The following is a 69,263-nucleotide window of genomic DNA, read 5'->3' on the forward strand; positions in this document are numbered from 1 at the left end:
CAGGCAAGCCAGGGCTATATTTAGGGTTGCTGTGAAAGAGCGAATACGGAGGGTCCAGTTGCATGTGGGGCTGCATAAAGGCTCCCCTGGGGAGTCCAGTTGTACCCAAAGCCTTCCTTTGGGGGCACTTTTGGATGGTCCAAGGGGAATCGCAATGCGTTTTCTGAGGCCCGCTTTTTCAGTCTTCTCCCATTGCGCCGAGGGCTATATTTAGGCTTGCGGTGAAAGAGTCAACGCGGAGGGTCCAGTTGCATGTGGGGCTGCATAAAGGCTCCCCTGGGGAGTTCAGTTGTACCCAAAGCCTTCCTTTGGGGGAACTTCTGGATGGGTGAATGGGGCTCGAAACGCATTTTCTGGAGCCCGAGTTTTCAGTCTTCTGCCATGGTGGCTAGGGGTATATTTAGGGTTGCTCGTAAACAGTGAACAAAGAGGGTCCAGTTGCATGTGGGGCTCCGTAAAGGCTCCCCTGGGGAGTTCACTTGTACCCAAAGGCTTCCTCTGGGGGCACTTTTGGATGGGCGAATGGGGCTGTAGCACGTTTTCTGTGGCCCGAGTTTTCAGTCGACTGCCAGGCGGGCCAGGGATATATTTAGGGTTGCTGTGAAAGAGTGAACCCGGAGGGTCCAGTTGCATGTGGGGCTGCATAAAGGCTCCCCTGGGGAGTTCACTTGTACCCAAAGCCTTCCTTTGGGGGCACTTCTGGATGGGTGAATGGGGCTTGAAACGCTTTTTCTGTGGCCCGAGTTTTCTGTTTTCTGCCATGCTGGCTAGTGTTATATTTAGGGTTGCTTGTAAACAGCGAACACGGTGGGTCCAGTTGCGTATGGGCCTGCATAAAGGCTCCCCTGGGGAGTTCAGTTGTACCCAAAGCCTTCCTCTGGGGGCACTTTTGGATGGTCGAATGGGGCTTGTAGCACGTTTTCTGGGGCCCGATTTTTTAGTCGTCTGTCATGCGGGCCAGGGTTATATTTAGGGTTGCTGTGAAAGAGTGAACCCGGAGGGTCCAGTTGCATGTGGGGCTGCGTAAAGGCTCCCCTGGGGAGTTCAGTTGTACCCAAAGCCTTCCTTTGGGGGCACTTTTGGATGGGCGAATGGGGCTCGTAACACATTTTCTGTGGCCCGAGTTTTCAGTCGACTGCCAGGCGTGCTAGGGGTATATTTAGGCTTGCGGTGAAAGAGTGAACCCGGAGGGTCCAGTTGCATGTGGGGCTGCATAAAAGGCTCCCCTGGGGAGTTCAGTTGTACCCAAAGCCTTCCTTTGGGGGCACTTCTGGATGGGTGAATGGGGCTTGAAACGCATTTTCTGGAGCCCGAGTTTTCAGTCTTCTGCCATGGTGGCTAGGGGTATATTTAGGGTTACTCGTAAACAGTGAAAAAGGAGGGTCCAGTTGCATGTGGGGCTGCATAAAGGCTCCCCTGGGGAGTTCACTTGTACCCAAAGCCTTCCTTTGGGGGCACTTCTGGATGGGCGAAATGGGATTGTAGCACGTTTTCTGGGGCCCGAGTTTTCAGTTTTCTGCCATGCTGGCTAGTGTTATATTTAGGGTTACGTGTAAACAGCGAACACGGGGGGTCCAGTTGCGTATGGGCCTGAATAAAGGCTCCCCTGGGGAGTTCAGTTGTACCCAAAGCCTTCCTTAGGGGGCACTTCTGGATGGGCGAAATGGGCTTGAAACGCTTTTTCTGTGGCCCGAGTTTTCAGTTTTCTGCCATGCTGGCTAGTGTTATATTTAGGGTTGCTTGTAAACAACGAACACGGGGGGTCCAGTTGCGTATGGGCCTGAATAAAGGCTCCCCTGGGGAGTTCAGTTGTACCCAAAGCCTTCCTTAGGGGGCACTTCTGGATGGTCAAATGGGGCTTGTAGCACGTTTTCTGGGGCCCGATTTTTCAGTCGTCTGCCATGCGGGCTAGGGTTATATTTAGGGTTGCTGTGAAAGAGCGAATACGGAGGGTCCAGTTGCATGTGGGGCTGCATAAAGGCTCCCCTGGGGAGTTCACTTGTACCCAAAGCCTTCCTCTGGGTGCACTTTTGGTTGGGCGAATGGGGCTCGTAACACATTTTCTGTGGCCCGAGTTTTCAGTTGACTGCCAGGCGTGCTAAGGTTATATTTAGGCTTGCGGTGAAAGAGTGAACCCGGAGGGTCCAGTTGCATGTGGGGCTGCATAAAGGCTCCCCTGGGGAGTTCAGTTGTACCCAAAGGCTTCCTTTGGGGACACTTCTGGATGGGTGAATGGGGCTTGAAACGCATTTTCTGGAGCCCGAGCTTTCAGTCTTCTGCCATGGTGGCTAGGGCTATATTTAGGCTTGCGGTGAAAGAGTGAACCCGGAGGGTCCAGTTGCATGTGGGGCTGCATAAAGGCTCCCCTGGGGAGTTCACTTGTACCCAAAGCCTTCCTTTGGGGGCACTTCTGGATGGGCAAAAGGGGCTTGAAACGCTTTTTCTGTGGCCCAAGTTTTCAGTTTTCTGCCATGCTGGCTAGTGTTATATTTAGGGTTGCTTGTAAACAGCGAACACGGGGGGTCCAGTTGCGTATGGGCCTGCATAAAGGCTCCCCTGGGGAGTTCACTTGTACCCAAAGCCTTCCTCTGGGGGCACTTTTGGATGGGCGAATGGGGCTTGTAGCACGTTTTCTGGGGCCCGATTTTTCAGTCGTCTGCCAGGCGGGCCAGGGTTATATTTAGGGTTGCTGTGAAAGAGCGAATACGGAGGGTCCAGTTGCATGTGGGGCTGCGTAACGGCTCCCCTGGGGAGTTCAGATGTACCCAAAGCCTTCCTTTGGGGGCACTTTTGGATGGGCGACTGGGGCTCGTAACACATTTTCTGTGGCCCGAGCTTTCAGTCGACTGCCAAGAGTTCTAGTGCTATATTTAGGCTTGCGGTGAAAGAGTGAACCCGGAGGGTCCAGTTGCATGTGGGGCTGCATAAAGGCTCCCCTGGGGAGTTCAGTTGTACCCAAAGCCTTCCTCTGGGGGCACTTCTGGATGGGTGAATGGGGCTTGAAACGCATTTTCTGGAGCCCGACTTTTCAGTCTTCTGCCATGCTGGCTAGGTGTATATTTAGGGTTGCTCGTAAACAGTGAACAAGTAGGGTCCAGTTGCATGTGGGGCTGCGTAAAGGCTCCCCTGGGGAGTTCAGTTGTACCCAAAGCCTTCCTCTGGGGGCACCTTTGGATGGGCTAATTAGGCTTTTAATGCATTTTCTGGTGCCCGAGTTTGCAGTCGACTGCCAGGCAAGCCAGGGCTATATTTAGGGTTGCTGTGAAAGAGCGAATACGGAGGGTCCAGTTGCATGTGGGGCTGCATAAAGGCTCCCCTGGGGAGTCCAGTTGTACCCAAAGCCTTCCTTTGGGGGCACTTTTGGATGGTCCAAGGGGAATCGCAATGCGTTTTCTGAGGCCCGCTTTTTCAGTCTTCTCCCATTGCGCCGAGGGCTATATTTAGGCTTGCGGTGAAAGAGTCAACGCGGAGGGTCCAGTTGCATGTGGGGCTGCATAAAGGCTCCCCTGGGGAGTTCAGTTGTACCCAAAGCCTTCCGTTGGGGGAACTTCTGGATGGGTGAATGGGGCTCGAAACGCATTTTCTGGAGCCCGAGTTTTCAGTCTTCTGCCATGGTGGCTAGGGGTATATTTAGGGTTGCTCGTAAACAGTGAACAAAGAGGGTCCAGTTGCATGTGGGGCTGCGTAAAGGCTCCCCTGGGGAGTTCACTTGTACCCAAAGGCTTCCTCTGGGGGCACTTTTGGATGGGCGAATGGGGCTGTAGCACGTTTTCTGTGGCCCGAGTTTTCAGTCGACTGCCAGGCGGGCCAGGGATATATTTAGGGTTGCTGTGAAAGAGTGAACCCGGAGGGTCCAGTTGCATGTGGGGCTGCATAAAGGCTCCCCTGGGGAGTTCACTTGTACCCAAAGCCTTCCTTTGGGGGCACTTCTGTATGGGTGAATGGGGCTTGAAACGCTTTTTCTGTGGCCCGAGTTTTCTGTTTTCTGCCATGCTGGCTAGTGTTATATTTAGGGTTGCTTGTAAACAGCGAACACGGTGGGTCCAGTTGCGTATGGGCCTGCATAAAGGCTCCCCTGGGGAGTTCAGTTGTACCCAAAGCCTTCCTCTGGGGGCACTTTTGGATGGTCGAATGGGGCTTGTAGCACGTTTTCTGGGGCCCGATTTTTTAGTCGTCTGTCATGCGGGCCAGGGTTATATTTAGGGTTGCTGTGAAAGAGTGAACCCGGAGGGTCCAGTTGCATGTGGGGCTGCGTAAAGGCTCCCCTGGGGAGTTCAGTTGTACCCAAAGCCTTCCTTTGGGGGCACTTTTGGATGGGCGAATGGGGCTCGTAACACATTTTCTGTGGCCCGAGTTTTCAGTCGACTGCCAGGCGTGCTAGGGGTATATTTAGGCTTGCGGTGAAAGAGTGAACCCGGAGGGTCCAGTTGCATGTGGGGCTGCATAAAAGGCTCCCCTGGGGAGTTCAGTTGTACCCAAAGCCTTCCTTTGGGGGCACTTCTGGATGGGTGAATGGGGCTTGAAACGCATTTTCTGGAGCCCGAGTTTTCAGTCTTCTGCCATGGTGGCTAGGGGTATATTTAGGGTTACTCGTAAAGAGTGAAAAAGGAGGGTCCAGTTGCATGTGGGGCTGCATAAAGGCTCCCCTGGGGAGTTCACTTGTACCCAAAGCCTTCCTTTGGGGGCACTTCTGGATGGGCGAAATGGGATTGTAGCACGTTTTCTGGGGCCCGAGTTTTCAGTTTTCTGCCATGCTGGCTAGTGTTATATTTAGGGTTACGTGTAAACAGCGAACACGGGGGGTCCAGTTGCGTATGGGCCTGAATAAAGGCTCCCCTGGGGAGTTCAGTTGTACCCAAAGCCTTCCTTAGGGGGCACTTCTGGATGGGCGAAATGGGCTTGAAACGCTTTTTCTGTGGCCCGAGTTTTCAGTTTTCTGCCATGCTGGCTAGTGTTATATTTAGGGTTGCTTGTAAACAACGAACACGGGGGGTCCAGTTGCGTATGGGCCTGAATAAAGGCTCCCCTGGGGAGTTCAGTTGTACCCAAAGCCTTCCTTAGGGGGCACTTCTGGATGGTCAAATGGGGCTTGTAGCACGTTTTCTGGGGCCCGATTTTTCAGTCGTCTGCCATGCGGGCTAGGGTTATATTTAGGGTTGCTGTGAAAGAGCGAATACGGAGGGTCCAGTTGCATGTGGGGCTGCATAAAGGCTCCCCTGGGGAGTTCACTTGTACCCAAAGCCTTCCTCTGGGTGCACTTTTGGATGGGCGAATGGGGCTCGTAACACATTTTCTGTGGCCCGAGTTTTCAGTTGACTGCCAGGCGTGCTAAGGTTATATTTAGGCTTGCGGTGAAAGAGTGAACCCGGAGGGTCCAGTTGCATGTGGGGCTGCATAAAGGCTCCCCTGGGGAGTTCAGTTGTACCCAAAGGCTTCCTTTGGGGACACTTCTGGATGGGTGAATGGGGCTTGAAACGCATTTTCTGGAGCCCGAGCTTTCAGTCTTCTGCCATGGTGGCTAGGGCTATATTTAGGCTTGCGGTGAAAGAGTGAACCCGGAGGGTCCAGTTGCATGTGGGGCTGCATAAAGGCTCCCCTGGGGAGTTCAGTTGTACCCAAAGCCTTCGTTTGGGGGCACTTTTGGATGGTCAAATGGGCTTGTAGCACGTTTTCTGGGACCCGATTTTTCAGTCGTCTGCCATGCGGGCCAGGGTTATATTTAGGGTTGCTGTGAAAGAGCGAATACGGAGGGTCCAGTTGCATGTGGGGCTGCATAAAGGCTCCCCTGGGGAGTTCACTTGTACCCAAAGCCTTCCTTTGGGGGCTCTTCTGGATGGGCGAAAGGGGCTTGAAACGCTTTTTCTGTGGCCCGAGTTTTCAGTCTTCTGCCATGTGTGCTAGGGTTATATTTAGGGTTGCAGTAAAGAGCGAACACGGAGGGTCCAGTTGCATGTGGGGCTGCGTAAAGGCTCCCCTGGGGAGTTCACTTGTACCCAAAGCCTTCCTCTGGGGGCACTTTTGGATTGGCGAATGGGGCTTGTAGCACGTTTTCTGTGGCCCGAGTTTTCAGTCGACTGCCAGGCGGGCCAGGGCTATATTAAGGGTTGCTGTGAAAGAGTGAACCCGGAGGGTCCAGTTGCATGTGGGGCTGCATAAAGGCTCCCCTGGGGAGTTCAGTTGTACCCAAAGACTTTCTCTGGGGTCACTTTTGGATGGGCGAATGGGGCTTGTAGCACGTTTTCTGTGGCCCGAGTTTTCTGTTTTCTGCCATGCTGGCTAGTGTTATATTTAGGGTTGCTTGTAAACAGCGAACACGGGGGGTCCAGTTGCGTATGGGCCTGCATAAAGGCTCCCCTAGGGAGTTCACTTGTACACAAAGCCTTCCTTTGGGGGCTCTTTTGGATGGGCGAAAGGGGCTCGTAACACATTTTCTGTGGCCCGAGCTTTCAGTCGACTGCCAGGCGTGCTAGGGCTATATTTAGGCTTGCGGTGAAAGAGTGAACCCGGAGGGTCCAGTTGCATGTGGGGCTGCATAAAGGCTCCCCTGGGGAGTTCAGTTGTACCCAAAGCCTTCCTTTGGGGGCACTTCTGGATGGGTGAATGGGGCTTGAAACGCATTTTCTGGAGCCCGAGTTTTCAGTCTTCTGCCATGCTGGCTAGGGGTATATTTAGGTTTGCTCGTAAACAGTGAACAAGGAGGGTCCAGTTGCATGTGGGGCTGCGTAAAGGCTCCCCTGGGGAGTTCAGTTGTACCCAAAGCCTTCGTCTGGGGGCACTTTTGGATGGGCGAATTAGGCTTTTAATGCATTTTCTGGGGCCCGAGTTTTCAGTGGACTGCCAGGCGGTCCAGGGCTATATTTAGGGTTGCTGTGAAAGAGTGAATACGGAGGGTCCAGTTGCATGTGGGGCTGCATAAAGGCTCCCCTGGGGAGTTCAGTTGTACCCAAAGCCTTCCTCTGGGGGCACTTTTGGATGGGCGAATTAGGCTTTTAACGCATTTTCTGGAGCCCGAGTTTTCAGTCGACTGCCAGGTGGGCCAGGGCTATATTTAGGGTTGCTGTAAAGAGCGAACACGGAGGGTCCAGTTGCATGTGGGGCTGCGTAAAGGCTCCCCTGGGGAGTTCACTTGTACACAAAGCCTTCCTTTGGGGGCACTTCTGGATGGGTGAATGGGGCTTGAATCGCATTTTCTGGAGCCCGAGTTTTCAGTCTTCTGCCATGGTGGCTAGGGGTATATATAGGGTTGCTCGTAAACAGTGAACAAGGAGGGTCCAGTTGCATGTGGGGCTGCATAAAGGCTCCCCTGGGGAGTTCAGTTGTACCCAAAGCCTTCCTCTGGGGGCACTTCTGGATGGGCGAATTAGGCTTTTAACGCATTTTCTGGGGCCCGAGTTTTCAGTCGACTGCCAGGCGGGCCAGGGCTATATTTAGGGTTGCTGTGAAAGAGTGAACCCGGAGGGTCCAGTTGCATGTGGGGCTGCGTTAAGGCTCCCCTGGGGAGTTCAGTTGTACCCAAAGCCTTCCGTTGGGGGCACTTCTGGATGGGCGAATTAGGCTTTTAACGCATTTTCTGGGGCCCGAGTTTTCAGTCGACTGCCAGGCGGGCCAGGATTATATTTAGGGTTGCTGTGAAAGAGCGAATACGGAGGGTCCAGTTGCATGTGGGGCTGCATAAAGGCTCCCCTGGGGAGTTCACTTGTACCCAAAGCCTTCCTTTGGGGGCACTTCTGGATGGGCGAAATGGGCTTGAAATGCTTTTTCTGTGGCCCGAGTTTTCAGTTTCCTGCCATGCTGGCTAGGGTTATATTTAGGGTTGCTTGTATACAGCGAACACGGGGGGTCCAGTTGCGTATGGGCCTGCAGAAAGGCTCCCCTGGGGAGTTCAGTTGTACCCAAAGCCTTCCTTTGGGGGCACTTTTGGATGGTCAAATGGGGCTTGTAGCACGTTTTCTGGGGCCCGATTTTTCAGCCGTCTGCCATGCGGGCCAGGGATATATTTAGGGTTGCTGTGAAAGAGCGAATACGGAGGGTCCAGTTGCATGTGGGGCTGCATAAAGGCTCCCCTGGGGAGTTCACTTGTACCCAAAGCCTTCCTTTGGGGGCACTTCTGGATGGGCGAAAGGGGCTTGAAACGCTTTTTCTGTGGCCCGAGTTTTCAGTCTTCTGCCATGCTGGCTAGGGTTATATTTAGGGTTGCTGTAAAGAGCGAACACGGAGGGTCCAGTTGCATGTGGGGCTGCGTAAAGGCTCCCCTGGGGAGTTCAGATGTACCCAAAGCCTTCCTTTGGGGGCACTTTTGTATGGGCGAATTAGGCTTTTAACGCATTTTCTGCGGCCCGAGTTTTCAGTCTTCTGCCATGCTGGCTAGGGGTATATTTAGGGTTGCTCGTAAACAGTGAACAAGGAGGGTCCAGTTGCATGTGGGGCTGCATAAAAGGCTCCCCTGGGGAGTTCAGTTGTACCCAAAGCCTTCCTTTGGGGGCACTTCTGGATGGGTGAATGGGGCTTGAAACGCATTTTCTGGAGCCCGAGTTTTCAGTCTTCTGCCATGGTGGCTAGGGGTATATTTAGGGTTACTCGTAAAGAGTGAAAAAGGAGGGTCCAGTTGCATGTGGGGCTGCATAAAGGCTCCCCTGGGGAGTTCACTTGTACCCAAAGCCTTCCTTTGGGGGCACTTCTGGATGGGCGAAATGGGATTGTAGCACGTTTTCTGGGGCCCGAGTTTTCAGTTTTCTGCCATGCTGGCTAGTGTTATATTTAGGGTTACGTGTAAACAGCGAACACGGGGGGTCCAGTTGCGTATGGGCCTGAATAAAGGCTCCCCTGGGGAGTTCAGTTGTACCCAAAGCCTTCCTTAGGGGGCACTTCTGGATGGGCGAAATGGGCTTGAAACGCTTTTTCTGTGGCCCGAGTTTTCAGTTTTCTGCCATGCTGGCTAGTGTTATATTTAGGGTTGCTTGTAAACAACGAACACGGGGGGTCCAGTTGCGTATGGGCCTGAATAAAGGCTCCCCTGGGGAGTTCAGTTGTACCCAAAGCCTTCCTTAGGGGGCACTTCTGGATGGTCAAATGGGGCTTGTAGCACGTTTTCTGGGGCCCGATTTTTCAGTCGTCTGCCATGCGGGCTAGGGTTATATTTAGGGTTGCTGTGAAAGAGCGAATACGGAGGGTCCAGTTGCATGTGGGGCTGCATAAAGGCTCCCCTGGGGAGTTCACTTGTACCCAAAGCCTTCCTCTGGGTGCACTTTTGGATGGGCGAATGGGGCTCGTAACACATTTTCTGTGGCCCGAGTTTTCAGTTGACTGCCAGGCGTGCTAAGGTTATATTTAGGCTTGCGGTGAAAGAGTGAACCCGGAGGGTCCAGTTGCATGTGGGGCTGCATAAAGGCTCCCCTGGGGAGTTCAGTTGTACCCAAAGGCTTCCTTTGGGGACACTTCTGGATGGGTGAATGGGGCTTGAAACGCATTTTCTGGAGCCCGAGCTTTCAGTCTTCTGCCATGGTGGCTAGGGCTATATTTAGGCTTGCGGTGAAAGAGTGAACCCGGAGGGTCCAGTTGCATGTGGGGCTGCATAAAGGCTCCCCTGGGGAGTTCAGTTGTACCCAAAGCCTTCGTTTGGGGGCACTTTTGGATGGTCAAATGGGCTTGTAGCACGTTTTCTGGGACCCGATTTTTCAGTCGTCTGCCATGCGGGCCAGGGTTATATTTAGGGTTGCTGTGAAAGAGCGAATACGGAGGGTCCAGTTGCATGTGGGGCTGCATAAAGGCTCCCCTGGGGAGTTCACTTGTACCCAAAGCCTTCCTTTGGGGGCTCTTCTGGATGGGCGAAAGGGGCTTGAAACGCTTTTTCTGTGGCCCGAGTTTTCAGTCTTCTGCCATGTGTGCTAGGGTTATATTTAGGGTTGCAGTAAAGAGCGAACACGGAGGGTCCAGTTGCATGTGGGGCTGCGTAAAGGCTCCCCTGGGGAGTTCACTTGTACCCAAAGCCTTCCTCTGGGGGCACTTTTGGATTGGCGAATGGGGCTTGTAGCACGTTTTCTGTGGCCCGAGTTTTCAGTCGACTGCCAGGCGGGCCAGGGCTATATTAAGGGTTGCTGTGAAAGAGTGAACCCGGAGGGTCCAGTTGCATGTGGGGCTGCATAAAGGCTCCCCTGGGGAGTTCAGTTGTACCCAAAGACTTTCTCTGGGGTCACTTTTGGATGGGCGAATGGGGCTTGTAGCACGTTTTCTGTGGCCCGAGTTTTCTGTTTTCTGCCATGCTGGCTAGTGTTATATTTAGGGTTGCTTGTAAACAGCGAACACGGGGGGTCCAGTTGCGTATGGGCCTGCATAAAGGCTCCCCTAGGGAGTTCACTTGTACACAAAGCCTTCCTTTGGGGGCTCTTTTGGATGGGCGAAAGGGGCTCGTAACACATTTTCTGTGGCCCGAGCTTTCAGTCGACTGCCAGGCGTGCTAGGGCTATATTTAGGCTTGCGGTGAAAGAGTGAACCCGGAGGGTCCAGTTGCATGTGGGGCTGCATAAAGGCTCCCCTGGGGAGTTCAGTTGTACCCAAAGCCTTCCTTTGGGGGCACTTCTGGATGGGTGAATGGGGCTTGAAACGCATTTTCTGGAGCCCGAGTTTTCAGTCTTCTGCCATGCTGGCTAGGGGTATATTTAGGTTTGCTCGTAAACAGTGAACAAGGAGGGTCCAGTTGCATGTGGGGCTGCGTAAAGGCTCCCCTGGGGAGTTCAGTTGTACCCAAAGCCTTCGTCTGGGGGCACTTTTGGATGGGCGAATTAGGCTTTTAATGCATTTTCTGGGGCCCGAGTTTTCAGTGGACTGCCAGGCGGTCCAGGGCTATATTTAGGGTTGCTGTGAAAGAGTGAATACGGAGGGTCCAGTTGCATGTGGGGCTGCATAAAGGCTCCCCTGGGGAGTTCAGTTGTACCCAAAGCCTTCCTCTGGGGGCACTTTTGGATGGGCGAATTAGGCTTTTAACGCATTTTCTGGAGCCCGAGTTTTCAGTCGACTGCCAGGTGGGCCAGGGCTATATTTAGGGTTGCTGTAAAGAGCGAACACGGAGGGTCCAGTTGCATGTGGGGCTGCGTAAAGGCTCCCCTGGGGAGTTCACTTGTACACAAAGCCTTCCTTTGGGGGCACTTCTGGATGGGTGAATGGGGCTTGAATCGCATTTTCTGGAGCCCGAGTTTTCAGTCTTCTGCCATGGTGGCTAGGGGTATATATAGGGTTGCTCGTAAACAGTGAACAAGGAGGGTCCAGTTGCATGTGGGGCTGCATAAAGGCTCCCCTGGGGAGTTCAGTTGTACCCAAAGCCTTCCTCTGGGGGCACTTCTGGATGGGCGAATTAGGCTTTTAACGCATTTTCTGGGGCCCGAGTTTTCAGTCGACTGCCAGGCGGGCCAGGGCTATATTTAGGGTTGCTGTGAAAGAGTGAACCCGGAGGGTCCAGTTGCATGTGGGGCTGCGTTAAGGCTCCCCTGGGGAGTTCAGTTGTACCCAAAGCCTTCCGTTGGGGGCACTTCTGGATGGGCGAATTAGGCTTTTAACGCATTTTCTGGGGCCCGAGTTTTCAGTCGACTGCCAGGCGGGCCAGGATTATATTTAGGGTTGCTGTGAAAGAGCGAATACGGAGGGTCCAGTTGCATGTGGGGCTGCATAAAGGCTCCCCTGGGGAGTTCACTTGTACCCAAAGCCTTCCTTTGGGGGCACTTCTGGATGGGCGAAATGGGCTTGAAATGCTTTTTCTGTGGCCCGAGTTTTCAGTTTCCTGCCATGCTGGCTAGGGTTATATTTAGGGTTGCTTGTATACAGCGAACACGGGGGGTCCAGTTGCGTATGGGCCTGCAGAAAGGCTCCCCTGGGGAGTTCAGTTGTACCCAAAGCCTTCCTTTGGGGGCACTTTTGGATGGTCAAATGGGGCTTGTAGCACGTTTTCTGGGGCCCGATTTTTCAGCCGTCTGCCATGCGGGCCAGGGATATATTTAGGGTTGCTGTGAAAGAGCGAATACGGAGGGTCCAGTTGCATGTGGGGCTGCATAAAGGCTCCCCTGGGGAGTTCACTTGTACCCAAAGCCTTCCTTTGGGGGCACTTCTGGATGGGCGAAAGGGGCTTGAAACGCTTTTTCTGTGGCCCGAGTTTTCAGTCTTCTGCCATGCTGGCTAGGGTTATATTTAGGGTTGCTGTAAAGAGCGAACACGGAGGGTCCAGTTGCATGTGGGGCTGCGTAAAGGCTCCCCTGGGGAGTTCAGATGTACCCAAAGCCTTCCTTTGGGGGCACTTTTGTATGGGCGAATTAGGCTTTTAACGCATTTTCTGCGGCCCGAGTTTTCAGTCTTCTGCCATGCTGGCTAGGGGTATATTTAGGGTTGCTCGTAAACAGTGAACAAGGAGGGTCCAGTTGCATGTGGGGCTGCATAAAGGCTCCCCTGGGGAGTTCACTTGTACCCAAAGCCTTCCTTTGGGGGCACTTCTGGATGGGTGAATGGGGCTTGAAACGCTTTTTCTGTGGCCCGAGTTTTCTGTTTTCTGCCATGCTGGCTAGTGTTATATTTAGGGTTGCTTGTAAACAGCGAACACAGGGGGTCCAGTTGCGTATGGGCCTGCATAAAGGCTCCCCTGGAGAGTTCAGTGTTACCCAAAGCCTTCCTTTGGGGGCACTTTTGGATCGGCGAATTAGGCTTTTAACGCATTTTCTGGGGCCCGAGGTTTCAGTCGACTGCCAGGCGGGCCAGGGTTATATTTAGGGTTGCTGTGAAAGAGCGAATACGGAGGGTCCAGTTGCATGTGGGGCTGCATAAAGGCTCCCCTGGGGAGTTCACTTGTACCCAAAGCCTTCCTTTGGGGGCACTTCTGGATGGGCGAAAGGGGCTTGAAACGCTTTTTCTGTGGCCCGAGTTTTCAGTCTTCTGCCATGCTGGCTAGGGTTATATTTAGGGTTGCTGTAAAGAGCGAACACGGAGGGTCCAGTTGCATGTGGGGCTGCGTAAAGGCTCCCCTGGGGAGTTCACTTCTACCCAAAGCCTTCCTTTGGGGGCACTTCTGGATGGGCGAAATGGGGCTCGTAACACATTTTCTGTGGCCCGAGCTTTCAGTCGACTGCCAGGCGTGCTAGGGCTATATTTAGGCTTGCGGTGAAAGAGTGAACCCGGAGGGTCCAGTTGCATGTGGGGCTGCATAAAGGCTCCCCTGGGGAGTTCAGTTGTACCCAAAGCCTTCCTTTGGGGGCACATTTGGATGGTCAAATGGGGCTTGTAGCACGTTTTCTGGAGCCCGAGTTTTCAGTCTTCTGCCATGGTGGCTGGGGGTATATTTAGGGTTGCTCGTAAACAGTGAACAAGGAGGGTCCAGTTGCATGTGGGGCTGCGTAAAGGCTTCCCTGGGGAGTTCAGTTGTACCCAAAGCCTTCCTCTGGGGGCACTTTTGGATGGGCGAATTAGGCTTTTAATGCATTTTCTGGGGCCCGAGTTTTCAGTGGACTGCCAGGCGGTCCAGGGCTATATTTAGGGTTGCTGTGAAAGAGTGAATACGGAGGGTCCAGTTGCATGTGGGGCTGCATAAAGGCTCCCCTGGGGAGTTCAGTTGTACCCAAAGCCTTCCTCTGGGGGCACTTTTGGATGGGCGAATTAGGCTTTTAACGCATTTTCTGGGGCCCGAGTTTTCAGTCGACTGCCAGGTGGGCCAGGGCTATATTTAGGGTTTCTGTAAAGAGCGAACACGGAGGGTCCAGTTGCATGTGGGGCTGCATAAAGGCTCCCCTGGGGAGTTCACTTGTACCCAAAGCCTTCCTTTGGGGGCACTTCTGGATGGGTGAATGGGGCTTGAATCGCATTTTCTGGAGCCCGAGTTTTCAGTCTTCTGCCATGGTGGCTAGGGGTATATATAGGGTTGCTCGTAAACAGTGAACAAGGAGGGTCCAGTTGCATGTGGGGCTGCATAAAGGCTCCCCTGGGGAGTTCACTTGTACCCAAAGCCTTCCGCTGGGGGCTCTTCTGGATGGGCGAATTAGGCTTTTAACGCATTTTCTGGGGCCCGAGTTTTCAGTCGACTGCCAGGCGGGCCAGGACTATATTTAGGTTTGCTGTGAAAGAGTGAACCCGGAGGGTCCAGTTGCATGTGGGGCTGCGTTAAGGCTCCCCTGGGGAGTTCAGTTGTACCCAAAGCCTTCCTCTGGGGGCACTTTTGGATGGGCGAATTAGGCTTTTAACGCATTTTCTGGGGCCCGAGTTTTCAGTCGACTGCCAGGCGGGCCAGGATTATATTTAGGGTTGCTGTGAAAGAGCGAATACGGAGGGTCCAGTTGCATGTGGGGCTGCATAAAGGCTTCCCTGGGGAGTTCACTTCTACCAAAAGCCTTCCTTTGGGGGCACTTCTGGATGGGCGAAATGGGCTTGAAATGCTTTTTCTGTGGCCCGAGTTTTCAGTTTCCTGCCATGCTGGCTAGGGTTATATTTAGGGTTGCTTGTATACAGCGAACATGGGGGGTCCAGTTGCGTATGGGCCTGCAGAAAGGCTCCCCTGGGGAGTTCAGTTGTACCCAAAGCCTTCCTTTGGGGGCACTTTTGGATGGTCAAATGGGGCTTGTAGCACGTTTTCTGGGGCCCGATTTTTCAGCCGTCTGCCATGCGGGCCAGGTCTATATTTAGGGTTGCTGTGAAAGAGCGAATACGGAGGGTCCAGTTGCATGTGGGGCTGCATAAAGGCTCCCCTGGGGAGTTCACTTGTACCCAAAGCCTTCCTCTGGGGGCACTTTTGGATGGGCGAATTAGGCTTTTAATGCATTTTCTGGGGCCCGAGTTTTCAGTGGACTGCCAGGCCGTCCAGGGCTATATTTAGGGTTGCTGTGAAAGAGCGAATACGGAGGGTCCAGTTGCATGTGGGGCTGCATAAAGGCTCCCCTGGGGAGTTCAGTTGTACCCAAAGCCTTCCTTTGGGGGCACTTCTGGATGGGCGAAAGGGGCTTGAAACGCTTTTTCTGAGGCCCGAGTTTTCAGTCGACTGCCATGCTGGCTAGGGTTATATTTAGGGTTGCTGTAAAGAGCGAACACGGAGGGTCCAGTTGCATGTGGGGCTGCATAAAGGCTCCCCTGGGGAGTTCAGATGTACCCAAAGCCTTCCTTTGGGGGCACTTTTGGATGGGCGAATGGGGCTCGTAACACATTTTCTGTGGCCCGAGCTTTCAGTCGACTGCCAGGCGTGCTAGGGCTATATTTAGGCTTGCGGTGAAAGAGTGAACCCGGAGGGTCCAGTTGCATGTGGGGCTGCATAAAGGCTCCCCTGGGAGTTCAGTTGTACCCAAAGCATTCCTTTGGGGGCACTTCTGGATGGGTGAATGGGGCTTGAAACGTATTTTCTGGAGCCCGAGTTTTCAGTCTTCTGCCATGGTGGCTTGGGGTATATTTAGGGTTCCTCGTAAACAGTGAACAAGGAGGGTCCAGTTGCATGTGGGGCTGCATAAAGGCTCCCCTGGGGAGTTCAGTTGTACCCAAAGCCTTCCGTTGGGGGCACTTCTGGATGGGCGAAAGGGGCTTGAAACGCTTTTTCTGTGGCCCGAGTTTTCAGTCTTCTGCCATGCTGGCTAGGGCTTTATTTTTGGTTGCTGTAAAGAGCGAACCCGGAGGGTCCAGTTGCATGTGGGGCTGCATAAAGGCTCCCCTGGGGAGTTCAGTTGTACCCAAAGCCTTCCTCTGGGGGCACTTTTGGATCGGCGAATTAGGCTTTTAACGCATTTTCTGGGGCCCGAGTTTTCAGTCGACTGCCAGGCGGGCCAGGATTATATTTAGGGTTGCTGTGAAAGAGCGAATACGGAGGGTCCAGTTGCATGTGGGGCTGCATAAAGGCTCCCCTGGGGAGTTCACTTGTACCCAAAGCCTTCCTTTGGGGGCACTTCTGGATGGGCGAAATGGGCTTGAAATGCTTTTTCTGTGGCCCGAGTTTTCAGTTTCCTGCCATGCTGGCTAGGGTTATATTTAGGGTTGCTTGTATACAGCGAACACGGGGGGTCCAGTTGCGTATGGGCCTGCAGAAAGGCTCCCCTGGGGAGTTCAGTTGTACCCAAATCCTTCCTTTGGGGGCACATTTGGATGGTCAAATGGGGCTTGTAGCACGTTTTCTGGGGCCGGATTTTTTAAGCCGTCTGCCATGCGGGCCAGGTCTATATTTAGGGTTGCTGTGAAAGAGCGAATACGGAGGGTCCAGTTGCATGTGGGGCTGCATAAAGGCTCCCCTGGGGAGTTCACTTGTACCCAAAGCCTTCCTCTGGGGGCACTTTTGGATGGGCGAATTAGGCTTTTAACGCATTTTCTGGGGCCCGAGTTTTCAGTCGACTGCCAGGTGGGCCAGGGCTATATTTAGGGTTGCTGTAAAGAGCGAACACGGAGGGTCCAGTTGCATGTGGGGCTGCATAAAGGCTCCCCTGGGGAGTTCAGTTGTACCCAAAGACTTCCTTTGGGGGCACTTCTGGATGGGTGAATGGGGCTTGAATCGCATTTTCTGGAGCCCGAGTTTTCAGTCTTCTGCCATGGTGGCTAGGGGTATATATAGGGTTGCTCGTAAACAGTGAACAAGGAGGGTCCAGTTGCATGTGGGGCTGCATAAAGGCTCCCCTGGGGAGTTCACTTGTACCCAAAGCCTTCCTCTGGGGGCACTTCTGGATGGGCGAATTAGGCTTTTAACGCATTTTCTGGGGCCCGAGTTTTCAGTCGACTGCCAGGCGGGCCAGGACTATATTTAGGTTTGCTGTGAAAGAGTGAACCCGGAGGGTCCAGTTGCATGTGGGGCTGCGTTAAGGCTCCCCTGGGGAGTTCACTTGTACCCAAAGCCTTCCTCTGGGGGCACTTTTGGATGGGCGAATTAGGCTTTGAACGCATTTTCTGGGGCCCGAGTTTTCAGTCGACTGCCAGGCGGGCCAGGATTATATTTAGGGTCGCTGTGAAAGAGCGAATACGGAGGGTCCAGTTGCATGTGGGGCTGCATAAAGGCTTCCCTGGGGAGTTCACTTCTACCCAAAGCCTTCCTTTGGGGGCACTTCTGGATGGGCGAAATGGGCTTGAAATGCTTTTTCTGTGGCCCGAGTTTTCAGTTTCCTGCCATGCTGGCTAGGGTTATATTTAGGGTTGCTTGTAAACAGCGAACACAGGGGGTCCAGTTGCGTATGGGCCTGCAGAAAGGCTCCCCTGGGGAGTTCAGTTGTACCCAAAGCCTTCCTTTGGGGGCACTTTTGGATGGTCAAATGGGGCTTGTAGCACGATTTCTGGGGCCCGATTTTTCAGCCGTCTGCCATGCGGGACAGGTCTATATTTAGGGTTGCTGTGAAAGAGCGAATACGGAGGGTCCAGTTGCATGTGGGGCTGCATAAAGGCTCCCCTGGGGAGTTCAGTTGTACCCAAAGCCTTCCTTTGGGGGCACTTCTGGATGGGCGAAAGGGGCTTGAAACGCTTTTTCTGTGGCCCGAGTTTTCAGTCGACTGCCATGCTGGCTAGGGTTATATTTAGGGTTGCTGTAAAGAGCGAACACGGAGGGTCCAGTTGCATGTGGGGCTGCATAAAGGCTCCCCTGTGGAGTTCAGATGTACCCAAAGCCTTCCTTTGGGGGCACTTTTGGATGGGCGAATGGGGCTCGTAACACATTTTCTGTGGCCCGAGCTTTCAGTCGACTGCCAGGCGTGCTAGGGCTATATTTAGGCTTGCGGTGAAAGAGTGAACCCGGAGGGTCCAGTTGCATGTGGGGCTGCATAAAGGCTCCCCTGGGGAGTTCAGTTGTACCCAAAGCATTCCTTTGGGGGCACTTCTGGATGGGTGAATGGGGCTTGAAACGCATTTTCTGGAGCCCGAGTTTTCAGTCTTCTGCCATGGTGGCTTGGGGTATATTTAGGGTTGCTCGTAAACAGTGAACAAGGAGGGTCCAGTTGCATGTGGGGCTGCATAAAGGCTCCCCTGGGGAGTTCAGTTGTACCCAAAGCCTTCCGTTGGGGGCACTTCTGGATGGGCGAAAGGGGCTTGAAACGCTTTTTCTGTGGCCCGAGTTTTCAGTCTTCTGCCATGCTGGCTAGGGCTTTATTTTTGGTTGCTGTAAAGAGCGAACCCGGAGGGTCCAGTTGCATGTGGGGCTGCATAAAGGCTCCCCTGGGGAGTTCAGTTGTACCCAAAGCCTTCCTCTGGGGGCACTTTTGGATCGGCGAATTAGGCTTTTAACGCATTTTCTGGGGCCCGAGTTTTCAGTCGACTGCCAGGCGGGCCAGGATTATATTTAGGGTTGCTGTGAAAGAGCGAATACGGAGGGTCCAGTTGCATGTGGGGCTGCATAAAGGCTCCCCTGGGGAGTTCACTTGTACCCAAAGCCTTCCTTTGGGGGCACTTCTGGATGGGCGAAATGGGCTTGAAATGCTTTTTCTGTGGCCCGAGTTTTCAGTTTCCTGCCATGCTGGCTAGGGTTATATTTAGGGTTGCTTGTATACAGCGAACACGGGGGGTCCAGTTGCGTATGGGCCTGCAGAAAGGCTCCCCTGGGGAGTTCAGTTGTACCCAAAGCCTTCCTTTGGGGGCACTTTTGGATGGGCGAATGGGGCTTGTAGCACGTTTTCTGGGGCCGGATTTTTTAAGCCGTCTGCCATGCGGGCCAGGTCTATATTTAGGGTTGCTGTGAAAGAGCGAATACGGAGGGTCCAGTTGCATGTGGGGCTGCATAAAGGCTCCCCTGGGGAGTTCACTTGTACCCAAAGCCTTCCTCTGGGGGCACTTTTGGATGGGCGAATTAGGCTTTTAACGCATTTTCTGGGGCCCGAGTTTTCAGTCGACTGCCAGGTGGGCCAGGGCTATATTTAGGGTTGCTGTAAAGAGCGAACACGGAGGGTCCAGTTGCATGTGGGGCTGCGTAAAGGCTCCCCTGGGGAGTTCAGTTGTACCCAAAGACTTCCTTTGGGGGCACTTCTGGATGGGTGAATGGGGCTTGAATCGCATTTTCTGGAGCCCGAGTTTTCAGTCTTCTGCCATGGTGGCTAGGGGTATATATAGGGTTGCTCGTAAACAGTGAACAAGGAGGGTCCAGTTGCATGTGGGGCTGCATAAAGGCTCCCCTGGGGAGTTCACTTGTACCCAAAGCCTTCCTCTGGGGGCACTTCTGGATGGGCGAATTAGGCTTTTAACGCATTTTCTGGGGCCCGAGTTTTCAGTCGACTGCCAGGCGGGCCAGGACTATATTTAGGTTTGCTGTGAAAGAGTGAACCCGGAGGGTCCAGTTGCATGTGGGGCTGCGTTAAGGCTCCCCTGGGGAGTTCACTTGTACCCAAAGCCTTCCTCTGGGGGCACTTTTGGATGGGCGAATTAGGCTTTGAACGCATTTTCTGGGGCCCGAGTTTTCAGTCGACTGCCAGGCGGGCCAGGATTATATTTAGGGTCGCTGTGAAAGAGCGAATACGGAGGGTCCAGTTGCATGTGGGGCTGCATAAAGGCTTCCCTGGGGAGTTCACTTCTACCCAAAGCCTTCCTTTGGGGGCACTTCTGGATGGGCGAAATGGGCTTGAAATGCTTTTTCTGTGGCCCGAGTTTTCAGTTTCCTGCCATGCTGGCTAGGGTTATATTTAGGGTTGCTTGTATACAGCGAACACGGGGGGTCCAGTTGCGTATGGGCCTGCAGAAAGGCTCCCCTGGGGAGTTCAGTTGTACCCAAAGCCTTCCTTTGGGGGCACTTTTGGATGGTCAAATGGGGCTTGTAGCACGTTTTCTGGGGCCCGATTTTTCAGCCGTCTGCCATGCGGGCCAGGTCTATATTTAGGGTTGCTGTGAAAGAGCGAATACGGAGGGTCCAGTTGCATGTGGGGCTGCATAAATGCTCCCCTGGGGAGTTCACTTGTACCCAAAGCCTTCCTTTGGGGGCACTTCTGGATGGGCGAAAAGGGCTTGAAACGCTTTTTCTGTGGCCCGAGTTTCCTGTTTTCTGCCATGCTGGCTAGTGTTATATTTAGGGTTGCTTGTAAACAGGGAACACGGGGGGTCCAGTTGCGTATGGGCCTGCATAAAGGCTCCCCTGGGGAGTTCAGTGTTACCCAAAGCCTTCCTTTGGGGGCACATTTGGATCGGCGAATTAGGCTTTTAACGCATTTTCTGGGGCCCGAGGTTTCAGTCGACTGCCAGGAGTGCTAGGGCTATATTTAGGCTTGCGGTGAAAGAGTGAACCCGGAGGGTCCAGTTGCATGTGGGGCTGCATAAAGGCTCCCCTGGGGAGTTCACTTGTACCCAAAGCCTTCCTTTGGGGGCACTTCTGGATGGGTGAATGGGGCTTTTAACGCATTTTCTGGAGCCCGAGTTTTCAGACTTCTGCCATGGTGGCTGGGGGTATATTTAGGGTTGCTCGTAAACAGTGAACAAGGAGGGTCCAGTTGCATGTGGGGCTGCGTTAAGGCTCCCCTGGGGAGTTCACTTGTACCCAAAGCCTTCCTCTGGGGGCACTTTTGGATGGGCGAATTAGGCTTTTAACTCATTTTCTGGGGCCCGAGTTTTCAGACGACTGCCAGGCGGGCCAGGGCTATATTTAGGGTTGCTGTGAAAGAGTGAACCCGGAGGGTCCAGTTGCATGTGGGGCTGCATAAAGGCTCCCCTGGGGAGTTCAGTTGTACCCAAAGCCTTCCTCTGGGGGCACTTTTGGATGGGCGCATTAGGCTTTTAACGCATTTTCTGGGGCCCGAGTTTTCAGTCGACTGCCAGGCGGGCCAGGGCTATATTTAGGGTTGCTGTGAAAGAGTGAACCCGGAGGGTCCAGTTGCATGTGGGGCTGCGTTAAGGCTCCCCTGGGGAGTTCAGTTGTACCCAAAGCCTTCCTCTGGGGGCACTTTTGGATGTGCGAATTAGGCTTTTAACGCATTTTCTGTGGCCCGAGTTTTCAGTCGACTGCCAGGCGGGCCAGGGCTATATTTAGGGTTGCTGTGAAAGAGCAAATACGGAGGGTCCAGTTGCGTATTGGCCTGCATAAAGGCTCCCCTGGGGGGTTCAGTTGTACCCAAAGCCTTCCTCTGGGGGCACATTTGGATCGGCGAATTAGGCTTTTAACGCATTTTCTGGGGCCCGATTTGTCAGTCGACTGCCAGGCGGGCCAGGGCTATATTTAGGGTTGCTGTGAAAGAGCGAATACGGAGGGTCCAGTTGCATGTGGGGCTGCATAAAGGCTCCCCTGGGGAGTTCACTTGTACCCAAAGCCTTCCTTTGGGGGCACTTCTGGATGGGCGAAAGGGGATTGAAACGCTTTTTCTGTGGCCCGAGTTTTCAGTCTTCTGCCATGCTGGCTAGGGTTATATTTAGGGTTGCTGTAAAGAGCGAACACGGAGGGTCCAGTTGCATGTGGGGCTGTGTAAAGGCTCCCCTGGGGAGTTCACTTGTACCCAAAGCCTTCCTTTGGGGGCACTTTTGGATGGGCGAATGGGGCTCGTAACACATTTTCTGTGGCCCGAGCTTTCAGTCGACTGCCAGGCGTGGTAGGGCTATATTTAGGCTTGCGGTGAAAGAGTGAACCCGGAGGGTCCAGTTGCATGTGGGGCTGCATAAAGACTCCCCTGGGGAGTTCAGTTGTACCCAAAGCCTTCCTTTGGGGGCACTTCTGGATGGGTGAATGGGGCTTGAAAAGCATTTTCTGGAGCCCAAGTTTTCAGTCTTCTGCCATGGTGGCTAGGGGTATATTTGGGTTGCTCGTAAACAGTGAACAAGGAGGGTCCAGTTGCATGTGGGGCTGCATAAAGGCTCCCCTGGGGAGTTCATTTGTACCCAAAGCCTTCCTCTGGGGGCACTTCTGGATGGGTGAATGGGGCTTGAAACGCATTTTCTGGGGCCCGAGTTTTCAGACGACTGCCAGGCGGGCCAGGGCTATATTTAGGGTTGCTGTGAAAGAGTGAACCCGGAGGGTCCAGTTGCATGTGGGGCTGCATAAAGGCTCCCCTGGGGAGTTCAGTTGTACCCAAAGCCTTCCTCTGGGGGCACTTTTGGATGGGCGCATTAGGCTTTTAACGCATTTTCTGGGGCCCGAGTTTTCAGTCGACTGCCAGGCGGGCCAGGGCTATATTTAGGGTTGCTGTGAAAGAGTGAACCCGGAGGGTCCAGTTGCATGTGGGGCTGCGTTAAGGCTCCCCTGGGGAGTTCAGTTGTACCCAAAGCCTTCCTTTGGGGGCACTTTTGGATGTGCGAATTAGGCTTTTAACGCATTTTCTGTGGCCCGAGTTTTCAGTCGACTGCCAGGCGGGCCAGGGCTATATTTAGGGTTGCTGTGAAAGAGCAAATACGGAGGGTCCAGTTGCATGTGGGGCTGCGTTAAGGCTCCCCTGGGGGGTTCAGTTGTACCCAAAGCCTTCCTTTGGGGGCACTTCTGGATGGGTGAATGGGGCTTGAAACGCTTTTTCTGTGGCCCGAGTTTTCAGTTTTCTGCCATGCTGGCTAGTGTTATATTTAGGGTTGCTTGTAAACAGGGAACACGGGGGGTCCAGTTGCGTATGGGCCTGCATAAAGGCTCCCCTGGGGAGTTCACTTGTACACAAAGCCTTCCTCTGGGGGCACTTTTGGATGGGTGAATGGGGCTTGAACCGCATTTTCTGTGGCCCGAGTTTTCAGTCTTCTGCCATGGTGGCTAGGGGTATTTATAGGGTTGCTCGTAAACAGTGAACAAGGAGGGTCCAGTTGCATGTGGGGCTGCGTAAAGGCTCCCCTGGGGAGTTCACTTGTACCCAAAGCCTTCCTCTGGGGGCACTTTTGGATGTGCGAATTAGTCTTTTAACGCATTTTCTGGTGCCCGAGTTTTCAGTCGACTGCCCGGCGGGCCAGGGCTATATTTAGGTTTGCTGTGAAAGAGTGAACCCGGAGGGTCCAGTTGCATGTGGGGCTGCGTTAAGGCTCCCCTGGGGAGTTCACTTGTACCCAAAGCCTTCCTTTGGGGGCACTTTTGGATGGTCGAATGGGGCTTGTAGCACGTTTTCTGTGGCCCGAGTTTTCAGTCTTCTGCCATGCTGGCTAGGGTTATATTTAGTGTTGCTGTAAAGAGCGAACACGGAGGGTCCAGTTGCATGTGGGGCTGCGTAAAGGCTCCCTTGGGGAGTTCAGATGTATCCAAAGCCTTCCTTTGGGGGCACTTTTGGATGGGCGAATGGGGCTCGTAACACATTTTCTGTGGCCCGAGCTTTCAGTCTACTGCCAGGCGTACTAGGGCTATATTTAGGCTTGCGGTGAAAGAGTGAACCCGGAGGGTCCAGTTGCATGTGGGGCTGCATAAAGGCTCCCCTGGGGAGTTCACTTGTACACAAAGCCTTCCTTTGGGGGCACTTCTGGATGGGTGAATGGGGCTTGAAACGCATTTTCTGGAGCCCGAATTTTCAGTCTTCTGCCATGGTGGCTAGGGGTATATTTAGGGTTGCTCGTAAACAGTGAACAAGGAGGGTCCAGTTGCATGTGGGGCTGCGTTAAGGCTCCCCTGGGGAGTTCAGTTGTACCCAAAGCCTTCCTTTGGGGGCACATTTGGATGTGCGAATTAGGCTTTTAACGCATTTTCTGTGGCCCGAGTTTTCAGTCGACTGCCAGGCGGGCCAGGGCTATATTTAGGGTTGCTGTGAAAGAGCAAATACGGAGGGTCCAGTTGCATGTGGGGCTGCGTTAAGGCTCCCCTGGGGGGTTCAGTTGTACCCAAAGCCTTCCTCTGGGGGCACATTTGGATCGGCGAATTAGGCTTTTAACGCATTTTCTGGGGCCCGATTTGTCAGTCGACTGCCAGGCGGGCCAGGGCTATATTTAGGGTTGCTGTGAAAGAGCGAATACGGAGGGTCCAGTTGCATGTGGGGCTGCATAAAGGCTCCCCTGGGGAGTTCAGTTGTACCCAAAGCCTTCCTTTGGGGGCACTTCTGGATGGGCGAAAGGGGCTTGAAACGCTTTTTCTGTGGCCCGAGTTTTCAGTCTTCTGCCATGCTGGCTAGGGTTATATTTAGGGTTGCTGTAAAGAGCGAACACGGAGGGTCCAGTTGCATGTGGGGCTGTGTAAAGGCTCCCCTGGGGAGTTCAGATGTACCCAAAGCCTTCCTTTGGGGGCACTTTTGGATGGGCGAATGGGGCTCGTAACACATTTTCTGTGGCCCGAGCTTTCAGTCGACTGCCAGGTGTGCTAGGGCTATATTTAGGCTTGCGGTGAAAGAGTGAACCCGGAGGGTCCAGTTGCATGTGGGGCTGCATAAAGACTCCCCTGGGGAGTTCAGTTGTACCCAAAGCCTTCCTTTGGGGGCACTTCTGGATGGGTGAATGGGGCTTGAAAAGCATTTTCTGGAGCCCAAGTTTTCAGTCTTCTGCCATGGTGGCTAGGGGTATATTTAGGGTTGCTCGTAAACAGCGAACAAGGAGGGTCCAGTTGCATGTGGGGCTGCATAAAGGCTCCCCTGGGGAGTTCACTTGTACCCAAAGCCTTCCTCTGGGGGCACTTTTGGATGGGCGAATTAGGCTTTTAACTCATTTTCTGGGGCCCGAGTTTTCAGACGACTGCCAGGCGGGCCAGGGCTATATTTAGGGTTGCTGTGAAAGAGTGAACCCGGAGGGTCCAGTTGCATGTGGGGCTGCATAAAGGCTCCCCTGGGGAGTTCAGTTGTACCCAAAGCCTTCCTCTGGGGGCACTTTTGGATGGGCGCATTAGGCTTTTAACGCATTTTCTGGGGCCCGAGTTTTCAGTCGACTGCCAGGCGGGCCAGGGCTATATTTAGGGTTGCTGTGAAAGAGTGAACCCGGAGGGTCCAGTTGCATGTGGGGCTGCGTTAAGGCTCCCCTGGGGAGTTCAGTTGTACCCAAAGCCTTCCTTTGGGGGCACTTTTGGATGTGCGAATTAGGCTTTTAACGCATTTTCTGGGGCCCGAGTTTTCAGTCGACTGCCAGGCGGGCCAGGGCTATATTTAGGGTTGCTGTGAAAGAGCAAATACGGAGGGTCCAGTTGCATGTGGGGCTGCGTTAAGGCTCCCCTGGGGGGTTCAGTTGTACCCAAAGCCTTCCTTTGGGGGCACTTCTGGATGGGTGAATGGGGCTTGAAACGCTTTTTCTGTGGCCCGAGTTTTCAGTTTTCTGCCATGCAGGCTAGTGTTATATTTAGGGTTGCTTGTAAACAGGGAACACGGGGGGTCCAGTTGCGTATGGGCCTGCATAAGGGCTCCCCTGGGGAGTTCACTTGTACACAAAGCCTTCCTCTGGGGGCACTTTTGGATGGGTGAATGGGGCTTGAACCGCATTTTCTGTGGCCCGAGTTTTCAGTCTTCTGCCATGGTGGCTAGGGGTATTTATAGGGTTGCTCGTAAACAGTGAACAAGGAGGGTCCAGTTGCATGTGGGGCTGCGTAAAGGCTCCCCTGGGGAGTTCACTTGTACCCAAAGCCTTCCTCTGGGGGCACTTTTGGATGTGCGAATTAGTCTTTTAACGCATTTTCTGGTGCCCGAGTTTTCAGTCGACTGCCCGGCGGGCCAGGGCTATATTTAGGTTTGCTGTGAAAGAGTGAACCCGGAGGGTCCAGTTGCATGTGGGGCTGCGTTAAGGCTCCCCTGGGGAGTTCACTTGTACCCAAAGCCTTCCTTTGGGGTACTTTTGGATGGTCGAATGGGGCTTGTAGCACGTTTTCTGTGGCCCGAGTTTTCAGTCTTCTGCCATGCTGGCTAGGGTTATATTTAGTGTTGCTGTAAAGAGCGAACACGGAGGGTCCAGTTGCATGTGGGGCTGCGTAAAGGCTCCCTTGGGGAGTTCAGATGTATCCAAAGCCTTCCTTTGGGGGCACTTTTGGATGGGCGAATGGGGCTCGTAACACATTTTCTGTGGCCCGAGCTTTCAGTCTACTGCCAGGCGTGCTAGGGCTATATTTAGGCTTGCGGTGAAAGAGTGAACCCGGAGGGTCCAGTTGCATGTGGGGCTGCATAAAGGCTCCCCTGGGGAGTTCACTTGTACACAAAGCCTTCCTTTGGGGGCACTTCTGGATGGGTGAATGGGGCTTGAAACGCATTTTCTGGAGCCCGAGTTTTCAGTCTTCTGCCATGGTGGCTAGGGGTATATTTAGGGTTGCTCGTAAACAGTGAACAAGGAGGGTCCAGTTGCATGTGGGGCTGCGTTAAGGCTCCCCTGGGGAGTTCAGTTGTACCCAAAGCCTTCCTCTGGGGGCACTTTTGGATGGGCGAATGGGGCTTGAAACGATTTTTCTGTGGCCTGAGTTTTCAGTCGACTGCCAGGCGGGCCAGGGCTATATTTAGGGTTGCTGTGAAAGAGTGAACCCGGAGGGTCCAGTTGCATGTGGGGCTGCATAAAGGCTCCCCTGGGGAGTTCAGATGTACCCAAAGCCTTCCTTTGGGGGCACTTTTGGATGGTTGAATGGGGCTTGTAGCACGTTTTCTGTGGCCCGAATTTTCAGTCTTCTGCCATGCTTGCTAGGGTTATATTTAGGGTTGCTGTAAAGAGCGAACACGGAGGGTCTAGTTGCATGTGGGGCTGCGTAAAGGCTCCCCTGGGGAGTCCAGATGTACCCAAAGCCTTCCTTTGGGGGCACTTTTGGATGGGCGAATGGGGTCGTAACACATTTTCTGTGCCCCGAGCTTTCGGTCGACTGCCAGGCGTGCTAGGGTTATATTTAGGCTTGCGGTGAAAGAGTGAACCCGGAGGGTCCAGTTGCATGTGGGGCTGCATAAAGGCTCCCCTGGGGAGTTCACTTGTACCCAAAGCCTTCCTTTGGGGGCACTTCTGGATGGGTGAATGGGGCTTGAAACGCATTTTCTGGAGCCCGAGTTTTCAGTCTTCTGTCATGCTGGCTAGGGGTATATTTAGGGTTGCTCGTAAAGAGTGAACAAGGAGGGTCCAGTTGCATGTGGGGCTGCGTAAAGGCTCCCCAGGGGAGTTCATTTGTACCCAAAGCCTTCCTCTGGGGGCACTTTTGGATGGGCGAATGGGGCTTGTAACACGTTTTCTGTGGCCCGAGTTTTCAGTCGACTGCCAGGCGGGCCAGGGCTATATTTAGGGTTGCTGTGAAAGAGTGAACCCGGACGGTCCAGTTGCATGTGGGGCTGCATAAAGGCTCCCCTGGGGAGTTCACTTGTACCCAAAGCCTTCCTTTGGGGGCACTTCTGGATGGGTGAATGGGGCTTGAAACGCTTTTTCTGTGGCCCGAGTTTTCTGTTTTCTGCCATGCTGGCTAGTGTTATATTAAGGGTTGCTTGTAAACAGCGAACACGGGGGGTCCAGTTGCGTATGGGCCTGCATAAAGGCTCCCCTGGGGAGTTCAGTTGTACCCAAAGCCTTCCTCTGGGGGCACATTTGGATCGGCGAATTAGGCTTTTAACGCATTTTCTGGGGCCCGAATTGTCAGTCGACTGCCAGGCGGGCCAGGGCTATATTTAGGGTTGCTGTGAAAGAGCGAATACGGAGGGTCCAGTTGCATGTGGGGCTGCGTAAAGGCTCCCCTGGGGAGTTCAGATGTATCCAAAGCCTTACTTGGGGGCACTTTTGGATGGGCGAATGGGGCTCGTAACACATTTTCTGTGGCCCGAGCTTTCAGTCGACTGCCAGGCGTGCCAGGGCTATATTTAGGCTTGCGGTGAAAGAGTGAACCCGGAGGGTCCAGTTGCATGTGGGGCTGCATAAAGGCTCCCCTGGGGAGTTCACTTGTACCCAAAGCCTTCCTTTGGGGGCACTTCTGGATAGGTGAATGGGGCTTGAAACATATTTTCTGGAGCCCGAGATTTCAGTCTTCTGCCATGGTGGCTAGGGTTATATTTAGGGTTGCTGTGAAAGAGTGAACCCGGAGGGTCCAGTTGCATGTGGGGCTGCATAAAGGCTCCCCTGGGGAGTTCAGTTGTACCCAAAGCCTTCCTCTGGGGGCACTTTTGGATGGGCGAATTAGGCTTGAAACGATTTTTCTTTGGCCCGAATTTTCAGTCGAATGCCAGGTAGGCCAGGGCTATATTTAGGGTTGCTGTGAAAGAGCGAACACGGAGGGTCCAGTTGCATGTGGGGCTGCATAAAGGCTCCCCTGGGGAGTTCACTTGTACCCAAAGCCTTCCTCTGGGGGCACTTTTGGATGGGCGAATTCGGCTTTTAACTCATTTTTTGGGGCCAGAGTTTTCAGTCGACTGCCAGGCAGGACAGGGCTATATTTAGGGTTGCTGTGAAAGAGTGAACACGGAGGGTCCAGTTGCATGTGGGGCTGCATAAAGGCTCCCCTGGGGAGTTCACTTGTACCCAGAGCCTTCCTTTGGGGGCACTTTTGGATGGTCGAATGGGGCTTGTAGCACGTTTTCTGTGGCCCGAGTTTTCAGTCTTCTGCCATGCTGGCTAGGGTTATATTTAGGGTTGCTGTAAAGAGCGAACACGGAGGGTCCAGTTGCATGTGGGGCTGCATAAAGGCTCCCCTGGGGAGTTCACTTGTACCGAAAGCCTTCCTCTGGGGGCACTTTTGGATGGTCGAATGGGGCTTGTAGCACGTTTTCTGTGGCCCGAGTTTTCAGTCTTCTGCCATGCTGGCTAGGGTTATATTTAGGGTTGCTGTAAAGAGCGAATACGGAGGGTCCAGTTGCATGTGGGGCTGCGTAAAGGCTCCCCTGGGGAGTTCAGATGTATCCAAAGCCTTCCTTTGGGGTCACTTTTGGATGGGCGAATGGGGCTCGTAACACATTTTCTGTGGCCCGAGCTTTCAGTCGACTGCCAGGCGTGCTAGGGATATATTTAGGCTTGCGGTGAAAGAGTGAACCCGGAGGGTCCAGTTGCATGTGGGGCTGCATAAAGGCTCCCCTGGGGAGTTCAGTTGTACCCAAAGCCTTCCTTTGGGGGCACTTCTGGATGGGTGAATGGGGCTTGAAACGCATTTTCTGGAGCCCGAGTTTTCAGTCTTCTGCCATGGTGGCTGGGGGTATATTTAGGGTTGCTCGTAAACAGTGAACAAGGAGGGTCCAGTTGCATGTGGGGCTGCGTAAAGGCTCCCCTGGGGAGTTCAGTTGTACCCAAAGCCTTCCTCTGGGGGCACTTCTGGATGGGCGAATGGGGCTTGAAACGCTTTTTCTGTGGCCCGAGTTTTCTGTTTTCTGCCATGCTGGCTAGTGTTATATTTAGGGTTGCTTGTAAACAGCGAACACGAAGGGTCCAGTTGCATGTGGGGCTGCGTAAAGGCTCCCCTGGGGAGTTCAGATGTACCCAAAGCCTTCCTTTGGGGGCACTTTTGGATGGGCGAATGGGGCTCGTAACACATTTTCTGTGGCCCGAGCTTTCGGTAGACTGCCAGGCGTGCTAGGGTTACATTTAGGCTTGCGGTGAAAGAGTGAACCCGGAGGGTCCAGTTGCATGTGGGGCTGCATAAAGGCTCCCCTGGGGAGTTCACTTGTACCCAAAGCCTTCCTTTGGGGGCACTTCTGGATGGGTGAATGGGGCTTGAAACGCATTTTCTGGAGCCTGAGCTTTCAGTCTTCTGCCATGGTGGCTAGGGGTATATTTAGGCTTGCGGTGAAAGAGTAAACCCGGAGGGTCCAGTTGCATGTGGGGCTGCGTAAAGGCTCCCCTGGGGAGTTCACTTGTACCCAAAGCCTTCCTCTGGGGGCACTTCTGGATGGGCGAATTAGGCTTTTAACGCATTTTCTGGGGCCCGAGTTTTCAGTCGACTGCCAGGTGGGCCAGGGCTATATTTAGGGTTGCTGTGAAAGAGTGAACCCGGAGGGTCCAGTTGCATGTGGGGCTGCGTTAAGGCTCCCCTGGGGAGTTCACTTGTACCCAAAGCCTTCCTTTGGGGGCACTTCTGGATGGGTGAATGGGGCTTGAACTCTTTTTCTGTGGCCTGAGTTTTCTGTTTTCTGCCATTCTGGCTAGTGTTATATTTAGGGTTGCTTGTAAACAGCGTACAAGGGGGTCCAGTTGCGTATGGGCCTGCATAAAGGCTCCCCTGGGGAGTTCAGTTGTACCCAAAGCCTTCCTTTGGGGGCACTTCTGGATGGGTGAATGAGGCTTGAAACGCGTAGTCTGGAGGCCGAGTTTTCAGTTTTCTGCCATGCTGGCTAGTGTTATATTTAGGGTTGCTTGTAAATAGCGAACACGGGAGGTGCAGTTGCGTATGGGCCTGCATAAAGGCTCCCCTGGGGTGTTCACTTGTACCCAAAACCTTCCTTTTGGGGCACTTTTGGATGGGTGAATGGGGCTTGAACCGCATTTTCTGGAGCCCGAGTTTTCAGTCTTCTGCCATGGTGGCTAGGGGTATTTACAGGGTTGCTCGTAAAGAGTGAACAAGGAGGGTCCAGTTGCATGTGGGGCTGCGTAAAGGCTCCCCTGGGGAGTTCAGTTGTACCCAAAGCCTTCCTCTGGGGGCACTTTTGGATGGGCGAATGGGGCTTGTAACACGTTTTCTGTGGCCCGAGTTTTCAGAAGACTGGCAGGCGGGCCAGGGATATATTTAGGGTTGCTGTGAAAGAGTGAACCCGGAGGGTCCAGTTGCATGTGGGGCTGCGTAAAGGCTCCCCTGGGGAGTTCACTTTTACCTAAAGCCTTCCTCTGGGGGCACTTTTGGATGGGCGAATTAGGCTTTTAACGCATTTTCTGGGGCCCGAGTTTTCAGTCGACTGCCAGGCGGGCCAGGGCTATATTTAGGGTTGCTGTGAAAGAGTGAACCCGGAGGGTCCAGTTGCATGTGGGGCTGCGTTAAGGCTCCCCTGGGGAGTTCAGTTGTACCCAAAGCCTTCCTCTGGGGACACTTTTGGATGGGCGAATTAGGCTTTTAACGCATTTTCTGGGGCCCGAGTTTTCAGTCGACTGCCAGGCGGGCCAGGGATATATTTAGGGTTGCTGTGAAAGAGCGAATACGGAGGGTCCACTTCCATGTGGGGCTGCGTTAAGGCTCCCGTGGGGAGTTCAGTTGTACCCAAAGCCTTCCTTTGGGGGCACTTCTGGATGGGTGAATGGGGCTTGAAACGCTTTTTCTGTGGCCCGAGTTTTCTGTTTTCTGCCATGCTGGCTAGTGTTATATTTAGGGTAGCTTGTAAACAGCGAACAAGGGGGGTCCAGTTGCGTATGGGGCTGCATAAAGGCTCCCCTGGGGAGTTCACTTGTACCAAAGCCTTCCTTTGGGGGCACTTCTGGATGGGTGAATGGGGCTTGAAACGCATTTTCTGGAGCCCGAGTTTTCAGTCTTCTGCCATGGTGGCTAGGGGTATATATAGGGTTGCTCGTAAACAGTGAACAAGGAGGGTCCAGTTGCATGTGGGGCTGCGTAAAGGCTCCCCTGGGGAGTTCATTTGTACCCAAAGCCTTCCTCTGGGGGCACTTCTGGATGGGCGAATTAGGCTTTTAACGCATTTTCTTGGGCCCGAGTTTTCAGTCGACTGTCAGGCGGGCCAGGGCTATATTTAGGGTTGCTGTGAAAGAGTGAACCCGGAGGGTCCAGTTGCATGTGGGGCTGCGTTAAGGCTCCCCTGGGGAGTTCAGTTGTACCCAAAGCCTTTCTCTGGGTGCAATTTGGATAGGCGAATTAGGCTTTTAATGCATTTTCTGTGGCCCGAGTTTTCAGTCGATTGCCAGGCGGTTCAGGGCTATATTTAGGGTTGCTGTGAAAGAGTGAACCCGGAGGGTCCAGTTGCATGTGGGGCTGCATAAAGGCTCCCCTGGGGAGTTCACTTCTACCCAAAGCCTTCCTTTGGGGGCACTTCTGGATGGGTGAATGGGGCTTGAACTCTTTTTCTGTGGCCTGAGTTTTCTGTTTTCTGCCATGCTGGCTAGTGTTATATTTAGGGTTGCTTGTAAACAGCGTACACGGGGGTCCAGTTGCGTATGGGTCTGCATAAAGTCTCCCCTGGGGAGTTCAGTTGTACCCAAAGCCTTCCTTTGGGGGCACTTTTTAATGGGCGAATGGGGCTTGTAGCACGTTTTCTGGGGCCCGATTTTTCAGTCGTCTGCCAGGCGGGCCAGGGTTATATTTAGGGTTGCTGTGAAAGAGCGAATACGGAGGGTCCAGTTGCATGTGGGGCTGCACAAAGGCTCCCCTGGGGAGTTCACTTGTACCCAAAGCCTTCCTTTGGGGGCACTTCTGGATGGGCGAAAGGGGCTTGAAACGCTTTTTCTGTGGCCCGAATTTTCAGTCTTCTGCCATGCTGGCTAGGGTTATATTTAGGGTTGCTGTAAAGAGCGAACACGGAGGGTCCAGTTGCATGTGGGGCTGCCTAAAGGCTCCCCTGGGGAGTTCAGTTGTACCCAAAGCCTTCCTTTGGGGGCACTTTTGGATGGGCGAATTAGGCTTTTAACGCGTTTTCTGGGGCCCGAGTTTTCAGTCGACTGCCAGGCGGGCCAGGGCTATATTTAGGGTTGCTGTGAAAGAGCGAATACGGAGGGACCAGTTGCATGTGGGGCTGCGTTAAGGCTCCCCTGGGGAGTCCAGTTGTACCCAAAGACTTCCTTTGGGGGCACTTTTGGATGGTCCAAGGGGAATCGCAATGCGTTTTCTGAGGCCCGCTTTTTCAGTCTTCTCCCATTGCGCCGAGGGCTATATTTAGGCTTGCGGTGAAAGAGTGAACCCGGAGGGTCCAGTTGCATGTGGGGCTGCATAAAGGCTCCCCTGGGGAGTTCAGTTGTACCCAAAGCCTTCCTTTGGGGGCACTTCTGGATGGGTGAATGGGGCTTGAAACGCATTTTCTGGAGCCCGAGTTTTCAGTGTTCTGCCATGGTGGCTAGGGGTATATTCAGGGTTGCTCGTAAACAGTGAACAAGGAGGGTCCAGTTGCATGTGGGGCTGCATAAAGGCTCCCCTGGGGAGTTCACTTGTACCCAAAGCCTTCCTTTGGGGGCACTTCTGGATGGGCGAAATGGGCTTGAAACGCTTTTTCTGTGGCCCGAGTTTTCAGTTTTCTGCCATGCTGGCTAGTGTTATATTTAGGGTTGCTTGTAAACAGCGAACACGGGGGGTCCAGTTGCGTATGGGCCTGCATAAAGGCTCCCCTGGGGAGTTCAGTTGTACCCAAAGCCTTCCTTTGGGGGCACTTTTGGATGGTCAAATGGGGCTTGTAGCACGTTTTCTGGGGCCCGATTTTTCAGTCGTCTGCCATGCGGCCAGGGTTATATTTAGGGTTGCTGTGAAAGAGCGAATACGGAGGGTCCAGTTGCATGTGGGGCTGCATAAAGGCTCCCCTGGGGAGTTCACTTGTACCCAAAGCCTTCCTTTGGGGGCACTTTTGGATGGGCGAAAGTGGCTTGAAACGCATTTTCTGGGGCCCGAGTTTTCAGTCTTCTGCCATGCTGGCTAGGGTTATATTTAGGGTTGCTGTAAAGAGCGAACACGGACGGTCCAGTTGCATGTGGGGCTGCGTAAAGGCTCCCCTGGGGAGTTCAGATGTACCGAAAGCCTTCCTTTGGGGGCACTTTTGGATGGGCGAATGGGGCTCGTAACACATTTTCTGTGGCCCGAGCTTTCAGTCGACTGCCAGGCGTGCTAGGGCTATATTTATGCTTGCGGTGAAAGAGTGAACCCAGAGGGTCCAGTTGCATGTGGGGCTGCATAAAGGCTCCCCTGGGGAGTTCACTTGTACACAAAGCCTTCCTTTGGGGGCACTTCTGGATGGGTGAATGGGGCTTGAAACGCATTTTCTGGAGCCCGAGTTTTCAGTCTTCTGCCATGGTGGCTAGGGGTATATTTAGGGTTGCTCGTAAACAGTGAACAAGGAGGGTCCAGTTGCATGTGGGGCTGCGTAAAGGCTCCCCTGGGGAGTTCAGTTGTACCCAAAGCCTTCCTTTGGGGGCACTTTTGGATGGGCGAATTAGGCTTTTAACGCATTTTCTGGGGCCCGAGTTTTCAGTCGACTGCCAGGCGGGCCAGGGCTATATTTAGGGTTGCTGTGAAAGAGTGAACACGGAGGGTCCAGTTGCATGTGGGGCTGCGTTAAGGCTCCCCTGGGGATTTCAGTTGTACCCAAAGCCTTCCTCTGGGGACACTTTTGGATGGGCGAATTAGGCTTTTAACGCATTTTCTGGGGCCCGAGTTTTCAGTCGACTGCCAGGGGGGCCAGGGCTATATTTAGGGTTGCTGTGAAAGAGCGAATACGGAGGGTCCACTTGCATGTGGGGCTGCATAAAGGCTCCCCTGGGGAGTTCAGTTGTACCCAAAGCCTTCCTTTGGGGGCACTTCTGGATGGGTGAATGGGGCTTGAAACGCTTTTTCTGTGGCCCGAGTTTTCAGTTTTCTGCCATGCTGGCTAGGGTTATATTTAGGGTTGCTTGTAAACAGCGAACACGGGGGGTCCAGTTGCGTATGGGCCTGCATAAAGAGTCCCCTGGGGAGTTCACTTGTACCCAAAGCCTTCCTTTGGGGGCACTTCTGGATGGGCGAAAGGGGCTTGAAACGCTTTTTCTGTGGACCGAGTTTTCAGTCTTCTGCCATGCTGGCTAGGGTTATATTTAGGGTTGCTGTAAAGAGCGAACACGGAGGGTCCAGTTGCATGTGGGGTTGCGTAAAGGCTCCCCTGGGGAGTTCACTTGTACCTAAAGCCTTCCTTTGGGGGCACTTCTGGATGGGTGAATGGGGCTTGAAACGCTTTTTCTGGAGCCCGAGTTTTCAGTCTTCTGCCATGGTGGGTAGGGGTATATTTAGGGTTACTCGTAAACAGTGAACAAGGAGGGTCCAGTTGCATGTGGGGCTGCATAAAGGCTCCCCTGGGGAGTTCACTTGTACCCAAAGCCTTCCTTTGGGGGCACTTTTGGATGGTCGAATGGGGCTTGTAGCACGTTTTCTGGGGCCCGATTTTTCAGTCGTCTGCCAGACGGGCCAGGGTTATATTTAGGGTTGCTGTGAAAGAGCGAATACGGAGGGTCCAGTTGCATGTGGGGCTGCGTAAAGGCTCCCCTGGGGAGTTCAGATGTGCCCAAAGCCTTCCTTTGGGGGCACTTTTGGATGGGCGTCTGGGGCTCGTAACACATTTTCTGTGGCCCGAGCTTTCAGTCGACTGCCAGGCGTTCTAGGGCTATATTTAGGCTTGCGGTGAAAGAGTGAACCCGAGAGGGTCCAGTTGCATGTGGGGCTGCATAAAGGCTCCCCTGGGGAGTTCACTTGTACCCAAAGCCTTCCTTTGGGGGCACTTTTGGATGGGCGAAGTAGGCTTTTAATGCATTTTCTGTGGCCCGAGTTTTCAGTCGACTGCCAGGCGGGCCAGGGCTATATTTAGGGTTGCTGTGAAAGAGCGAATACGGAGGGTCCAGTTGCATGTGGGGCTGCGTTAAGGCTCCCCTGGGGAGTCCAGTTGTACCCAAAGCCTTCCTTTGGGGGCACCTTTGGATGGTCCAAGGGGAATCGCAATGCGTTTTCTGAGGCCCGCTTTTTCAGTCTTCTCCCATTGCGCCGAGTGCTATATTTAGGCTTGCGGTGAAAGAGTGAACCCGGAGGGTCCAGTTGCATGTGGGGCTGCATAAAGGCTCCCCTGGGGAGTTCACTTGTACCCAAAGCCATCCTTTGGGGGCACTTCTGGATGGGCGAAATGGGCTTGAAACGCTTTTTCTGTGGCCCGAGTTTTCAGTCGACTGCCAGGCGCGCCAGGGCTATATTTAGGGTTGCTGTGAAAGAGCGAATACGGAGGGTCCAGTTGCATGTGGGGCTGCGTTAAGGCTCCCCTGGGGAGTTCAGTTGTACGCAAAGCCTTCCTTTGGGGGCACTTTTGGATGGTCAAATGGGGCTTGTAGCACGTTTTCTGGGGCCCGATTTTTCAGTCGTCTGCCATGCGGGCCAGGGTTTTATTTAGGGTTGCTGTGAAAGAGCGAATACGGAGGGTCCAGTTGCATGTGGGGCTGCATAAAGGCTCCCCTGGGGAGTTCACTTGTACCCAAAGCCTTCCTTTGGGGGCACTTCTGGATGGGCGAAAGGGGCTTGAAACGCTTTTTCTGTGGCCCGAGTTTTCAGTCTTCTGCCATGCTGGCTAGGGTTATATTTAGGGTTGCTGTAAAGAGCGAACACGGAGGGTCCAGTTGTATGTGGGGCTGCGTAAAGGCTCCCCTGGGGAGTTCAGTTGTACCTAAAGCCTTCCTCTGGGGGCACTTCTGGATGGGTGAATGTGGCTTGAAACGCTTTTTCTGGATCCCGAGTTTTCAGTCTTCTGCCATGGTGGCTAGGGGTATATTTAGGGTTGCTCGTAAAGAGTGAACAAGGAGGGTCCAGTTGCATGTGGGGCTGCATAAAGGCTCCCCTGGGGAGTTCACTTGTACCCAAAGCCTTCCTTTGGGGGCACTTCTGGATGGGCGAAAGGGGCTTGAAACGCTTTTTCTGTGGCCCGAGTTTTCAGTTTTCTGCCATGCTGGCTAGTTTTATATTTAGGGTTGCTTGTAAACAGCGAACACGGGGGGTCCAGTTGCGTATGGGCCTGCATAAAGGCTCCCCTGGGGAGTTCACTTGTACCCAAAGCCTTCCTCTGGGGGCACTTTTGGATGGTCGAATGGGGCTTGTAGCACGTTTTCTGGGGCCCGATTTTTCAGTCGTCTGCCAGGCGGGCCAGGGTTATATTTAGGGTTGCTGTGAAAGAGCGAATACGGAGGGTCCAGTTGCATGTGGGGCTGCGTTAAGGCTCCCCTGGGGAGTTCAGTTGTACCCAAAGCCTTCCTCTGGGGGCACTTTTGGATGGGCGAATTAGGCTTTTAATGCATTTTCAGGGGCCCGAGGTTTCAGGCGACTGGCAGGCGGGCCAGGGCTATATTTAGGGTTGCTGTGAAAGAGTGAACCCGGAGGGTCCAGTTGCATGTGGGGCTGCGTAAAGGCTCCCCTGGGGAGTTCAGTTGTACCCAAAGACTTCCTTTGGGGGCACTTTTGGATGGGCGAATTAGGCTTTTAACGCATTTTCTGGGGCCCGAGTTTTCAGTCGACTGCCAGGCGGGCCAGGGCTATATTTAGGGTTGCTGTGAAAGAGTGAACACGGAGGGTCCAGTTGCATGTGGGGCTGCGTTAAGGCTCCCCTGGGGAGTTCAGTTGTACCCAAAGCCTTCCTCTGGGGGCACCTTTGGATGGGCTAATTAGGCTTTTAATGCATTTTCTTGTGCCCGAGTTTGCAGTCGACTGCCAGGCAAGCCAGGGCTATATTTAGGGTTGCTGTGAAAGAGCGAATACGGAGGGTCCAGTTGCATGTGGGGCTGCATAAAGGCTCCCCTGGGGAGTCCAGTTGTACCCAAAGCCTTCCTTTGGGGGCACTTTTGGATGGTCCAAGGGGAATCGCAATGCGTTTTCTGAGGCCCGCTTTTTCAGTCTTCTCCCATTGCGCCGAGGGCTATATTTAGGCTTGCGGTGAAAGAGTCAACGCGGAGGGTCCAGTTGCATGTGGGGCTGCATAAAGGCTCCCCTGGGGAGTTCAGTTGTACCCAAAGCCTTCCTTTGGGGGCACTTCTGGATGGGTGAATGGGGCTTGAAACGCATTTTCTGGAGCCCGAGTTTTCAGTCTTCTGCCATGGTGGCTAGGGGTATATTTAGGGTTGCTCGTAAACAGTGAACAAAGAGGGTCCAGTTGCATGTGGGGCTGCGTAAAGGCTGCCCTGGGGAGTTCACTTGTACCCAAAGGCTTCCTCTGGGGGCACTTTTGGATGGGCGAATGGGGCTGTAGCACGTTTTCTGTGGCCCGAGTTTTCAGTCGACTGCCAGGCGGGCCAGGGATATATTTAGGGTTGCTGTGAAAGAGTGAACCCGGAGGGTCCAGTTGCATGTGGGGCTGCATAAAGGCTCCCCTGGGGAGTTCACTTGTACCCAAAGCCTTCCTTTGGGGGCACTTCTGTATGGGTGAATGGGGCTTGAAACGCTTTTTCTGTGGCCCGAGTTTTCTGTTTTCTGCCATGCTGGCTAGTGTTATATTTAGGGTTGCTTGTAAGCAGCGAACACGGTGGGTCCAGTTGCGTATGGGCCTGCATAAAGGCTCCCCTGGGGAGTTCAGTTGTACCCAAAGCCTTCCTCTGGGGGCACTTTTGGATGGTCGAATGGGGCTTGTAGCACGTTTTCTGGGGCCCGATTTTTTAGTCGTCTGCCATGCGGGCCAGGGTTATATTTAGGGTTGCTGTGAAAGAGCGAACCCGGAGGGTCCAGTTGCATGTGGGGCTGCGTAAAGGCTCCCCTGGGGAGTTCAGTTGTACCCAAAGCCTTCCTTTGGGGGCACTTTTGGATGGGCGAATGGGGCTCGTAACACATTTTCTGTGGCCCGAGTTTTCAGTCGACTGCCAGGCGTGCTAGGGGTATATTTAGGCTTGCGGTGAAAGAGTGAACCCGGAGGGTCCAGCTGCATGTGGGGCTGCATAAAAGGCTCCCCTGGGGAGTTCAGTTGTACCCAAAGCCTTCCTTTGGGGGCACATTTGGATGGGCGAATGGGGCTTGAAACGCATTTTCTGGAGCCCGAGTTTTCAGTCTTCTGCCATGGTGGCTAGGGGTATATTTAGGGTTACTCGTAAACAGTGAAAAAGGAGGGTCCAGTTGCATGTGGGGCTGCATAAAGGCTCCCCTGGGGAGTTCACTTGTACCCAAAGCCTTCCTTTGGGGGCACTTCTGGATGGGCGAAATGGGATTGTAGCACGTTTTCTGGGGCCCGAGTTTTCAGTTTTCTGCCATGCTGGCTAGTGTTATATTTAGGGTTACGTGTAAACAGCGAACACGGGGGGTCCAGTTGCGTATGGGCCTGAATAAAGGCTCCCCTGGGGAGTTTAGTTGTACCCAAAGCCTTCCTTTGGGGGCACTTCTGGATGGGTGAATGGGGCTTGAAACGCATTTTCTGGAGCCCGAGTTTTCAGTCTTCTGCCATGGTGGCTAGGGCTATATTTAGGCTTGCGGTGAAAGAGTGAACCCGGAGGGTCCAGTTGCATGTGGGGCTGCATAAAGGCTCCCCTGGGGAGTTCAGTTGTACCCAAAGCCTTCCTCTGGGGGCACTTTTGGATGGGCGAATTAGGCTTTTAACGCATTTTCTGGGGCCCGAGTTTTCCGTCGACTGCCAGGCGGGCCAGGGCTATATTTAGGGTTGCTGTGAAAGAGTGAACCCAGAGGGTCCAGTTGCATGTGGGGCTGCATAAAGGCTCCCCTGGGGAGTTCACTTGTACCCAAAGCCTTCCTTTGGGGGCACTTCTGGATGGGTGAATGGGGCTTGAAACGCTTTTTCTGTGGCCCGAGTTTTCTGTTTTCTGCCATGCTGGCTAGTGTTATATTTAGGGTTGCTTGTAAACAGAGAACACGGTGGGTCCAGTTGCGTATGGGCCTGCATAAAGGCTCCCCTGGGGAGTTCAGTGTTACCCAAAGCCTTCCTTTCGGGGCACTTTTGGATGGGCGAATGGGGCTTGTAGCACGTTTTCTGTGGCCCGACTTTTCAGTCTTCTGCCATGCTGGCTAGGGTTATATTTAGGGTTGCTGTAAAGATCGAACACGGAGGGTCCAGTTGCATGTGGGGCTGCGTAAAGGCTCCCCTGGGGAGTTCACTTGTACCCAAAGCCTTCCTTTGGGGGCACTTCTGGATGGGTGAATGGGGCTTGAAACGCGTTTTCTGGAGCCCGATTTTTCAGTCTTCTGCCTTGGTGGCTAGGGGTATATTTAGGGTTGCTCCTAAACAGTGAACAAGGAGGGTCCAGTTGCATGTGGGGCTGCGTAAAGGCTCCCCTGGGGAGTTCAGTTGTAAACAAAGCCTTCCTCTGGGGGCACTTCTGGATGGGCGAATTAGGCTTTTAATGCATTTTCAGGGGCCCGAGTTTTCAGTTGACTGGCAGGCGGGCCAGGGCTATATTTAGGGTTGCTGTGAAAGAGTGAACCCGGAGGGTCCAGTTGCATGTGGGGCTGCATAAAGGCTCCCCTGGGGAGTTCAGTTGTACCCAAAGCCTTCCTTTGGGGGCACTTCTGGATGGGCGAAAGGGGCTTGAAACGCTTTTTCTGTGGCCCGAGTTTTCAGTCTTCTGCCATGCTGGCTAGGGTTATATTTAGGGTTGCTGTAAAGAGCGAACACGGAGGGTCCAGTTGCATGTGGGGCTGCGTAAAGGCTCCCCTGGGGAGTTCAGATGTACCCAAAGCCTTCCTTTGGGGGCACTTTTGGATGGGCGAATGGGGCTCGTAACACATTTTCAGGGGTCCGAGCTTTCAGTCGACTGCCAGGCGTGCTTGGGCTATATTTAGGCTTGCGGTGAAAGAGTGAACCCGGAGGGTCCAGTTGCATGTGGGGCTGCATAAAGGCTCCCCTGGGGAGTTCAGTTGTACCCAAAGCCTTCCTTTGGGGGCACTTCTGGATGGGTGAATGGGGCTTGAAACGCATTTTCTGGAGCCCGAGTTTTCAGTCTTCTGCCATGGTGGCTAGGGGTATATCTAGGTTTGCTCGTAAGCAGTGAACAAGGAGGGTCCAGTTGCATGTGGGGCTGCATAAAGGCTCCCCTGGGGAGTTCACTTGTACCCAAAGCCTTCCTCTGGGGGCACTTTTGGAAGGGCGAAAGGGGCTTTTAACAGTTTTTCTGGGGTCCGAGTTTTCAGTCGACTGCCAGGCGGGCCAGGGTTATATTTAGGGTTCTGTGAAAGAGCGAATACGGAGGGTCCAGTTGCATGTGGGGCTGCATTAAGGCTCCCCTGGGGAGTTCACTTGTACCCAAAGCCTTCCTCTGGGGGCACTTTTGGATGGGCGAATTAGGCTTTTAACGCATTTTCTGGGGCCCGAGTTTTCAGTCGACTGCCAGGCGGGCCAGGGGTATATTTAGTGTTGCGGTGAAAGAGTGAACCCGGAGGGTCCAGTTGCGTATGGGCCTGCATAAAGGCTCCCCTGGGGAGTTCACTTGTACCCAAAGCCTTCCTTTGGGGGCACTTCTGGATGGGCGAAATGGGCTTGAAACGCTTTTTCTGTGGCCCGAGTTTTCAGTTTTCTGCCATGCTGGCTAGTGTTATATTTAGGGTTGCTTGTAAACAACGAACACGGGGGGTCCAGTTGCGTATGGGCCTGAATAAAGGCTCCCCTGGGGAGTTCAGTTGTACACAAAGCCTTCCTCTGGGGGCACTTCTGGATGGTCAAATGGGGCTTGTAGCACGTTTTCTGGGGCCCGATTTTTCAGTCGTCTGCCATGCGGGCTAGGGTTATATTTAGGGTTGCTGTGAAAGAGCGAATACGGAGGGTCCAGTTGCATGTGGGGCTGCATAAAGGCTCCCCTGGGGAGTTCACTTGTACCCAAAGCCTTCCTCTGGGTGCACTTTTGGATGGGCGAATGGGGCTCGTAACACATTTTCTGTGGCCCGAGCTTTCAGTTGACTGCCAGGCGTGCTAAGGTTATATTTAGGCTTGCGGTGAAAGAGTGAACCCGGAGGGTCCAGTTGCATGTGGGGCTGCATAAAGGCTCCCCTGGGGAGTTCAGTTGTACCCAAAGCCTTCCTTTGGGGGCACTTCTGGATGGGTGAATGGGGCTTGAAACGCATTTTCTGGAGTCCGAGTTTTCAGTCTTCTGCCATGCTGGCTAGGGATAAATTTAGGGTTGCTCGTAAACAGTGAACAAGGAGGGTCCAGTTGCATGTGGGGCTGTGTAAAGGATCCCCTGGAGAGTTAAGTTGTACCCAAAGCCTTCCTCTGGGGGCACTTTTGGATGGGCGAATTAGGCTTTTAATGCATTTTCTGTGGCCCGAGTTTTCAGTCGACTGCCAGGAGGGCCAGGGCTATATTTAGGGTTGCTGTGAAAGAGTGAACCCGGAGGGTCCAGTTGCATGTGGGGCTGCGTTAAGGCTCCCCTGGGGAGTTCAGATGTACCCAAAGCCTTCCTTTGGGGGCACTTCTGGATGGGTGAATGGGGCTTGAAACGCATTTTCTGGAGCCCGAGCTTTCAGTCTTCTGCCATGGTGGCTAGGGCTATATTTAGGCTTGCGGTGAAAGAGTGAACCCGGAGGGTCCAGTTGCATGTGGGGCTGCATAAAGGCTCCCCTGGGGAGTTCAGTTGTACCCAAAGCCTTCGTTTGGGGGCACTTTTGGATGGTCAAATGGGCTTGTAGCACGTTTTCTGGGACCCGATTTTTCAGTCGTCTGCCATGCGGGCCAGGGTTATATTTAGGGTTGCTGTGAAAGAGCGAATACGGAGGGTCCAGTTGCATGTGGGGCTGCATAAAGGCTCCCCTGGGGAGTTCACTTGTACCCAAAGCCTTCCTTTGGGGGCTCTTCTGGATGGGCGAAAGGGGCTTGAAACGCTTTTTCTGTGGCCCGAGTTTTCAGTCTTCTGCCATGTGTGCTAGGGTTATAATTAGGGTTGCAGTAAAGAGCGAACACGGAGGGTCCAGTTGCATGTGGGGCTGCGTAAAGGCTCCCCTGGGGAGTTCACTTGTACCCAAAGCCTTCCTCTGGGGGCACTTTTGGATTGGCGAATGGGGCTTGTAGCACGTTTTCTGTGGCCCGAGTTTTCAGTCGACTGCCAGGCGGGCCAGGGCTATATTTAGGGTTGCTGTGAAAGAGTGAACCCGGAGGGTCCAGTTGCATGTGGGGCTGCATAAAGGCTCCCCTGGGGAGTTCAGTTGTACCCAAAGACTTCCTCTGGGGGCACTTTTGGATGGGCGAATGGGGCTTGTAGCACGTTTTCTGTGGCCCGAGTTTTCTGTTTTCTGCCATGCTGGCTAGTGTTATATTTAGGGTTGCTTGTAAACAGCGAACACGGGGGGTCCAGTTGCGTATGGGCCTGCAGAAAGGCTCCCCTAGGGATTTCACTTGTACACAAAGCCTTCCTTTGGGGGCTCTTTTGGATGGGCGAATGGGGCTCGTAACACATTTTCTGTGGCCCGAGCTTTCAGTCGACTGCCAGGCGTGCTAGGGCTATATTTAGGCTTGCGGTGAAAGAGTGAACCCGGAGGGTCCAGTTGCATGTGGGGCTGCATAAAGGCTCCCCTGGGGAGTTCAGTTGTACCCAAAGCCTTCCTTTGGGGGCACTTCTGGATGGGTGAATGGGGCTTGAAACGCATTTTCTGGAGCCCGAGTTTTCAGTCTTCTGCTATGCTGGCTAGTGGTATATTTAGGTTTGCTCGTAAACAGTGAACAAGGAGGGTCCAGTTGCATGTGGGGCTGCGTAAAGGCTCCCCTGGGGAGTTCAGTTGTACCCAAAGCCTTCCTCTGGGGGCACTTTTGGATGGGCGAATTAGGCTTTTAATGCATTTTCTGGGGCCCGAGTTTTCAGTGGACTGCCAGGCGGTCCAGGGCTATATTTAGGGTTGCTGTGAAAGAGTGAATACGGAGGGTCCAGTTGCATGTGGGGCTGCATAAAGGCTCCCCTGGGGAGTTCAGTTGTACCCAAAGCCTTCCTCTGGGGGCACTTCTGGATGGGCGAATTAGGCTTTTAACGCATTTTCTGGAGCCCGAGTTTTCAGTCGACTTCCAGGTGGGCCAGGGCTATATTTAGGGTTGCTGTAAAGAGCGAACACGGAGGGTCCAGTTGCATGTGGGGCTGCGTAAAGGCTCCCCTGGGGAGTTCACTTGTACACAAAGCCTTCCTTTGGGGGCACTTCTGGATGGGTGAATGGGGCTTGAATCGCATTTTCTGGAGCCCGAGTTTTCAGTCTTCTGCCATGGTGGCTAGGGGTATATATAGGGTTGCTCGTAAACAGTGAACAAGGAGGGTCCAGTTGCATGTGGGGCTGCATAAAGGCTCCCCTGGGGAGTTCACTTGTACCCAAAGCCTTCCTTTGGGGGCACTTCTGGATGGGCGAAATGGGCTTGAAATGCTTTTTCTGTGGCCCGAGTTTTCAGTTTCCTGCCATGCTGGCTAGGGTTATATTTAGGGTTGCTTGTATACAGCGAACACGGGGGGTCCAGTTGCGTATGGGCCTGCAGAAAGGCTCCCCTGGGGAGTTCAGTTGTACCCAAATCCTTCCTTTGGGGGCACTTTTGGATGGTCAAATGGGGCTTGTAGCACGTTTTCTGGGGCCCGATTTTTCAGCCGTCTGCCATGCGGGCCAGGGATATATTTAGGGTTGCTGTGAAAGAGCGAATACGGAGGGTCCAGTTGCATGTGGGGCTGCATAAAGGCTCCCCTGGGGAGTTCACTTGTACCCAAAGCCTTCCTTTGGGGGCACTTCTGGATGGGCGAAAGGGGCTTGAAACGCTTTTTCTGTGGCCCGAGTTTTCAGTCTTCTGCCATGCTGGCTAGGGTTATATTTAGGGTTGCTGTAAAGAGCGAACACGGAGGGTCCAGTTGCATGTGGGGCTGCGTAAAGGCTCCCCTGGGGAGTTCAGATGTACCCAAAGCCTTCCTTTGGGGGCACTTTTGTATGGGCGAATTAGGCTTTTAACGCATTTTCTGTGGCCCGAGTTTTCAGTCGACTGCCAGGCTGGCCAGGGCTATACTTAGGGTTGCTGTGAAAGAGTGAACCCGGAGGGTCCAGTTGCATGTGGGGCTGTATAAAGGCTCCCCTGGGGAGTTCACTTGTACCCAAAGCCTTCCTTTGGGGGCACTTCTGGATGGGTGAATGGGGCTTGAAACGCTTTTTCTGTGGCCCGAGTTTTCTGTTTTCTGCCATGCTGGCTAGTGTTATATTTAGGGTTGCTTGTAAACAGCGAACACGGGGGGTCCAGTTGCGTATGGGCCTGCATAAAGGCTCCCCTAGGGAGTTCACTTTTACCCAAAGCCTTCCTTTGGGGGCACTTCTGGATGGGCGAAAGGGGCTTTTAACGCATTTTCTGTGGCCCGAGTTTTCAGTCTTCTGCCATGCTGGCTAGGGTTATATTTAGGGTTGCTGTAAAGAGCGAACACGGAGGGTCCAGTTGCATGTGGGGCTGCATAAAGGCTCCCCTGGGGAGTTCAGTTGTACCCAAAGCCTTCCTTTGGGGGCACTTCTGTATGGGTGAATGGGGCTTTTAACGCATTTTCTGGAGCCCGAGTTTTCAGTCTTCTGCCATGCTGGCTAGGGGTATATTTAGGGTTGCTCGTAAACAGTGAACAAGGAGGGTCCAGTTGCATGTGGGGCTGCATAAAGGCTCCCCTGGGGAGTTCACTTGTACCCAAAGCCTTCCTTTGGGGGCACTTCTGGATGGGTGAATGGGGCTTGAAACGCTTTTTCTGTGGCCCGAGTTTTCTGTTTTCTGCCATGCTGGCTAGTGTTATATTTAGGGTTGCTTGTAAACAGCGAACACGGGGGGTCCAGTTGCGTATGGGCCTGCATAAAGGCTCCCCTGGAGAGTTCAGTGTTACCCAAAGCCTTCCTTTGGGGGCACTTTTGGATCGGCGAATTAGGCTTTTAACGCATTTTCTGGGGCCCGAGGTTTCAGTCGACTGCCAGGCGGGCCAGGGTTATATTTAGGGTTGCTGTGAAAGAGCGAATACGGAGGGTCCAGTTGCATGTGGGGCTGCATAAAGGCTCCCCTGGGGAGTTCACTTGTACCCAAAGCCTTCCTTTGGGGGCACTTCTGGATGGGCGAAAGGGGCTTGAAACGCTTTTTCTGTGGCCCGAGTTTTCAGTCTTCTGCCATGCTGGCTAGGGTTATATTTAGGGTTGCTGTAAAGAGCGAACACGGAGGGTCCAGTTGCATGTGGGGCTGCGTAAAGGCTCCCCTGGGGAGTTCACTTCTACCCAAAGCCTTCCTTTGGGGGCACTTCTGGATGGGCGAAATGGGGCTCGTAACACATTTTCTGTGGCCCGAGCTTTCAGTCGACTGCCAGGCGTGCTAGGGCTATATTTAGGCTTGCGGTGAAAGAGTGAACCCGGAGGGTCCAGTTGTATGTGGGGCTGCATAAAGGCTCCCCTGGGGAGTTCACTTGTACCCAAAGCCTTCCTTTGGGGGCACATTTGGATGGTCAAATGGGGCTTGTAGCACGTTTTCTGGAGCCCGAGTTTTCAGTCTTCTGCCATGGTGGCTGGGGGTATATTTAGGGTTGCTCGTAAACAGTGAACAAGGAGGGTCCAGTTGCATGTGGGGCTGCATAAAGGCTCCCCTACGGAGTTCAGTTGTACCCAAAGCCTTCCTCTGGGGGCACTATTGGATGGGCGAATTAGGCTTTTAATGCATTTTCTGGGGCCCGAGTTTTCAGTGGACTGCCAGGCGGTCCAGGGCTATATTTAGGGTTGCTGTGAAAGAGTGAATACGGAGGGTCCAGTTGCATGTGGGGCTGCATAAAGGCTCCCCTGGGGAGTTCAGTTGTACCCAAAGCCTTCCTCTGGGGGCAGTTTTGGATGGGCGAATTAGGCTTTTAACGCATTTTCTGGGGCCCGAGTTTTCAGTCGACTTCCAGGTGGGCCAGGGCTATATTTAGGGTTGCTGTAAAGAGCGAACACGGAGGGTCCAGTTGCATGTGGGGCTGCATAAAGGCTCCCCTGGGGAGTTCACTTGTACCCAAAGCCTTCCTTTGGGGGCACTTCTGGATGGGTGAATGGGGCTTGAAAAGCATTTTCTGTAGCCCGAGTTTTCAGTCTTCTGCCATGGTGGCTAGGGGTATATATAGGGTTGCTCGTAAACAGTGAACAAGGAGGGTCCAGTTGCATGTGGGGCTGCATAAAGGCTCCCCTGGGGAGTTCACTTGTACCCAAAGCCTTCCGCTGGGGGCTCTTCTGGATGGGCGAATTAGGCTTTTAACGCATTTTCTGGGGCCCGAGTTTTCAGTCGACTGCCAGGCGGGCCAGGACTATATTTAGGTTTGCTGTGAAAGAGTGAACCCGGAGGGTCCAGTTGCATGTGGGGCTGCGTTAAGGCTCCCCTGGGGAGTTCAGTTGTACCCAAAGCCTTCCTCTGGGGGCACTTTTGGATGGGCGAATTAGGCTTTTAACGCATTTTCTGGGGCCCGAGTTTTCAGTCGACTGCCAGGCGGGCCAGGATTATATTTAGGGTTGCTGTGAAAGAGCGAATACGGAGGGTCCAGTTGCATGTGGGGCTGCATAAAGGCTTCCCTGGGGAGTTCACTTCTACCCAAAGCCTTCCTTTGGGGGCACTTCTGGATGGGCGAAATGGGCTTGAAATGCTTTTTCTGTGGCCCGAGTTTTCAGTTTCCTGCCATGCTGGCTAGGGTTATATTTAGGGTTGCTTGTATACAGCGAACATGTGGGGTCCAGTTGCGTATGGGCCTGCAGAAAGGCTCCCCTGGGGAGTTCAGTTGTACCCAAAGCCTTCCTTTGGGGGCACTTTTGGATGGTCAAATGGGGCTTGTAGCACGTTTTCTGGGGCCCGATTTTTCAGCCGTCTGCCATGCGGGCCAGGTCTATATTTAGGGTTGCTGTGAAAGAGCGAATACGGAGGGTCCAGTTGCATGTGGGGCTGCATAAAGGCTCCCCTGGGGAGTTCACTTGTACCCAAAGCCTTCCTCTGGGGGCACTTTTGGATGGGCGAATTAGGCTTTTAATGCATTTTCTGGGGCCCGAGTTTTCAGTCGACTGCCAGGCGGTCCAGGGCTATATTTAGGGTTGCTGTGAAAGAGTGAATACGGAGGGTCCAGTTGCATGTGGGGCTGCATAAAGGCTCCCCTGGGGAGTTCAGTTGTACCCAAAGCCTTCCTCTGGGGGCACTTTTGGATGGGCGAATTAGGCTTTTAACGCATTTTCTGGGGCCCGAGTTTTCAGTCGACTGCCAGGTGGGCCAGGGCTATATTTAGGGTTGCTGTAAAGAGCGAACACGGAGGGCCCAGTTGCATGTGGGGCTGCGTAAAGGCTCCCCTGGGGAGTTCAGTTGTACCCAAAGCCTTCCTATGGGGGCACTTCTGGATGGGTGAATGGGGCTTGAATCGCATTTTCTGGAGCCCGAGTTTTCAGTCTTCTGCCATGGTGGCTAGGGGTATATATAGGGTTGCTCGTAAACAGTGAACAAGGAGGGTCCAGTTGCATGTGGGGCTGCATAAAGGCTCCCCTGGGGAGTTCACTTGTACCCAAAGCCTTCCTCTGGGGGCACTTCTGGATGGGCGAATTAGGCTTTTAACGCATTTTCTGGGGCCCGAGTTTTCAGTCGACTGCCAGGCGGGCCAGGACTATATTTAGGTTTGCTGTGAAAGAGTGAACCCGGAGGGTCCAGTTGCATGTGGGGCTGCGTTAAGGCTCCCCTGGGGAGTTCAGTTGTACCCAAAGCCTTCCTCTGGGGGCACTTTTGGATGGGCGAATTAGGCTTTGAACGCATTTTCTGGGGCCCGAGTTTTCAGTCGACTGCCAGGCGGGCCAGGATTATATTTAGGGTTGCTGTGAAAGAGCGAATACGGAGGGTCCAGTTGCATGTGGGGCTGCATAAAGGCTTCCCTGGGGAGTTCACTTCTACCCAAAGCCTTCCTTTGGGGGCACTTCTGGATGGGCGAAATGGGCTTGAAATGCTTTTTCTGTGGCCCGAGTTTTCAGTTTCCTGCCATGCTGGCTAGGGTTATATTTAGGGTTGCTTGTATACAGCGAACACGGGGGGTCCAGTTGCGTATGGGCCTGCAGAAAGGCTCCCCTGGGGAGTTCAGTTGTACCCAAAGCCTTCCTTTGGGGGCACATTTGGATGGTCAAATGGGGCTTGTAGCACGTTTTCTGGGGCCCGATTTTTCAGCCGTCTGCCATGCGGGCCAGGTCTATATTTAGGGTTGTTGTGAAAGAGCGAATACGGAGGGTCCAGTTGCATGTGGGGCTGCATAAAGGCTCCCCTGGGGAGTTCACTTGTATCCAAAGCCTTCCTCTGGGGGCACTTTTGGATGGGCGAATTAGGCTTTTAATGCATTTTCTGGGGCCCGAGTTTTCAGTGGACTGCCAGGCGGTCCAGGGTTATATTTAGGGTTGCTGTGAAAGAGTGAATACGGAGGGTCCAGTTGCATGTGGGGCTGCATAAAGGCTCCCCTGGGGAGTTCAGTTGTACCCAAAGCCTTCCTCTGGGGGCACTTTTGGATGGGCGAATTAGGCTTTTAACGCATTTTCTGTGGCCCGACTTTTCAGTCTTCTGCCATGCTGGCTAGGGTTATATTTAGGGTTGCTGTAAAGATCGAACACGGAGGGTCCAGTTGCATGTGGGGCTGCGTAAAGGCTCCCCTGGGGAGTTCACTTGTACCCAAAGCCTTCCTCTGGGGGCACTTTTGGATGGTCCAAGGGGAATCGCAATGCGTTTTCTGAGGCCCGCTTTTTCAGTCTTCTCCCATTGCGCCGAGGGCTATATTTAGGCTTGCGGTGAAAGAGTCAACGCGGAGGGTCCAGTTGCATGTGGGGCTGCATAAAGGCTCCCCTGGGGAGTTCACTTGTACCCAAAGCCTTCCTTTGGGGGCACTTCTGGATGGGTGAATGGGGCTTGAAACGCTTTTTCTGTGGCCCGAGTTTTCAGTTTTCTGCCATGCTGGCTAGTGTTATATTTAGGGTTGCTTGTAAACAGCGAACACGGGGGGTCCAGTTGCGTATGGGCCTGCATAAAGGCTCCCCTGGGGAGTTCAGTGTTACCCAAAGCCTTCCTTTGGGGGCACTTTTGGATCGGCGAATTAGGCTTTTAACGCATTTTCTGGGGCCCGAGGTTTCAGTCGACTGCCAGGCGGGCCAGGGTTATATTTAGGGTTGCTGTGAAAGAGCGAATACGGAGGGTCCAGTTGCATGTGGGGCTGCATAAAGGCTCCCCTGGGGAGTTCACTTGTACCCAAAGCCTTCCTTTGGGGGCACTTCTGGATGGGCGAAAGGGGCTTGAAACGCTTTTTCTGTGGCCCGAGTTTTCAGTCTTCTGCCATGCTGGGTTTGTTATATTTAGGGTTGCTGTAAAGAGCGAAAACGGAGGGTCCAGTTGCATGTGGGGCTGCATAAAGGCTCCCCTGGGGAGTTCAGTTGTACCCAAAGCCTTCCTCTGGGGGCACTTTTGGATGGGCGAATTAGGCTTTTAATGCATTTTCTGGGGCCCGAGTTTTCAGTCGACTGCCAGGCAGTCCAGGGCTATATTTAGGGTTGCTGTGAAAGAGCGAATACGGAGGGTCCAGTTGCATGTGGGGCTGCATAAAGGCTCCCCTGGGGAGTTCAGTTGTACCCAAAGCCTTCCTCTGGGGGCACTTTTGGATGGGCGAATTAGGCTTTTAACGCATTTTCTGGTGCCCGAGTTTTCAGTCGACTGCCAGGTGGGCCAGGGCTATATTTAGGGTTGCTGTAAAGAGCGAACACGGAGGGTCCAGTTGCATGTGGGGCTGCGTAAAGGCTCCCCTGGGGAGTTCAGTTGTACCCAAAGCCTTCCTTTGGGGGCACTTCTGGATGGGTGAATGGGGCTTGAATCGCATTTTTTGGAGCCCGAGTTTTCAGTCTTCTGCCATGGTGGCTAGGGGTATATATAGGGTTGCTCGTAAACAGTGAACAAGGAGGGTCCAGTTGCATGTGGGGCTGCATAAAGGCTCCCCTGGGGAGTTCACTTGTACCCAAAGCCTTCCTCTGGGGGCACTTCTGGATGGGCGAATTAGGCTTTTAACGCATTTTCTGGGGCCCGAGTTTTCAGTCGACTGCCAGGCGGGCCAGGACTATATTTAGGTTTGCTGTGAAAGAGTGAACCCGGAGGGTCCAGTTGCATGTGGGGCTGCGTTAAGGCTCCCCTGGGGAGTTCAGTTGTACCCAAAGACTTCCTCTGATGGCACTTTTGGATGGGCGAATTAGGGTTTTAACGCATTTTCTGGGGCCCGAGTTTTCAGTCGACTGCCAGGCGGGCCAGGATTATATTTAGGGTTGCTGTGAAAGAGCGAATACGGAGGGTCCAGTTGCATGTGGGGCTGCATAAAGGCTTCCCTGGGGAGTTCACTTCTACCCAAAGCCTTCCTTTGGGGGCACTTCTGGATGGGCGAAATGGGCTTGAAATGCTTTTTCTGTGGCCCGAGTTTTCAGTTTCCTGCCATGCTGGCTAGGGTTATATTTAGGGTTGCTTGTAAACAGCGAACACAGGGGGTCCAGTTGCGTATGGGCCTGCAGAAAGGCTCCCCTGGGGAGTTCAGTTGTACCCAAAGCCTTCCTTTGGGGGCACTTTTGGATGGTCAAATGGGGCTTGTAGCACGATTTCTGGGGTCCGATTTTTCAGCCGTCTGCCATGCGGGCCAGGTCTATATTTAGGGTTGCTGTGAAAGAGCGAATACGGAGGGTCCAGTTGCATGTGGGGCTGCATAAAGGCTCCCCTGGGGAGTTCACTTGTACCCAAAGCCTTCCTTTGGGGGCACTTCTGGATGGGCGAAAGGGGCTTGAAACGCTTTTTCTGTGGCTCGAGTTTTCAGTCGACTGCCATGCTGGCTAGGGTTATATTTAGGGTTGCTGTAAAGAGCGTACACGGAGGGTCCAGTTGCATGTGGGGCTGCATAAAGGCTCCCCTGGGGAGTTCAGATGTACCCAAAGCCTTCCTTTGGGGGCACTTTTGGATGGGCGAATGGGGCTCGTAACACATTTTCTGTGGCCCGAGCTTTCAGTCGACTGCCAGGCGTGCTAGGGCTATATTTAGGCTTGCGGTGAAAGAGTGAACCCGGAGGGTCCAGTTGCATGTGGGGCTGCATAAAGGCTCCCCTGGGGAGTTCAGTTGTACCCAAAGCATTCCTTTGGGGGCACTTCTGGATGGGTGAATGGGGCTTGAAACGCATTTTCTGGAGCCCGAGTTTTCAGTCTTCTGCCATGGTGGCTTGGGGTATATTTAGGGTTCCTCGTAAACAGTGAACAAGGAGGGTCCAGTTGCATGTGGGGCTGCATAAAGGCTCCCCTGGGGAGTTCAGTTGTACCCAAAGCCTTCCGTTGGGGGCACTTCTGGATGGGCGAAATGGGCTTGAAACGCTTTTTCTGTGGCCCGAGTTTTCAGTCTTCTGCCATGCTGGCTAGGGCTTTATTTTTGGTTGCTGTAAAGAGCGAACCCGGAGGGTCCAGTTGCATGTGGGGCTGCATAAAGGCTCCCCTGGGGAGTTCAGTTGTACCCAAAGCCTTTCTCTGGGGGCACTTTTGGATCGGCGAATTAGGCTTTTAACGCATTTTCTGGGGCCCGAGTTTTCAGTCGACTGCCAGGCGGGCCAGGATTATATTTAGGGTTGCTGTGAAAGAGCGAATACGGAGGGTCCAGTTGCATGTGGGGCTGCATAAAGGCTCCCCTGGGGAGTTCACTTGTACCCAAAGCCTTCCTTTGGGGGCACTTCTGGATGGGCGAAATGGGCTTGAAATGCTTTTTCTGTGGCCCGAGTTTTCAGTTTCCTGCCATGCTGGCTAGGGTTATATTTAGGGTTGCTTGTATACAGCGAACACGGGGGGTCCAGTTGCGTATGGGCCTGCAGAAAGGCTCCCCTGGGGAGTTCAGTTGTACCCAAAGCCTTCCTTTGGGGGCACATTTGGATGGTCAAATGGGGCTTGTAGCACGTTTTCTGGGGCCGGATTTTTTAAGCCGTCTGCCATGCGGGCCAGGTCTATATTTAGGGTTGCTGTGAAAGAGCGAATACGGAGGGTCCAGTTGCATGTGGGGCTGCATAAAGGCTCCCCTGGGGAGTTCACTTGTACCCAAAGCCTTCCTCTGGGGGCACTTTTGGATGGGCGAATTAGGCTTTTAACGCATTTTCTGGGGCCCGAGTTTTCAGTCGACTGCCAGGTGGGCCAGGGCTATATTTAGGGTTGCTGTAAAGAGCGAACACGGAGGGTCCAGTTGCATGTGGGGCTGCGTAAAGGCTCCCCTGGGGAGTTCAGTTGTACCCAAAGACTTCCTTTGGGGGCACTTCTGGATGGGTGAATGGGGCTTGAATCGCATTTTCTGGAGCCCGAGTTTTCAGTCTTCTGCCATGGTGGCTAGGGGTATATATAGGGTTGCTCGTAAACAGTGAACAAGGAGGGTCCAGTTGCATGTGGGGCTGCATAAAGGCTCCCCTGGGGAGTTCACTTGTACCCAAAGCCTTCCTCTGGGGGCACTTCTGGATGGGCGAATTAGGCTTTTAACGCATTTTCTGGGGCCCGAGTTTTCAGTCGACTGCCAGGCGGGCCAGGACTATATTTAGGTTTGCTGTGAAAGAGTGAACCCGGAGGGTCCAGTTGCATGTGGGGCTGCGTTAAGGCTCCCCTGGGGAGTTTACTTGTACCCAAAGCCTTCCTCTGGGGGCACTTTTGGATGGGCGAATTAGGCTTTGAACGCATTTTCTGGGGCCCGAGTTTTCAGTCGACTGCCAGGCGGGCCAGGATTATATTTAGGGTTGCTGTGAAAGAGCGAATACGGAGGGTCCAGTTGCATGTGGGGCTGCATAAAGGCTTCCCTGGGGAGTTCACTTCTACCCAAAGCCTTCCTTTGGGGGCACTTCTGGATGGGCGAAATGGGCTTGAAATGCTTTTTCTGTGGCCCGAGTTTTCAGTTTCCTGCCATGCTGGCTAGGGTTATATTTAGGGTTGCTTGTATACAGCGAACACGGGGGGTCCAGTTGCGTATGGGCCTGCAGAAAGGCTCCCCTGGGGAGTTCAGTTGTACCCAAAGCCTTCCTTTGGGGGCACTTTTGGATGGTCAAATGGGGCTTGTAGCACGTTTTCTGGGGCCCGATTTTTCAGCCGTCTGCCATGCGGGCCAGGTCTATATTTAGGGTTGCTGTGAAAGAGCGAATACGGAGGGTCCAGTTGCATGTGGGGCTGCAAAAAGGCTCCCCTGGGGAGTTCACTTGTACCCAAAGCCTTCCTTTGGGGGCACTTCTGGATGGGCGAAAGGGGCTTGAAACGCTTTTTCTGTGGCCCGAGTTTTCTGTTTTCTGCCATGCTGGCTAGTGTTATATTTAGGGTTGCTTGTAAACAGCGAACACGGGGGGTCCAGTTGCGTATGGGCCTGCATAAAGGCTCCCCTGGGGAGTTCAGTGTCACCCAAAGCCTTCCTTTGGGGGCACTTTTGGATCGGCGAATTAGGCTTTTAACGCATTTTCTGGGGCCCGAGGTTTCAGTCGACTGCCAGGCGTGCTAGGGCTATATTTATGCTTGCGGTGAAAGAGTGAACCCGGAGGGTCCAGTTGCATGTGGGGCTGCATAAAGGCTCCCCTGGGGAGTTCAGTTGTACCCAAAGCCTTCCTTTGGGGGCACTTCTGGATGGGTGAATGGGGCTTTTAACGCATTTTCTGGAGCCCGAGTTTTCAGACTTCTGCCATGGTGGCTGGGGGTATATTTAGGGTTGCTCGTAAACAGTGAACAAGGAGGGTCCAGTTGCATGTGGGGCTGCGTAAAGGCTCCCCTGGGGAGTTCAGTTGTACCCAAAGCCTTCCTCTGGGGGCACTTTTGGATGGGCGAATCAGGCTTTTAATGCATTTTCTGGGGCCCGAGTTTTCAGTGGACTGCCAGGCGGTCCAGGGCTATATTTAGGGTTGCTCGTAAACAGTGAACAAGGAGGGTCCAGTTGCATGTGGGGCTGCATAAAGGCTCCCCTGGGGAGTTCAGTGGTACCCAAAGCCTTCCTCTGGGGGCACTTCTGGATGGGCGAATTAGGCTTTTAACGCATTTTCTGGGGCCCGAGTTTTCAGTCGACTACCAGGAGGGCCAGGACTATATTTAGGTTTGCTGTGAAAGAGTGAACCCGGAGGGTCCAGTTGCATGTGGGGCTGCGTTAAGGCTCCCCTGGGGAGTTCAGTTGTACCCAAAGCCTTCCTCTGGGGGCACTTTTGGATGGGCGAATTAGGCTTTTAACGCATTTTCTGGGGCCCGAGTTTTCAGTCGACTGCCAGGCGGACCAGGATTATATTTAGGGTTGCTGTGAAAGAGCGAATACGGAGGGTCCAGTTGCATGTGGGGCTGCATAAAGGCTCCCCTGGGGAGTTCACTTCTACCCAAAGCCTTCCTTTGGGGGCACTTCTGGATGGGCGAAATGGGCTTGAAATGCTTTTTCTGTGGCCCGAGTTTTCAGTTTCCTGCCATGCTGGCTAGGGTTATATTTAGGGTTGCTTGTATACAGCGAACACGGAGGGTCCAGTTGCGTATGGGCCTGCAGAAAGGCTCCCCTGGGGAGTTCAGTTGTACCCAAAGCCTTCCTTTGGGGGCACATTTGGATGGTCAAATGGGGCTTGTAGCACGTTTTCTGGGGCCGGATTTTTTAAGCCGTCTGCCATGCGGGCCAGGTCTATATTTAGGGTTGCTGTGAAAGAGCGAATACGGAGGGTCCAGTTGCATGTGGGGCTGCATAAAGGCTCCCCTGGGGAGTTCACTTGTACCCAAAGCCTTCCTCTGGGGGCACTTTTGGATGGGCGAATTAGGCTTTTAATGCATTTTCTGGGGCCCGAGTTTTCAGTCGACTGCCAGGCGGTCCAGGGCTATATTTAGGGTTGCTGTGAAAGAGTGAATACGGAGGGTCCAGTTGCATGTGGGGCTGCATAAAGGCTCCCCTGGGGAGTTCAGTTGTACCCAAAGCCTTCCTCTGGGGGCACTTTTGGATGGGCGAATTAGGCTTTTAACGCATTTTCTGGGGCCCGAGTTTTCAGTCGACTGCCAGGTGGGCCAGGGCTATATTTAGGGTTGCTGTAAAGAGCGAACACGGAGGGTCCAGTTGCATGTGGGGCTGCGTAAAGGCTCCCCTGGGGAGTTCAGTTGTACCCAAAGACTTCCTTTGGGGGCACTTCTGGATGGGTGAATGGGGCTTGAATCGCATTTTCTGGAGCCCGAGTTTTCAGTCTTCTGCCATGGTGGCTAGGGGTATATATAGGGTTGCTCGTAAACAGTGAACAAGGAGGGTCCAGTTGCATGTGGGGCTGCATAAAGGCTCCCCTGGGGAGTTCACTTGTACCCAAAGCCTTCCTCTGGGGGCACTTCTGGATGGGCGAATTAGGCTTTTAACGCATTTTCTGGGGCCCGAGTTTTCAGTCGACTGCCAGGCGGGCCAGGACTATATTTAGGTTTGCTGTGAAAGAGTGAACCCGGAGGGTCCAGTTGCATGTGGGGCTGCGTTAAGGCTCCCCTGGGGAGTTCAGTTGTACCCAAAGCCTTCCTCTGGGGGCACTTTTGGATGGGCGAATTAGGCTTTTAACGCATTTTCTGGGGCCCGAGTTTTCAGTCGACTGCCAGGCGGGCCAGGATTATATTTAGGGTTGCTGTGAAAGAGCGAATACGGAGGGTCCAGTTGCATGTGGGGCTGCATAAAGGCTTCCCTGGGGAGTTCACTTCTACCCAAAGCCTTCCTTTGGGGGCACTTCTGGATGGGCGAAATGGGCTTGAAATGCTTTTTCTGTGGCCCGAGTTTTCAGTTTCCTGCCATGCTGGCTAGGGTTATATTTAGGGTTGCTTGTATACAGCGAACACGGGGGGTCCAGTTGCGTATGGGCCTGCAGAAAGGCTCCCCTGGGGAGTTCAGTTGTACCCAAAGCCTTCCTTTGGGGGCACTTTTGGATGGTCAAATGGGGCTTGTAGCACGTTTTCTGGGGCCCGATTTTTCAGCCGTCTGCCATGCGGGCCAGGTCTATATTTAGGGTTGCTGTGAAAGAGCGAATACGGAGGGTCCAGTTGCATGTGGGGCTGCATAAAGGCTCCCCTGGGGAGTTCACTTGTACCCAAAGCCTTCCTTTGGGGGCACTTCTGGATGGGCGAAAGGGGCTTGAAACGCTTTTTCTGTGGCCCGAGTTTTCTGTTTTCTGCCATGCTGGCTAGTGTTATATTTAGGGTTGCTTGTAAACAGCGAACACGGGGGGTCCAGTTGCGTATGGGCCTGCATAAAGGCTCCCCTGGGGAGTTCAGTTGTACCCAAAGCCTTCCTTTGGGGGCACTTTTGGATCGGCGAATTAGGCTTTTAACGCATTTTCTGGGGCCCGAGGTTTCAGTCGACTGCCAGGAGTGCTAGGGCTATATTTAGGCTTGCGGTGAAAGAGTGAACCCGGAGGGTCCAGTTGCATGTGGGGCTGCGTAAAGGCTCCCCTGGGGAGTTCAGTTGTACCCAAAGCCTTCCTTTGGGGGCACTTCTGGATGGGTGAATGGGGCTTTTAACGCATTTTCTGGAGCCCGAGTTTTCAGACTTCTGCCATGGTGGCTGGGGGTATATTTAGGGTTGCTCGTAAACAGTGAACAAGGAGGGTCCAGTTGCGTATGGGCCTGCAGAAAGGCTCCCCTGGGGAGTTCAGTTGTACCCAAAGCCTTCCTTTGGGGGCACATTTGGATGGTCAAATGGGGCTTGTAGCACGTTTTCTGGGGCCGGATTTTTTAAGCCGTCTGCCATGCGGGCCAGGTCTATATTTAGGGTTGCTGTGAAAGAGCGAATACGGAGGGTCCAGTTGCATGTGGGGCTGCATAAAGGCTCCCCTGGGGAGTTCACTTGTACCCAAAGCCTTCCTCTGGGGGCACTTTTGGATGGGCGAATTAGGCTTTTAACGCATTTTCTGGGGCCCGAGTTTTCAGTCGACTGCCAGGTGGGCCAGGGCTATATTTAGGGTTGCTGTAAAGAGCGAACACGGAGGGTCCAGTTGCATGTGGGGCTGCGTAAAGGCTCCCCTGGGGAGTTCAGTTGTACCCAAAGACTTCCTTTGGGGGCACTTCTGGATGGGTGAATGGGGCTTGAATCGCATTTTCTGGAGCCCGAGTTTTCAGTCTTCTGCCATGGTGGCTAGGGGTATATATAGGGTTGCTCGTAAACAGTGAACAAGGAGGGTCCAGTTGCATGTGGGGCTGCATAAAGGCTCCCCTGGGGAGTTCACTTGTACCCAAAGCCTTCCTCTGGGGGCACTTCTGGATGGGCGAATTAGGCTTTTAACGCATTTTCTGGGGCCCGAGTTTTCAGTCGACTGCCAGGCGGGCCAGGACTATATTTAGGTTTGCTGTGAAAGAGTGAACCCGGAGGGTCCAGTTGCATGTGGGGCTGCGTTAAGGCTCCCCTGGGTAGTTCAGTTGTACCCAAAGCCTTCCTCTGGGGGCACTTTTGGATGGGTGAATTAGGGTTTTAACGCATTTTCTGGGGCCCGAGTTTTCAGTCGACTGCCAGGCGGGCCAGGATTATATTTAGGGTTGCTGTGAAAGAGCGAATACGGAGGGTCCAGTTGCATGTGGGGCTGCATAAAGGCTTCCCTGGGGAGTTCACTTCTACCCAAAGCCTTCCTTTGGGGGCACTTCTGGATGGGCGAAATGGGCTTGAAATGCTTTTTCTGTGGCCCGAGTTTTCAGTTTCCTGCCATGCTGGCTAGGGTTATATTTAGGGTTGCTTGTATACAGCGAACACGGGGGGTCCAGTTGCGTATGGGCCTGCAGAAAGGCTCCCCTGGGGAGTTCAGTTGTACCCAAAGCCTTCCTTTGGGGGCACTTTTGGATGGTCAAATGGGGCTTGTAGCACGTTTTCTGGGGCCCGATTTTTAAGCCGTCTGCCATGCGGGCCAGGTCTATATTTAGGGTTGCTGTGAAAGAGCGAATACGGAGGGTCCAGTTGCATGTGGGGCTGCATAAAGGCTCCCCTGGGGAGTTCACTTGTACCCAAAGCCTTCCTTTGGGGGCACTTCTGGATGGGCGAAAGGGGCTTGAAACGCTTTTTCTGTGGCCCGAGTTTTCAGTCTTCTGCCATGCTGGCTAGGGTTATATTTAGGGTTGCTGTAAAGAGCGAAGACGGAGGGTCCAGTTGCATGTGGTGCTTCGTAAAGGCTCCCCTGGGGAGTTCAGTGTTTCCCAAAGCCTTCCTTTGGGGGCACTTTTGTATGGGCGAATGGGGCTCGTAACACATTTTCTGTGGCCCGAGCTTTCAGTCGACTGCCAGGCGTGCTAGGGTTATATTTAGGCTTGCGGTGAAAGAGTGAACCCGGAGGGTCCAGTTGCATGTGGGGCTGCATAAAGGCTACCCTGGGGAGTTCAGTTTTACCCAAAGCATTCCTTTGGGGGCACTTCTGGATGGGTGAATGGGGCTTGAAACGCATTTTCTGGAGCCCGAGTTTTCAGTCTTCTGCCAAGGTGGCTTGGGGTATATTTAGGGTTCCTCGTAAACAGTGAACAAGGAGGGTCCAGTTGCATGTGGGGCTGCATAAAGGCTCCCCTGGGGAGTTCACTTGTACCCAAAGCCTTCCTTTGGGGGCACTTCTGGATGGGCGAAAGGGGCTTGAAACGCTTTTTCTGTGGCCCGAGTTTTCAGTCTTCTGCCATGCTGGCTAGGGTTATATTTAGGGTTGCTGTAAAGAGCGAACACGGAGGGTCCAGTTGCATGTGGGGCTGCGTAAAGGCTTCCCTGGGGAGTTCAGATGTACCCAAAGCCTTCCTTTGGGGGCACTTCTGGATGGGTGAATGGGGCTTGAATCGCATTTTCTGGAGCCTGAGTTTTCAGTCTTCTGCCATGGTGGCTAGGGCTATATATAGGGTTGCTCGTAAACAGTGAACAAGGAGGGTCCAGTTGCATGTGGGGCTGCGTAAAGGCTCCCCTGGGGAGTTCAGTTGTACCCAAAGCCTTCCTCTGGGGGCACTTCTGGATGGGCGAATTAGGCTTTTAACGCATTTTCTGGGGCCCGAGTTTTCAGTCCACTGCCAGGCGGACCAGGACTATATTTAGGTTTGCTGTGAAAGAGTGAACCCGGAGGGTCCAGTTGCATGTGGGGCTGCGTTAAGGCTCCCCTGGGGAGTTCAGTTGTACCCAAAGCCTTCCTCTGGGGGCACTTTTGGATGGGCGAATTAGGGTTTTAACGCATTTTCTGGGGCCCGAGTTTTCAGTCGACTGCCAGGCGGGCCAGGATTATATTTAGGGTTGCTGTGAAAGAGCGAATACGGAGGGTCCAGTTGCATGTGGGGCTGCATAAAGGCTCCCCTGGGGAGTTCAGTTGTACCCAAAGCCTTCCTTTGGGGGCACTTCTGGATGGGCGAAATGGGCTTGAAATGCTTTTTCTGTGGCCCGAGTTTTCAGTTTTCTGCCATGCTGGCTAGGGTTATATTTAGGGTTGCTTGTATACAGCGAACACGGGGGGTCCAGTTGCGTATGGGCCTGCAGAAAGGCTCCCCTGGGGAGTTCAGTTGTACCCAAAGCCTTCCTTTGGGGGCACTTTTGGATGGTCAAATGGGGCTTGTAGCACGTTTTCTGGGGCCCGATTTTTCAGCCGTCTGCCATGCGGGCCAGGGTTATATTTAGGGTTGCTGTGAAAGAGCGAATACGGAGGGTCCAGTTGCATGTGGGGCTGCATAAAGGCTCCCCTGGGGAGTTCACTTGTACCCAAAGCCTTCCTTTGGGGGCACTTCTGGATGGGCGAAAGGGGCTTGAAATGCTTTTTCTGTGGCCCGAGTTTTCAGTCTTCTGCCATGCTGGCTAGGGTTATATTTAGGGTTGCTGTAAAGAGCGAAGACGGAGGGTCCAGTTCCATGTGGGGCTGCGTAAAGGCTCCCCTGGGGAGTTCAGATGTACTCAAAGCCTTCCTTTGGGGGCACTTTTGGATGGGCGAATGGGGCTCGTAACACATTTTCTGTGGCCCGAGCTTTCAGTCGACTGCCAGGCGTGCTAGGGCTATATTTATGCTTGCGGTGAAAGAGTGAACCCGGAGGGTCCAGTTGCATGTGGGGCTGCATAAAGGCTCCCCTGGGGAGTTCACTTGTACCCAAAGCCTTCCTCTGGGGGCACTTTTGGATGGGCGAATGGGGCTTGTAGCACGTTTTCTGTGGCCCGAGTTTTCAGTCGACTGCCAGGCGGGCCAGGGCTATGCGTTTTCTGAGGCCCGCTTTTTCAGTGTTCTCCCATTGCGCCGAGGGTTATATTTAGGCTTGCGGTGAAAGAGTGAACGCGGAGGGTCCAGTTGCATGTGGGGCTGCATAAAGGCTCCCCTGGGGAGTTCAGTTGTACCCAAAGCCTTCCTTTGGGGGCACTTTTGGATGGGCGAAAGGGGCTTGAAACGCATTTTCTGTGGCCCGAGTTTTCAGTTTTCTGCCATGCTGGCTAGTGTTATATGTACGGTTGCTTGTAAACAGCGAACACGGGGGGTCCAGTTGCGTATGGGCCTGCATGAAGGCTCCCCTGGGGAGTTCAGTGTTACCCAAAGCCTTCCTTTGGGGGCACTTTTGGATGGGCGAAAGAGGCTTGAAACGCATTTTCTGTGGCCCGAGTTTTCAGTCTTCTGCCACGCTGGCTAGGGTTATATTTAGGGTTGCTGTAAAGAGCGAACCCGGAGGGTCCAGTTGCATGTGGGGCTGCGTAAAGGCTCCCCTGGGGAGTTCACTTGTACCCAAAGCCTTCCTCTGGGGGCACTTTTGGATGGGCGAATGGGGCTTGTAGCACGTTTTCTGTGGCCCGAGTTTTCAGTCGACTGCCAGGCGGGCCAGGGCTATATTTAGGGTTGCTGTGAAAGAGTGAACCCGGAGGGTCCAGTTGCATGTGGGGCTGCATAAAGGCTCCCCTGGGGAGTTCAGTTGTACCCAAAGACTTCCTCTGGGGGCACTTTTGGATGGGCGAATTAGGCTTTGAACTCATTTTCTGGGGCCCGAGTTTTCAGTCGACTGCCAGGCGGGCCAGGGCTATATTTAGGGTTGCTGTGAAAGAGTGAACCCGGAGGGTCCAGTTGCATGTGGGGCTGCATAAAGGCTCCCCTGGGGAGTTCACTTGTACCCAAAGCCTTCCTTTGGGGGCACTTCTGGATGGGTGAATGGGGCTTGAAACGCTTTTTCTGTGGCCCGAGTTTTCTGTTTTCTGCCATGCTGGCTAGTGTTATATTTAGGGTTGCTTGTAAACAGCGAACACGGGGGGTCCAGTTGCGTATGGGCCTGCATAAAGGCTCCCCTGGGGAGTTCAGTTGTACCCAAAGCCTTCCTTTGGGGGCACTTTTGGATCGGCGAATTAGGCTTTTAACGCATTTTCTGGGGCCCGATGTTTCAGTCGACTGCCAGGCGGGCCAGGGTTATATTTAGGGTTGCTGTGAAAGAGCGAATACGGAGGGTCCAGTTGCATGTGGGGCTGCATAAAGGCTCCGCTGGGGAGTTCACTTGTACCCAAAGCCTTCCTTTGGGGGCACTTCTGGATGGGCGAAAGGGGCTTGAAACGCTTTTTCTGTGGCCCGAGTTTTCAGTCTTCTGCCGTGCTGGCTAGGGTTATATTTAGGGTTGCTGTAAAGAGCGAACACGGGGGGTCCAGTTGCATGTGGGCTGCATAAAGGCTCCCCTGGGGAGTTCAGATGTACCCAAAGCCTTCCTTTGGGGGCACATTTGGATGGGCGAATGGGGCTCGTAACACATTTTCTGTGGCCCGAGCTTTCAGTCGACTGCCAGGCGTGCTAGGGCTATATTTAGGGTTGCGGTGAAAGAGTGAACCCGGAGGGTCCAGTTGCATGTGGGGCTGCATAAAGGCTCCCCTGGGGAGTTCACTTGTACCCAAAGCCTTCCTCTGGGGGCACTTTTGGATGGGCGAATGGGGCTTGTAGCACGTTTTCTGTGGCCCGAGTTTTCTGTTTTCTGCCATGCTGGCTAGTGTTATATTTAGGGTTGCTTGTAAACAGCGAACACGGGGGGTCCAGTTGCGTATGGGCCTGCATAAAGGCTCCCCTGGGGAGTTCACTTGTACCCAAAGCCTTCCTTTGGGGGCACTTCTGGATGGGCGAAAGGGGCTTTTAACGCATTTTCTGTGGCCCGAGTTTTCAGTCTTCTGCCATGCTGGCTAGGGTTATATTTAGGGTTGCTGTAAAGAGCGAACACGGAGGGTCCAGTTGCATGTGGGGCTGCATAAAGGCTCCCCTGGGGAGTTCACTTGTACCCAAAGCCTTCCTATGGGGGCACTTCTGTATGGGTGAATGGGGCTTTTAACGCATTTTCTGGAGCCCGAGTTTTCAGTCTTCTGCCATGCTGGCTAGGGGTATATTTAGGGTTGCTCGTAAACAGTGAACAAGGAGGGTCCAGTTGCATGTGGGGCTGCGTAAAGGCTCCCCTGGGGAGTTCAGTTGTACCCAAAGCCTTCCTCTGGGGGCACTTTTGGATGGGCGAATTAGGCTTTTAATGCATTTTCTGTGGCCCGAGTTTTCAGTGGACTGCCAGGCGGGCCAGGGCTATATTTAGGGTTGCTGTGAAAGAGCGAATACGGAGGGTCCAGTTGCATGTGGGGCTGCGTTAAGGCTCCCCTGGGGAGTCCAGTTGTACCCAAAGCCTTCCTGTGGGGGCACTTTTGGATGGTCCAAGGGGAATCGCAATGCGTTTTCTGAGGCCCGCTTTTTCAGTCTTCTCCCATTGTGCCGAGGGCTATATTTAGGCTTGCGGTGAAAGAGTGAACGCGGAGGGTCCAGTTGCATGTGGGGCTGCATAAAGGCTCCCCTGGGGAGTTCAGTTGTACCCAAAGCCTTCTTTTGGGGGCACTTTTGGATGGGCGAAAGGGGCTTGAAACGCATTTTCTGTGGCCCGAGTTTTCAGTTTTCTGCCATGCTGGCTAGTGTTATATGTACGGTTGCTTGTAAACAGCGAACACGGGGGGTCCAGTTGCGTATGGGCCTGCATGAAGGCTCCCCTGGGGAGTTCAGTGTTACCCAAAGCCTTCCTTTGGGGGCACTTTTGGATGGGCGAAAGGGGCTTGAAACGCATTTTCTGTGGCCCGAGTTTTCAGTCTTCTGCCATGCTGGCTAGGGTTATATTTAGGGTTGCTGTAAAGAGCGAACACGGAGGGTCCAGTTGCATGTGGGGCTGCGTAAAGGCTCCCCTGGGGAGTTCACTTGTACCCAAAGCCTTTCTCTGGGGGCACTTTTGGATGGGCGAATGGGGCTTGTAGCACGTTTTCTGTGGCCCGAGTTTTCAGTCGACTGCCAGGCGGGCCAGGTCTATATTTAGGGTTGCTGTGAAAGAGTGAACCCGGAGGGTCCAGTTGCATGTGGGGCTGCATAAAGGCTCCCCTGGGGAGTTCAGTTGTACCCAAAGACTTCCTCTGGGGGCACTTTTGGATGGGCGAATTAGGCTTTGAACGCATTTTCTGGGGCCCGAGTTTTCAGTCGACTGCCAGGCGGGCCAGGGATATATTTAGGGTTGCTGTGAAAGAGTGAATCCGGAGGGTCCAGTTGCATGTGGGGCTGCATAAAGGCTCCCCTGGGGAGTTCACTTGTACCCAAAGCCTTCCTTTGGGGGCACTTCTGGATGGGTGAATGGGGCTTGAAACGCTTTTTCTGTGGCCCGAGTTTTCTGTTTTCTGCCATGCTGGCTAGTGTTATATTTAGGGTTGCTCGTAAACAGTGAACAAGGAGGGTCCAGTTGCATGTGGGGCTGCGTAAAGGCTTCCCTGGGGAGTTCAGTTGTACCCAAAGCCTTCCTCTGGGGGCACTTTTGGATGGGCGAATTAGGCTTTTAATGCATTTTCTGGGGCCCGAGTTTTCAGTGGACTGCCAGGCGGTCCAGGGCTATATTTAGGGTTGCTGTGAAAGAGCGAATACGGAGGGTCCAGTTGCATGTGGGGCTGCATAAAGGCTCCCCTGGGGAGTTCACTTGTACCCAAAGCCTTCCTCTGGGGGCACTTTTGGATGGGCGAATTAGGCTTTTAACGCATTTTCTGGGGCCCGAGTTTTCAGTCGACTGCCAGGTGGGCCAGGGCTATATTTAGGGTTGCTGTAAAGAGCGAACACGGAGGGTCCAGTTGCATGTGGGGCTGCGTAAAGGCTCCCCTGGGGAGTTCAGTTGTACCCAAAGCCTTCCTTTGGGGGCACTTCTGGATGGGTGAATGGGGCTTGAAACGCATTTTCTGGAGCCCGAGTTTTCAGTCTTCTGCCATGGTGGCTAGGGGTATATATAGGGTTGCTCGTAAACAGTGAACAAGGAGGGTCCAGTTGCATGTGGGGCTGCGTAAAGGCTCCCCTGGGGAGTTCAATTGTACCCAAAGCCTTCCTCTGGGGGCACTTCTGGATGGGCGAATTAGGCTTTTAACGCATTTTCTGGGGTCCGAGTTTTCAGTCGACTGCCAGGCGGACCAGGATTATATTTAGGGTTGCTCGTAAACAGTGAACAAGGAGGGTCCAGTTGCATGTGGGGCTGCATAAAGGCTCCCCTGGGGAGTTCACTTGTACCCAAAGCCTTCCTTTGGGGGCACTTCTGGATGGGTGAATGGGGCTTGAAACGCTTTTTCTGTGGCCCGAGTTTTCTGTTTTCTGCCATGCTGGCTAGTGTTATATATAGGGTTGCTTGTAAACAGCGAACACGGGGGGTCCAGTTGCGTATGGGCCTGCATAAAGGCTCCCCTGGGGAGTTCAGTTGTACCCAAAGCCTTCCTTTGGGGGCACTTTTGGATCGGCGAATTAGGCTTTTAACGCATTTTCTGGGGCCCGATGTTTCAGTCGACTGCCAGGCGGGCCAGGGTTATATTTAGGGTTGCTGTGAAAGAGCGAATACGGAGGGTCCAGTTGCATGTGGGGCTGCATAAAGGCTCCGCTGGGGAGTTCACTTGTACCCAAAGCCTTCCTTTGGGGGCACTTCTGGATGGGCGAAAGGGGCTTGAAACGCTTTTTCTGTGGCCCGAGTTTTCAGTCTTCTGCCGTGCTGGCTAGGGTTATATTTAGGGTTGCTGTAAAGAGCGAACACGGGGGGTCCAGTTGCATGTGGGCTGCATAAAGGCTCCCCTGGGGAGTTCAGATGTACCCAAAGCCTTCCTTTGGGGGCACATTTGGATGGGCGAATGATGCTCGTAACACATTTTCTGTGGCCCGAGCTTTCAGTCGACTGCCAGGCGTGCTAGGGCTATATTTAGGCTTGCGGTGAAAGAGTGAACCCGGAGGGTCCAGTTGCATGTGGGGCTGCATAAAGGCTCCCCTGGGGAGTTCACTTGTACCCAAAGCCTTCCTCTGGGGGCACTTTTGGATGGGCGAATGGGGCTTGTAGCACGTTTTCTGTGGCCCGAGTTTTCTGTTTTCTGCCATGCTGGCTAGTGTTATATTTAGGGTTGCTTGTAAACAGCGAACACGGGGGGTCCAGTTGCGTATGGGCCTGCATAAAGGCTCCCCTGGGGAGTTCACTTGTACCCAAAGCCTTCCTTTGGGGGCACTTCTGGATGGGCGAAAGGGGCTTTTAACGCATTTTCTGTGGCCCGAGTTTTCAGTCTTCTGCCATGCTGGCTAGGGTTATATTTAGGGTTGCTGTAAAGAGCGAACACGGAGGGTCCAGTTGCATGTGGGGCTGCATAAAGGCTCCCCTGGGGAGTTCAGTTGTACCCAAAGCCTTCCTATGGGGGCACTTCTGTATGGGTGAATGGGGCTTTTAACGCATTTTCTGGAGCCCGAGTTTTCAGTCTTCTGCCATGCTGGCTAGGGGTATATTTAGGGTTGCTCGTAAACAGTGAACAAGGAGGGTCCAGTTGCATGTGGGGCTGCGTAAAGGCTCCCCTGGGGAGTTCAGTTGTACCCAAAGCCTTCCTCTGGGGGCACTTTTGGATGGGCGAATTAGGCTTTTAATGCATTTTCTGTGGCCCGAGTTTTCAGTGGACTGCCAGGCGGGCCAGGGCTATATTTAGGGTTGCTGTGAAAGAGCGAATACGGAGGGTCCAGTTGCATGTGGGGCTGCGTTAAGGCTCCCCTGGGTAGTCCAGTTGTACCCAAAGCCTTCCTGTGGGGGCACTTTTGGATGGTCCAAGGGGAATCGCAATGCGTTTTCTGAGGCCCGCTTTTTCAGTCTTCTCCCATTGTGCCGAGGGCTATATTTAGGCTTGCGGTGAAAGAGTGAACGCGGAGGGTCCAGTTGCATGTGGGGCTGCGTTAAGGCTCCCCTGGGGAGTTCACTTGTACCCAAAGCCTTCCTCTGGGGGCACTTTTGGATGGGCGAATGGGGCTTGTAGCACGTTTTCTGTGGCCCGAGTTTTCAGTCGACTGCCAGGCGGGCCAGGTCTATATTTAGGGTTGCTGTGAAAGAGTGAACCCGGAGGGTCCAGTTGCATGTGGGGCTGCATAAAGGCTCCCCTGGGGAGTTCAGTTGTACGCAAAGACTTCCTCTGGGGGCACTTTTGGATGGGCGAATTAGGCTTTGAACGCATTTTCTGGGGCCCGAGTTTTCAGTCGACTGCCAGGCGGGCCAGGGATATATTTAGGGTTGCTGTGAAAGAGCGAATACGGAGGGTCCAGTTGCATGTGGGGCTGCATAAAGGCTCCCCTGGGGAGTTCACTTGTACCCAAAGCCTTCCTTTGGGGGCACTTCTGGATGGGTGAATGGGGCTTGAAACGCTTTTTCTGTGGCCCGAGTTTTCTGTTTTCTGCCATGCTGGCTAGTGTTATATTTAGGGTTGCTCGTAAACAGTGAACAAGGAGGGTCCAGTTGCATGTGGGGCTGCGTAAAGGCTTCCCTGGGGAGTTCAGTTGTACCCAAAGCCTTCCTCTGGGGGCACTTTTGGATGGGCGAATTAGGCTTTTAATGCATTTTCTGGGGCCCGAGTTTTCAGTGGACTGCCAGGCGGTCCAGGGCTATATTTAGGGTTGCTGTGAAAGAGCGAATACGGAGGGTCCAGTTGCATGTGGGGCTGCATAAAGGCTCCCCTGGGGAGTTCACTTGTACCCAAAGCCTTCCTCTGGGGGCACTTTTGTATGGGCGAATTAGGCTTTTAACGCATTTTCTGGGGCCCGAGTTTTCAGTCGACTGCCAGGTGGGCCAGGGCTATATTTAGGGTTGCTGTAAAGAGCGAACACGGAGGGTCCAGTTGCATGTGGGGCTGCGTAAAGGCTCCCCTGGGGAGTTCAGTTGTACCCAAAGCCTTCCTTTGGGGGCACTTCTGGATGGGTGAATGGGGCTTGAAACGCATTTTCTGGAGCCCGAGTTTTCAGTCTTCTGCCATGGTGGCTAGGGGTATATATAGGGTTGCTCGTAAACAGTGAACAAGGAGGGTCCAGTTGCATGTGGGGCTGCGTAAAGGCTCCCCTGGGGAGTTCAATTGTACCCAAAGCCTTCCTCTGGGGGCACTTCTGGATGGGCGAATTAGGCTTTTAACGCATTTTCTGGGGCCCGAGTTTTCAGTCGACTGCCAGGCGGACCAGGATTATATTTAGGGTTGCTCGTAAACAGTGAACAAGGAGGGTCCAGTTGCATGTGGGGCTGCATAAAGGCTCCCCTGGGGAGTTCACTTCTACCCAAAGCCTTCCTTTGGGGGCACTTCTGGATGGGCGAAATGGGCTTGAAATGCTTTTTCTGTGGCCCGAGTTTTCAGTTTCCTGCCATGCTGGCGAGGGTTATATTTAGGGTTGCTTGTATACAGCGAACACGGAGGGTCCAGTTGCGTATGGGCCTGCAGAAAGGCTCCCCTGGGGAGTTCAGTTGTACCCAAAGCCTTCCTTTGGGGGCACTTTTGTATGGGCGAATGGGGCTCGTAACACATTTTCTGTGGCCCGAGCTTTCAGTCGACTGCCAGGCGTGCTAGGGCTATATTTATGCTTGCGGTGAAAGAGTGAACCCGGAGGGTCCAGTTGCATGTGGGGCTGCATAAAGGCTCCCCTGGGGAGTTCACTTGTACCCAAAGCCTTCCTCTGGGGGCACTTTTGGATGGGCGAATTAGGCTTTGAACGCATTTTCTGGGGCCCGAGTTTTCAGTCGACTGCCATGCGGGCCAGGGATATATTTAGGGTTGCTGTGAAAGAGTGAACCCGGAGGGTCCAGTTGCATGTGGGGCTGCATAAAGGCTCCCCTGGGGAGTTCACTTGTACCCAAAGCCTTCCTTTGGGGGCACTTCTGGATGGGTGAATGGGGCTTGAAACGCTTTTTCTGTGGCCCGAGTTTTCTGTTTTCTGCCATGCTGGCTAGTGTTATATTTAGGGTTGCTTGTAAACAGCGAACACGGGGGGTCCAGTTGCGTATGGGCCTGCATAAAGGCTCCCCTGGGGAGTTCAGTTGTACCCAAAGCCTTCCTTTGGGGGCACTTTTGGATCGGCGAATTAGGCTTTTAACGCATTTTCTGGGGACCGATGTTTCAGTCGACTGCCAGGCGGGCCAGGGTTATATTTAGGGTTGCTGTGAAAGAGCGAATACGGAGGGTCCAGTTGCATGTGGGGCTGCATAAAGGCTCCCCTGGGGAGTTCACTTGTACCCAAAGCCTTCCTTTGGGGGCACTTCTGGATGGGCGAAAGGGGCTTGAAACGCTTTTTCTGTGGCCCGAGTTTTCAGTCTTCTGCCATGCTGGCTAGGGTTATATTTAGGGTTGCTGTAAAGAGCGAACACGAAGGGTCCAGTTGCATGTGGGGCTGCATAAAGGCTCCCCTGGGGAGTTCAGATGTACCCAAAGCCTTCCTTTGGGGGCACTTTTGGATGGGCGAATGGGGCTCGTAACACATTTTCTGTGGCCCGAGCTTTCAGTCGACTGCCAGGCGTGCTAGGGCTATATTTTGGCTTGCGGTGAAAGAGTGAACCCGGAGGGTCCAGTTGCATGTGGGGCTGCATAAAGGCTCCCCTGGGGAGTTCACTTGTACCCAAAGCCTTCCTTTGGGGGCACTTCTGTATGGGTGAATGGGGCTTTTAACGCATTTTCTGGAGCCCGAGTTTTCAGTCTTCTGCCATGCTGGCTAGGGGTATATTTAGGGTTGCTCGTAAACAGTGAACAAGGAGGGTCCAGTTGCATGTGGGGCTGCGTAAAGGCTTCCCTGGGGAGTTCAGTTGTACCCAAAGCCTT

Source organism: Anas platyrhynchos, chromosome 8 (assembly GCF_047663525.1).
Source record: "Anas platyrhynchos isolate ZD024472 breed Pekin duck chromosome 8, IASCAAS_PekinDuck_T2T, whole genome shotgun sequence".
In the NCBI taxonomy this organism is placed as follows: domain Eukaryota; kingdom Metazoa; phylum Chordata; class Aves; order Anseriformes; family Anatidae; genus Anas; species Anas platyrhynchos.